The sequence below is a fragment of the Hippopotamus amphibius genome, chromosome 1 (assembly GCF_030028045.1).
Source record: "Hippopotamus amphibius kiboko isolate mHipAmp2 chromosome 1, mHipAmp2.hap2, whole genome shotgun sequence".
Lineage (NCBI taxonomy): Eukaryota > Metazoa > Chordata > Mammalia > Artiodactyla > Hippopotamidae > Hippopotamus > Hippopotamus amphibius.
In genome coordinates this window covers 120,390,841-120,447,309 of record NC_080186.1, presented here as the reverse complement: position 1 = coordinate 120,447,309, position 56,469 = coordinate 120,390,841, and the positions used below count along the sequence as shown (strand labels likewise).

General features: G+C 41.2%; 2 protein-coding genes across 3 annotated transcripts; both read left to right on the top strand.

Moving 5' to 3' along the window:
• Positions 1-13,616: 13,616 nt before the first annotated feature.
• Positions 13,617-14,342, top strand: LOC130859329 (ATP synthase subunit O, mitochondrial-like). The gene has a single exon (XM_057746640.1). It carries the CDS (start codon positions 13,633-13,635, stop codon positions 14,272-14,274), a length of 642 nt encoding a protein of 213 aa, XP_057602623.1. The 5' UTR covers positions 13,617-13,632; the 3' UTR covers positions 14,275-14,342.
• Positions 14,343-29,714: 15,372 nt separating this feature from the next.
• CD5L (CD5 molecule like) lies at positions 29,715-49,660 on the top strand. 2 transcript variants are annotated; one of them, XM_057727191.1, is made up of 7 exons: positions 29,715-29,827; positions 32,501-32,527; positions 35,991-36,314; positions 44,895-45,215; positions 45,911-46,228; positions 47,107-47,427; positions 48,651-49,660. In XM_057727191.1, exons 1-7 carry the CDS (start codon positions 29,800-29,802, stop codon positions 48,698-48,700), a joined length of 1,389 nt encoding a protein of 462 aa, XP_057583174.1. In that variant the 5' UTR covers positions 29,715-29,799; the 3' UTR covers positions 48,701-49,660. The 2 variants fall into 2 exon arrangements, with proteins under 2 accessions (XP_057583174.1, XP_057583177.1); XM_057727194.1 differs by lacking the exon at positions 32,501-32,527.
• The last annotated feature ends 6,809 nt before the right edge of the window (positions 49,661-56,469 follow it).

Here is a 56,469-nt window from a genome sequence, read left to right as displayed (position 1 = left end):
ACAGGCACTCAGGCTTAGTTGCTCTGCGGCATGTGGGATCTTCCTGGGCCAGGGATGGAACCCGTGTCCCCTGCATTGGCAGGCAGATTCCTAACCTCTGCACCACCAGAGAAGTCCCTCACTCCCTACTCCCAATAGCCACCCCAGAGTCACCTGCTGCAGATGAAAGAAGTCTGATGATTTCTGGAAATAATCAGTGATCATGAGACAAACTCTCCCTTTTGTTATAAAAGCAATTTGCCCCTTCTCCTGGGGGAGCTGGCACTATTGTTTATTTTCCTGCCTTCTCCCTTCTGCACAAGTTATCTCTTTTAATAAAAAGCTTTCCTTGCCTAAGAATCTTGCGGAGACGATATTTATTTCTATGATAAGGCTGTCCAAGAATCTGGAAAGGGCCTGGTCACAGGATGTTCCATTGAAAATTCCAGTAGACAATTCCTTACTCAGGCGTGATGCGGCTTGGTGTTCTCAGCAGCACAGCTCATTGATCCAATGGCTGTTTCCCATGATTCCCATACCTTTACAGTATTTGGTACCTCAACAGGGGCCCCCAGTCTGGTGCATGGGGCAACAGGCCTGCTGGTTAATCATTCACATCTATTAAAACCTGGGACATGACTTTAGTCCACCAGGCCAAGATGGTTTTACCCACTATAAATCTGCTGCTTTAATATTCTCTCTGTCTCTCTCTCTCTTTTTTAAAGAACTTTTATTGAGATACAGTTAACAGACAATAAACAGCATACATATAGAGTGTACAATTTGGTATCCCAGTCTCCCAATTCATACCCCCTCAACTCTCCCCACTTTCCCCACTTGGTGTCCATGTGTTTGTTCTCTACATCTGTGTCTCTCTTTCTGCCTTGCATTTCCTCTTTCATAGTTGTTAGCATTTGCCTTATGTATTGAGGTGCTCCTATATTGGGTGCATATATATTTATAATTGTTATCTCCTCTTCCTGGATAGATCCCTTGATCTTTATGTAGTGTCCTTTCTTGTCTCTTGTAACATTTTTTATTTTAAAGTCTATTTTATCTGATATGAGTATCGCTACTCCAGTTTTCTTTTGATTTCCATTTGCATGGAATATCTTTTTCCATCCCCTCACTTTCCGTCTGTGTGTGTCCCTAGGTCTGAAGTGGGTCTCTTGTAGACAACATATATATGGGTCTTGTTTTTGTATCCATTCAGCCAGTCTGTGTCTTTTGGTTGGTGCATTTAGTCAATTTACATTCAAGGTAATTATCAATATGTATGTTCCTATTACCATTTTCTTAATTGTTTTGTTTTTGTTTTTGCAGGTCCTTTTCTTCTCTTGTGTTTCTCACTTAGAGAAATTTCTTTAGCATTTGTTGTAGGGCTGGTTTGGTGGTGCTGAATTCTCTTAGCTGTTGCTTGTCTGTAAAGCTTTTGATTTCTCTGTCGAATCTGAATGAGGTCCTTGCTGGGTAGAGTATTCTTGGTTGTAGGTTCTTCCCTTTCATCACTTGAAATATATCATGTCACTCCCTTCTGGCTTGTAGAGCATCTGCTGAGAAATCAGCTGTTAACCTGATGGGAGTTCCCTTGTATGTTATTTGTCTTTTTTCCCTTGTTGCTTTTAATAACTTTTCTCTGTCTTTAATTTTTGTCAATTTGACTACTATATGTTTTGGCGTGTTTCTCCTTGGGTTTATCCTGCCTGGGACTCTCTGTGCTTCCTGGACTTGGGTGGCTATTTCCTTTCCCATGTTAGGGAAGTTTTCAACTGTAATCTCTTCCAATATTTTCTCGGGTCCTTTTTCTCTCTTGTCTCCTTCTGGGACCCCTATAATGCGAATGTTGGTGCATTTAATGTTGTCTCAGAGATCTCTTAGGCTGTCTTCAGTTCTTTTCATTCTTTTTTCTTTATTCTTTTCTTCATCAGTGATTATCACCATTCTGTCTTCCAGCTCACTTATTCGCCCTTCTGCCTCAGTTAATCTGCTATTGGTTCTTTCTAGTGTATTTATAATTTCAGTTATTGTGTTGCATATCTCTGTTTGTTTGCTCTTTAATTCTTCTAGGTCTTTGGTAAACTTTTTGATCTTTGCATTCAGTCTTTTTCCAAAGTCCTTGATCATCTTCACCATCATTATTCTGAATTCCTTTTCTGTAAGGGTGCCTATCTCCTCTTCATTTAGTTGTTTTTCTGGGGTTTTATCCTGTCCCTTCATCTGGTACAAAGTCTTCTGCTTTTTCATTTTCTCTGTCTTTCTGTGGCTGTGGTTTTCAGTTCCATAAGACAAAATACTGCTGATACCGTTTGATACTGCTGTCTTCCCTCTTGTGGAGGAAGCTATCTTGGAGGCTCGTGGGTGCTTCTTAATGGGAGAGACTGATGGTGGGTAGGGCTGGGTGGGCGGAGCTCAGTAAGACTTTAATCTGCTTGTCTGCCAATGGGTGAGGCTGTGTTCCCACCCTGTTAGTTGTTTGGCCTGAGGCCACCTAGCACTGGAGCCCACAGGCTCTTTGGTGGGGCTAATGGCGGACTCTGGGAGGGCTCACTTCAATGGCACTTCCCAGAACCCCTGCTGCCAGTGCCTCTGTCTCCTCAGTGAGCCACAGCTACCCCCCGCCTCTGCCGGTAACCCTCCAACACCAGCAGGTAGGTCTGGTTCAGTCTCCTGTGGGGTCACTGCTCCTTCTCCCTGGGTCCTGGTGAGCACACTTTTTTGTGTGCCCTCCAAGAGTGGAGTCGCTGTTTTCCCCAGTCCTGCGGAGGTCCTGCAATCAAATCCCGCTCGCTTTCAAAGTCTGATTCTCTGGGGATTCCTCCTCCCATTGCCAGAGCCCCAGGTTTGGAAGCCTGACGTGGGGCTCAGAACCCTCACTTTAGTGGGTGGACTTCTGCAGTATAACTGTTCTCCAGTTTGTGAGTCACCCACGCAGAATTTATGGGATTTGATTTTAACATGATTGTGGCCCTCCTACAGTCTCATTGCTGCTTCTCCCTTGTCTCTGGATGTGGGGTGTCTTTTTTGGTGAGTTCCAGTGTCTTTCTGTCAATGATTGTTCAACAGTTAGTTGTAATTCTGGTGCTCTTGCAAGAGGGAGTCAGTGCACGTCCTCCTACTCTGCCATCTTGATCCTATCTCTCTCTCTCTCTTTTTTATTAACCTGCTGCTTGCAGGTTATAGGGGAGATGGAACCTCCATTTAATGTCATGTTCTTTTTCCCAAACTTGCATATCATGACTTTTGAAATGTGACCCTTAAATAATGTTTGTTTGACAAGGGTACCTGTACATTGTACTTGGCTTCTTTAATCTTCTAATGGTGGTAGCCTGGTTTGCTTGACAACAGGAAAGAGCTTGAGTTAAGCCAGACACAGTATCCACACAAAGCAAGGCATATTTAGAAGCCTTGCTCGGGGTGGGGGGGGGTGCGATATAATCAATTTGGCAATCCCTCACCAACTGGGAACTCTGCTGGATGGTTCCAGATAACTTTGGCAGTTGCCTTGGATGTGATGTAGAGTACACAGAACATGCTGGTATTGTATTAACCAAGTCACTCTATTTTAAAGGCAACCTGGCATCCTTAGCACTGTGCCATCCTACCCAGGTGTTGCAATGGCCACTATTTTTATGCACTCAACCTACTGTATCTACCAAAGGGTCGTTTGCTAGAGTTCATACCTAAGCTAGGGCAACAGCTTCCTGACGGCCAAGGGGTGTCAGTGTCTTATGAGCAGGAACATGGAAGACAGTGAGGATGGCCTCAGGCTCTTGCAGGTGAATGCAAATCTTTCCTCATACCCTGACCTCCCAGGGACTTACTTATGATCATCCACCCCTTGCCTCCCGCCCCATTGTTCAAACCACAGGGTTAATGCCTTTAGAAAAGCCCAGCTGTCAGTACCAGGGATTAATGGCTCCGAGTTCATGAATCATCACCAGCCAGACTGCTTGAGGCTAGCCCATTGGCTGCTGTGGTTTTTTTTGTGTTTACAGGCATCTGAATACCAGACAGAGAGACAATTTTTTTTCATTCTCTTTTTATGGGCTGCTGGGGCTACCACAGGAATAGAGGGGTGGTATTTGGAGAATCTGCATACACTACAAAGCCTGGTAGTGCCCGCATTTTTCGAGACGCTGGGCTGGCAGACAGGGTGCTCCTTTGCTGCAAATAGGCTGCCGCTTAGTTAAAAGTGGGGGTTTGAGCCATGGCAGAGGTGGGTTGATGAAGCATATTTTTAATTCACCTCCTGATAGGAAGGGACGTTCCTACCGTGATATGCTGTTCGTTTGTGAGGTGCCGTACCTTGAGGAGTGCTGTGTACACTGCTTGGAGCTGTTGCTCTGTGGGGGTCTACCATTTTTCTGCCCTCTTCCCCAAATCCTAGGAGTACTCTCTCCTTTTCTCTCTGCCACAGTGCCTAACCCACACCTTCCAGAGTTACAGAAATGTGTTACACTTAATCCAAATGGTAGCCCGGCTTGGGAGAGGCGCTGAGCTTTAATTTGTTTCATTAGTATTTTTGTCTTCTCAAAGGTGGCTTACTGCTCTGATCCCCGGTGCCTGGTGTGCCTTCTCTTTACCAGGCAACATAAGGGACAGAGGCGCTGTGCCAGGGGGAATAAAAGCCTTCCCAAACTCCCACATCCTGAAGAGGTTTGCATCTCTTTTATGTTCTTAAGGGTTCAATAGGCTTGCATCTTATCAATTACAGCAAGTCCCCTACATATGAATGAGTTCCATTCTGAGAGCACATTTGTAAGTCCAATTTGTTCGTAAGTCCAACAAAGTTAGCTTAGCTACCCAACTAATACAACTGGCTACATAGTACTGTACTATGATAGGTTTATAATACTTTTCACACAATAATACATTAAAAACAAACAAATACAAAAAATAAACAGGGACTTCCTAGGTGGTGCAGTGGTTAAGAATCCACCTGCCAATGCAGGGGATAAGTGCTCAATCCCTGCCCCAGGAAGATCCCACATGCCGCAGAGCAACTAAGCCTGTGGGCCACAACTATTGAACCTGCGCTCTAGAGCCCATAAGCCACAACTATTGAGCCCATGTGCCACAACTACTGAAGCCTGCATGCCTAGAGCCTATGCTCTGCAATAAGAGAAGCCACCACAATGAGGAGCCCATGCACCACAATGAAGAGTAGCCCCCACTCGCAGCAACTAGAGAAAGCCCATGTGCAGCAATGAAGACCCAACACAGCCAGCAAATAAATAAATAAATAAATGTATTAAAAAAAATAAAGAAAACATTTTTAATCTTATACTACAGTACCTTGAGAAGTATAGTAGTACAGTACAACAGCTGGTGTACAGGGGCTGCCATCAAGTGAACAGGCAAGAAGAGTTACTGACTGGAGGAGGGAGAAGAGGTGGGAGACGGTAGAGCTGAAGGATCATCAGCAACAGGAGACGGAGGGCAAGCTGCAATTTCACTCATGCCTGATGTCGATGGGGTGCATGTTTGCATCTTTGAAAGCTCACAGCTTGAAGGTTCATATGTAAGGGACTTACTGTACAGCTTCTGGGACAGTGCACATTTTACCTGACCAAACAACTTCCAAAACTTCATGGTAGTGCCTGGGCATTGATTTTTTTGCAGGTTCACTGCTTAGCCTCTGTCTTGCAGATGTTTCAGCAAAGCCTGCACTGTGTCCTGCAGCAGAGGCAAGTCTTCACACGTTAACATTATATCATTAATGTGATGAGTCCATTTTACTGATGTGAGGAAGAAAAGGAGGGATAGATCTCAGGTTACCATCCCATGTCATATTGTGGGTCTGTGCAGGTAACCTTGGGGAAGTCCTTGAAAGGTCCATTGTTGTCCCTTCCATGTGAAGGCAAATTGATCTTAGTTATGAGAAATCTTATTTGTCAGAGTCTTTCCCATGAATCTCCTTGAAGATGAAGCACTTTTGTAAGAACATTTATGTTAATAACATATATTTATATAAAATAACCTAAAGAAAGTTTAGCATCACTTTTTATTTGACCAATAATATAAGAAAACTTTGTCCTTTTAGTAGATGAAAGTGAACTTTCAGTTTTACATAAGTACATTATTGATATCAAGTTTCATTTTTTTCTTTTTGCCAGTTAAATAGAACTCTTTAAAAAATAATTTTGGCAATACCCTTCAGAAGTAGAAAAATATCACTTATATGAGTACATAACATGTAGCCATAGGTATATATAACCATACACAGAAATTTAAACATAGACCTCATGGTTTTTATTCAAAAACTTTAGCCATGAATCAGCTACCTACTTACATGGCAGATGCTTTTTATTAGTATTTTTGGGGAATACTTTTAAGATTTGTATTTGACCTTGATGAATAACCTTATGGAGGCTGTGGATTAGATTTTGGGCAAGGGAGCTTCTACAGCAGTCTGTATTTTAAAATTCTGCCCCCTCCATCCTTTTATCAGTATTTTAAAAATTCCCTACTCCCCCCCCAGCCTCTTTTTCAGTCTTTGGACTGTGTTGGGCAGTGTTATAGTTATCTCCTGGGGTGTTTATATTTTAAAGACATAAGATTTACAACTTCGACCAATAGAGAAAGAATGCACGTTTTCTTCTGGTGTTTTGGGCTGTATTTCTCTATCATCAGAAGTCTAGAGTAAATATTATTTAAAATTTTCCTTTGTATGAGGGCTCAGATGGCATGCAGAGCTCCATTCCTTTTATGCTCAATCATCATAATATCCTTCCCTTGTTCTGCTCACTTTTCCAGGGATTTTACCTATTAGCATCCTAATCAGGCTTTGTCACAAGCACTCGGACCTGAATCCCTGGCAGCTTGCGCCCTCCTAACTTTGTGAAACAAGGCATCAAGGACTCCAACTGATCATTCTGCTCTTCTACCTCGTCTACCAAGCTAGCAGAGCAGTGGACAACAGCACATCCTCATCTAACTTAAGCACTTGTTCTCAACTTTCTACCTCAGGCTTCAGCCTCCAATTGGGTATTGGTGGCCAGCTTAACTGCCCGAGTAGAGGCCAGCCCACTGTAGCAGCCATTCACTTCTCTTCTTTGCTACAGTGCACTATCTGTAGTTTCTCAAACAAATGTATTAAAGCAGCTGACATTTTCAGGACATCCCTGTACTCACTTGGCAGTCTGCACACATCTAACACAGGAGCCACCCCTCCACATGTAGAGGGGTCGATGGCCAACTCAGGATTTCCCCCATAGATGTCTGTTTCCCAAGGCATGTTACTTTGGTCTCCTGGCTGGCTCATCAATTGTTGGTTCACAAGCTGGCCCCCATACACTGAAGGCAAGGAGAGATGGAAGAAAGAGGCAGATCATTCCAGATTGGTAGGTGGCAAGTTTAACAAGCAAGGGAACTTACTTATGAGCCTTGTCTTGGGTGACTACAAGATGAGTAGATTTCTGCACCCTCTTGCCAAATCTTATAAGTTTATATAGAGGCCTTAACTGGGTTCAGTCATGTGTACTCTCCAGATGTTCTCTACTACATATTGGTCCTGTCAAGTCTGCATCTTTGCAAACAGCTCCCAGTGTGAGGACAGTGGGGAGAACATACACTCCAAACACAGAGGAGGGTATGAAGAGCTTCTGATTGCCCAGGTCAACTGGTGGTCACATCTTTTTGATTCCGTCCTCCAACACAACGTCAGATCCAAATCCCAAAGTTGGCTCTTTTTAGCCTAAGCTATAGACCTTTATGACTACAACTCCTTTTCCCTGAGTCAGTCTACCCCTGCAATACAGATGTGTACAAAAGAGTTGAAGCAAGCTAGAGCTTGTCTAAGCTACCAGGTGCAGGCCTTTTTCTGTTGATTTGTTTATGTTTGGCATCTGTGGGGATTAGGAGACTGGAGGGGGCAGCAGGATTAGGAAACTGAGGGCACAGACTCCAGGCCTGCCTTGTTGAATGTATGGGAGAAGAGAGGGTAGCAAAGAAATTCCATCCATATGGATACATATACATTCTATTTTATAATGCCTTTGACATTTCACCCTTTAGAAGAGTGACAAATAAATGTTCTGGGTAAGCTTTCATTGAGGTAGATATATGAAGGTGGTTTAAGTCAAAGCAATATTTGAGAAAGAACAAGATGATGTGACAAAGATGGGAATGAATGACAGAACCAGAGGCAGAGAAGAAATGGTGCCACTGGAACATTCCAACCATGAATCAAGGATTTAATAGTAAAACATGACAGTTAAGCAGAAGATGAACTGCAAACCTGATGGGTAGTCATTATTACATGCTCCTATGAGATCTTATTATAAAATATGGACACTTTATCCTCTCAAATATACAAAGACACAAAGGTCAAAATTTTTTCAGATCGTTTGGGAGGCTCAAAACTTTCATAAGTGATCCAGGAACATTGGATTAAGAGCCGCTAGCCTACTGCTGTGCAGCATAAAGGCTAGGCAAGATAGAGATGGACTATTATACAAAGGACAAATTCCTCAAAAATATAACTTTCTTAGAGGATGGTAAAAGCTACTCTTCTCTTTGTTAATTATGCTTTTAAGACATGAAAGGAAACCTGGTTTGCTTTTGCCAGTTTATTTTCTAAATGAGAGAACATAGGACCTCTAAGCTTTCAGAGCTGCCATGCTTCCTGCTCTCCAAAGCATCCTCCATCCCTCCTGGTGAGGATACCCAGATGGCAAATACAGAGGTTTTGGAGCATCTTTTAGCTCGACCTCCTCCAGCTCCACACACATCCTTTTCTATAGATGTCTTGATCCTCCCAGGTTGGATGAGGAAAACCTCACTTGAAACCAAGAGAAAGGGCAAATGTCAGAGGTAGGGACTCATATGTCCTCAGAGCAATCATAACCTGGAGATCAAGAGAGCTCATTCCTGTAACCTTTGGCAAAAGGGACTGGACTGTCAATTGCCACTGAAAGAAGCATCTGATAGCTTTCTGTCTTATGGTACCATAATACCCAGAAGTTCAAAAGAACCAAGAGGAGGGGAACTCGTGAAACTATATACGCACTGGGGGTGAAGATTCTGCAATTAGCATAGGCAGGACTTTTCAAACTTTAAACCTGCAACCCTCTGAGAAATTTTGTAAATGTTTACCTGTCTTGCCTCATGACTGCAGGATGAAGGAGCTTGCCAGGAGAATGGAAAGAGTCATGAAGACAAGGAGTCAGTTCTCTTGATGGTGGACCTTGTTTGGCAGGTCTGTTTTACCTTCTGGAGCAGAGGCATGGAAGAGCTTCAGGGAAAAGATCCAGCTAAAAGTGAAATAACCCGTTCTCAGGTTCTAAGGAATTTTGAGAGAGAAGTCATCTTTCCCAGGACCTCTAGGAATACTGCAGGCAGCAGACTTTATGCCTGATATGTCCAGTCTCCATGGTGCACTCCCTACAATGGTCTCCTGTTCGCCACCTAACCCAGTCACTGATGCTGACACAGAAATATTTTCAAAATCTTCCTTTTTCCTTTGGAGAGCTATCTCAAGGTCTAGTACAACCTGTGAAGGGTCAGCCTGGAATCTGATGTACATTTGGCCAGTAGGTGGTGGCCATGATGTATTCTAGGTTGTATTCTAGATCTGGCTATTAGCCTACAGTAAATACAGGGAGAGCCATGGTGCATTCAGTGACTTTAACAGTGTCATATTTATAGTAATATCTTAAATCTTCAATGTTCTGATGCTTCCTTGTACTAATAGGAATTCTTGTCTTTCTCCAGGACTGAGGATGATCAGGAAAGGTTATAGGTATAAACACAAAGTCTCTGAGTCAGGCTCAGGAAGCAGGTGTCATATACATATTGTCCAAGAAGATACGGCCATGTTAGAATATCGGGTATCAAAGTCCCACTTCCAAGAGTAGAGATACCAAAGTCAAATTTAAACTGATGTTTAGGCCACAACTAGAAATACAAAAATTATGAAAGGAAAAACCTCATTGGTAAAGGCAAAATATACAGTAAAGGTAGTAAATTAATCACCTATAGAGCTAGTACAAAGGTAAAAAAAGTCATAAAATCATTATATCCATAATAAGTAGTTAAGAGATACACAAAATAAAAAGATGTAAAATAGAATGTCAAAAACAGTAAACATGTGTGTGGCAGGGAGTAAAAATACACGGTTGTTAAAATTCAGCAACTTAAAATAATCATATACGTACATAATATCGCTATATATAAATCTCAGGATAACCACAAACCAAAGATCTGTAATAGATACTCACACAAACAAGAGAAAGGAAGCCAAACATAACACTAAAGTTAGTCATCAAGCCACAGGCAAGAAAGCAAAAGAAGAAGAAAGGAAGAACAACAAGAAACCCCTACAAAAACAATCCCAAAGCAGTTAACAAATTGGCAATAAGTATATAGCATATGATTTAAAATTTTATTTCTACCCCTTTGCTGTCAGTAAACAGAAATGCAGTTGATTTTTGCACATTGATCCTGTATCCATTGACTGTACAGAACTCATTTATTAGATCTAGGCAGAGGTTTTTTTGTTCGCTTGTTTTTTTTTGGTTTTGTTCTGTTTTTTTGGTGTTTTTTGAGGGGGTATATTCTTGGGGATTTTCTATGTAGACAATCATGTTATCTGCAAATAGAGGCAGTTTTACTTTTTCCTTTCCAGTTTGTATACATTTTCCCTCCTCGTCTTATTGCAGTGGTTAGAACTTCCAGTATTATTGAATAAGAGTGACGTTTTGTTCCCAGGCTTGGGACAGAAATATTGTCTTCCACTCTTAAATATGATGTTGACTGTAGGGTTTTGTAGATGTTGTTTGTGAGGCTGAATCTAGTATGTTGTTCAAATTCAATTTGCTTAAAGATTTTTACTGTTTCTTTTCTGTTGTTTCTAGTTTTATTCTATTACGTTTGGAAAAGCTATCATGTGTGATTTAATTATTGCAGATTTGCTAAGTTTTGTTTAATAACCCAGGAAATAGTTTATCTTGGTGAATGTTACATGGGTGCTTGAAATCACTGTACATCCTGCTGTTGTTGGGTGGAAAATTCAATAAATTCTACTGAGATCCTGTTCATTGGTGGTGCTGATAATTTCTCCTATATCTTTGTTTATGTTCTGTCCAGTAGTTCTATCACTTGCTGAGAGAGGAGTGTTAAAGTCTTCAACTGTTACTGTGGATTCATTCCCATGGTTTTATTTTTATTTATTTATTTTTTATTTAGCTTTATAATTTCCATGGTTTTAAAATACTGTTACATATCATAGGGCTTGCATCTTATACTGCTCTTTTACAATTTCTCTGACCATCCTTATAGATTTGTTTCTTCATATGAACTTTAGCATGAGCTTGTCTAGTACAAAAGAGAAAATATTTTTTCATTTTTGTTGGAATTACATTAAACTTACAGACATATAAATAATTCATAAATGAATAACTACATAAATAATATATGAAAATAAATATATGCATAATTAAAATACACAAATAATTAAAATTACAATATTGAGACTCAGAATAAGGTTTGCATTGTTATTTACATCTTATGTTATCTTATTCAGAGTGTGAAGATTTCTTTACATATGTTCTGCCATTTTTTGCTTGGCTTATTCCTAGGTATGTTATCTTTTTTTTTCTATGCGTGAGTGGGACCTTTTATTCTATGTTCTTATTAATAGTTGGCCTGGCTCTTGATTCATATTGTAAAACTACTTTATAGAACAAACATTTGTATAATTACATGTTCATTATCAAGCCATTGAACACGGATTGAGAAAGATTATATTAGTTTTCTCTGAAAACGCCCCCAATGATTTTCCATCTCACATTAGAGAAAGAGTACCGAGGTTTTCACAGTGTTCTATTAGGCCCTACCAGCATCATCTGGCTGTCCAGATATAATTTTCTGGCCTTATTTCCTACTTTCCCCTTATGCTCTCAACTTCAGCCATGGGAGCCTTCTTGTTATTCTGTGAAAATGTTCAACACACTCTTGTCTCAGGGCTTTTGCACCAGCTGTTCCTTCTGCTTAGAATATTTCCCCCCTAGATAATCATATGGTCTGTCCCTTCATTTTCTCATGTCTGCTCACAGGGCACCTTATCAGTGGGACCTTGCCTGACCAACTCACAAGGAAGAACAACTCTCTCCTCCATCTCCTTTACCTTCTTCTAAAAATAGAATTTATCAATACATGAAATATATATTTCATTTGTTTACATTTTCTCTTCCCACTAGAATATAAGCCCCACAAGGGCAAAGACTTTCTCTTTTGTTTCCTGTTATATCATCCATGTCTAATAGTGCCTCCTACATGTAAATGTTCAGCATGAGTGGAAAGAATGAATAACATCAGTGTTTGAGAGTTTAGACTTATTGAACCTTCCATTCACTGACTTGGAAAGGGATTACACTTCAGTTTATGTCAAACTCCATATGCTACTTCAGATGGCCCTATGCAGGGAGTATCTGCCTTTTTCTTTCTACCTGGGAGGTGTTCTGTGCCTAGAAAGGAGAAGAAAGGATAGTACGTATGAATTGCTGTAGCATATGCAGAGTAGATTGGACTAGAGCCACAGATGTCAGGAGGCATTGCTGAAACTACTTCCTTTTCTCTACCCCCCAGGAAGAAAATGTATGGGTACAGAACAAGTACATGGCTTCTGTGTTTCTAAATAGAGCTGTGGTAGCTTCCCAGAAGGAAGAAGGGCATTTCTGACTTGTTAGAGGCTGTGTGTGAAGGGGGAAGCTCAGGGACCCTTCAGCCCCTCTACTTCTTCCCTTTTCACTGAAACAGAAAGTAGTCATGAAGATTTTGGAGTCAGGGTTCTTGTTGGGTCAGGACTGACAAATTTCCAAAACTGTCATCTAGAGTCAGAAACTATGGGTTAGGAGAGGCATTAGTAACCAGCTGGGTGGGATTTCCAGGGATGAGTTGAATCTTTTCCTAGGGAGATAGTTATCGATAGGCAATTATCATTGTTTTCCCTTCATGAAAAAATACTGATTAAAAACTTGATGCTAAGTACAGTGTATTTATGTTTGCAAAATCCTAACTTAAAAAATCTAAACTGCTATATGTCCTGCATTCAATGCCAAGTCAAAATATCCAAATTATATCAAGCTAAAGTGGCTGCAAAAGAATGTTCATTGCAAGGGTATTAATTATATTAAAAATAATAAAACTGCCTAATTTTAGGAAATTGGTTAGAATAATTATTTTACATTCAAAAAATGAAATGTGTTGTTATTTGTGAAGTAAAACTTTTTAATGTAAAGATATACATGTTTGTTTTGTAACTAAGCCAAAAAAAAAAAAAGCAGGTTATAAAGCAGCATTATAGTCTGATCCTATTACAAATCTTTGAAGAAATTACTATTTAATTTCAATTTATATCAATATCAACTTCTGTCAGTTACCCTAGAGACTTGAAACAAAATTAATCTTAGGAAGATAACAGCTCTTTTATTACAGAAAAATACTTTAGTGCGCTCCTTGATTATGTTAAGAAATTTATCACCTTCCCCACTCCCACTTTAATGCCACATCCAGGTAGTAGAAGGTAAAACAGAGAATGATTAAAATTCTTCTGGACTGGAAAAAAGGATGGCGGAGGAGTAGGACGTGGAGATCACCTTTCTCCCCACAAATACATCAAAAATACATCTACTTACAGCCGCCCAGGAGAAGATGGCTGCGGCAGCAGTGTCCGGGCTGTCCCAGCAGGTGCGATGCTTCAGTACATCTGTGGCGAGGCCGTTTGCCAAGCTTGTGAGGCCACCTGTTCAGATATATGGTATCGAGGGTCGCTATGCCACTGCTCTTTATTCTGCAGCATCTAAACAGAATAAACTGGAGCAAGTAGAAAAGGAATTGTTGAGAGTAGCACAAATCTTGAAGGAACCCAAAATGGCCACTTCTATTATGAATCCCTATGTGAAGCGTTCCGTTAAAGTGAAGAGCCTAAATAACATGACTGCAAAAGAGAAGTTTTCTCCCCTCACGTCCAATCTGATCAATTTGCTTGCTGAAAATGGTCGCTTGAACAATACCGCTGGGGTCATTTCTGCCTTTTCCACCATGATGAGTGTCCACCGTGGAGAAGTGCCATGTACAGTTACCACTGCATCTCCTTTAGATGAAGCCACTCTTACTGAATTAAAAACAGTCCTGAAGAGCTTCCTAAGTAAAGGCCAAGTGTTGAAATTGGAAGTTAAGATTGATCCATCAATCATGGGTGGAATGATTGTCCGTATTGGAGAGAAATATGTTGATATGTCTGCGAAAACCAAGATTCAGAAGCTGAGCAGAGCAATGCGGGAGGTTTTCTAAAAGTGTTGATTTTCTAAAAATGAAAATTCTTAAACTTGGAGCAACAATAAAATGCTTCCTGAACAGAATAAAAAAAAAATACATCTACTTGAGGAGTGGCTTCAGGAAAACACTTTCCCAATGCTGGCAGGAGACCTCAGATTGCCATAAAGGCAAGAGAATTTCCACATAATTGGGTAGTACAAAGGAAAGAAGGGAAAAAGAGAGACAAAGAATCCTGAGGAGATGGGCCCCTCTGGGAGGGAGCTGTGACTGGGGTAAGTCTCCCACACACTGGGGAGCCCCCTCACTAGCAGGGAAGGACAGGCGGAGCCTCGGAGCCCCTAGAAGACAGAGCAACTGCAAGTGTGCTGAGGTTAGAGCAGAGAGATCCCTGCATGGAGGAGTCAGGCAGCACTCCCCAGACAAAGAGGCGAATCTGCTCACCCATGGTGGTGTGGGTGGGGCTGGGTGCCGACACTTGGGCTTCCGAGAACAGAAACCAGGGAGAGGTCAGGGGCTGACTGCATGAGAACAGCCTGGGGGGCAGGTGTGCCAGCAAACTAGGAGAGAGTTTGGGGAAAATCCTGGGCCAGATGGAGAGACAGGGTACTTTTGTTTTGGAGTGCTTGGGAGAAACTTCTCTGTCCATGAACTCACATGCTGTGAAGCTGCATGACCTGGGGCTGCTGGATAGGAAAGATTGCCCACTGGACCCCAACCTCCCTGCCCTGCCATGCACCACCAGGCCCCACCTACAGCCCTCAAGCCTCCCCACTGCTCCACTCCCCTCCCCCACCATGTGCTGCTGGGCCCTGCTGCCTGACCACCCGCAGCCGCCAAGGGTCCTGTGTGTAAGGCAAGATACTGGCCACACCCTTCGGGCAGCAGGTGAAGCCAACCAAAACCAAGGGTCCTGTGATCAGGACCAACTTCCCTGGGAGAATGCACAGCACACCTCAGGCTCATGCTGACCTCTGTTGCTACAAGCACTCCTGCAGATTTTATTAGACTGCCATATCCCTCCCTACACCCTGACCTGAAGTTGCAAGTGAACCCCAATTACTCTCTTTCACCCCCTCTTGCCTGTGCGGGGAACTGACTCCTGAGAGCAACCCACATGCAAAGTAGGGACCAAAACCAAAACTGATCCCCAAGGACTGCAGGACCAAAGAAGAGAAAGTTTCTACAATAGAGACTGTAGACATAAGGGGCAACGGGGGACTGTGGGGACAAATACGCGCAGGACTAATACCAGATCACAATCTGAGCTCTCCACAGCAGGTGCACAGCCCTACCTAGAAGCATTCGAGGACTTCTTGTATGTTTGTCTTGTTTCTGGTTTTAGGTATTTGTTAGTTAAATCTTTACTGTATATACTTGTATGTGGACTTGCTTGTAATTGGTATGAGTACTCTCTTCTTTCTTTTCTTTGCTCTCTCTTTTTCTCTTCTCTTTGGCTTCTTTTCCTCTTTTCTATTTGTAAGTGCAAGTGTGCACATCTCCTTGTGTGGTTTTGACTTAGTCTAATCGAGTTGCTTTTACCTCCAATCTTGGGGAACTGTTTGTCCTTTCCCCTTCTTCCCTTTTTTCTTCCTTTTTTTCTTTGCTCTCCTTCTACCTCCCTTTTCTCCATGTTGTGCAGCTTCCAAGGTCTTGGTGCCCCAGATGGGAGGCAAACCTGGACATCTGAGACAACAGAGTGGAGTCCAGGATGTTGGACCACCAGAGAACTCCTGACCCCATGGAATATTAATCAGCAAGTGCTCCCCCAGAGTTCTCATTCTCAACACCAAGCTCCAAATCAAACCAAAGTTCAGCAAGCTCCAGTGAGTGACGCCTCAAGCCAAACAGAACAGAGACAAGAGGAATTACTACTAGGCAGCATAGGGAAAGCAGACAGCAAATACTATAAATTAGACAAAACGAGAAAAGAAAGAAATGCCTTGCAGTCAAAGGAGTAAGATAAAATCCCATAGGACCAAATAAATGAAGAAGAAATTGGCAAATTGCCTGAAAAAGAACACAGTAATGATAGTAAAGATGATCCAAAATCTCAAAAACAAAATAGAGAAAATACAAGAAACATTTAATAAGGACCTAGAAGAACTAAAGAGCAAACAAACAATAATAAACAACACAATAACTGAAATTAAAAATATTCTAGATGTTATAAACAGCAGCATAACTGAAGCAGAAGAATGAGTAAGTGAGTTGGAAGAAAGAATGGTAGAAATAACTGCCACAGAGCAGGAAAAGGAAAAAAGACTAAAAAGAATGGAAGACAGACTCAGAGACCTCGGGGATAACATTAAGTATATCAACATTCAAATCATAGGTGTCCCAGAAGAAGAAGAAAAAAAGAAAGGGCCTGAGAAAATATTTAAGGAGATTATGGTGGAAAACTTCCTCAACATGGGAAAGGAAATAGTAAACCAAGTCCAAGAAGTACAGAGAGTTCCATACAGAATAAATGCAAGGAGAAGCACACCAAGGCACATATTAATCAAAGTAATGAAAATTAAACACAAAAGAAAAATATGAAAATCAGCAAGAGAAAAACAACAAATAACATATAAGGGAAAACCCATAAGGATAACAGCTGATCTCTCTGCAGAAACTCTGCAAGCCAGAAGGGAGTGGCAGGAGATACTTAAAGTCTTGAAAGAGAAAAACCTATAGCCGAGAATTCTCTACCCAGCAAGAATCTCATTCAGATCTGATGGCAAAATCAGAAGTTTACAGACAAGCAAAAGTTAAAAGAATTCAGCACCACCAAACCAGCCTTACAACAACAGCTAAAGGAAGTCCTCTAGGCTGTAAACACAAGACAAGGAAAAGACTTACAAAAACAAAGCCAAAACAATTAAGAAAATGGTAATAGGAACATACATGTCAATAATTACCTTACATGTAAATGGATTAAATGTGCCAACCAAAAGCCACAGACTGGCTGAATAGATACAAAAACAAGACCCATATACATGCTGTCTACAAGAAACCCACTTCAGATCTAGGGATACATATAGACTGAAAGTAAGGGGATGGAAAAAGGTATTTCATGCAAATGGAAGTCAAAAGAAAACTGGAGTAGCAATACTCATATCAGACACATTAGACTTTAAAGTAAAGACTATTATAAGAGACAAGGAAGGACACTCCATAATGATCAAGGGATCCATCCAAGAAGAAGATATAACAATTGTAAATATCTATGCCCCCAACATAGGAGCACCTCAATACATAAGGCAAGTGCTACCTCTCATAAAAGGGGAAATCGACAGTAACACAATAATAGTAGAAGACTTTAACACCCCACTTACACCAATGGACAGATCATCCAAACAGAAAATAAATAAGGTAACACAAGCTTTAAATCAGATATTTGACCATCTTGACTTAATTGATAATAATAGGACAGTGTATCCAAAAACTACAGAATACACTTTCTTCCCAAGTGCACATGGAACAGTCTCCAGGATAGATCATATCTTGGGGCATAAAACAAGCCTCAGTAAATTCAAGAAAATTGAAATTGCATCAAGCCTCTTCTCTGACCACAATGCTATGAGACTAGATATCAATTACAGGAAGGAAAAAAAACTGTAAAAAATACAAACACATGGAGGCTAAACAATACACTATTAAACAGCCAAGAAGTCACTGCAGAAATCAAAGAGGAAATAAAAAAATACCTAGAAACAGATGACAATGAAAATATGATGACCCAAAACACATGGAACACAGCAAAAGCAGTTCTAAGAGGGAAGTTTATAGCAATACAATCCTACCTCAAGAAACAAGAAAAATTCAAATAAACAACCTAACCTTACATCTAAAACAATTAGAGAAAGAAGAACCAAAAAACCCCAAAGTGAGCAGAAGGAAAGAAATCATAAATATCAGATCACAAATAAACAAAAAAGAAATGAAAGAAAAAATAGCAAAGATCAATAAAACTAAAAGCTGGTTCTTTGGGAAAATATACAAAATTGATAAACCATTAGCCAGACTCGTCAGGAAAAAAAAGGGAGAAGATGTGAATCAACAGAATAAGAAATGAAAGAGGAGAAGTAACAACTGATACCAGAGAAATACAGAAGATCATGAGGGACTACTACAAGCAACTATATGCCAATAAATTGGATAACCTGGAAGAAATGGATAAATTCCTAGAAAAGTACAATCTTCCATGACTGAACCAGGAAGAAATAGAAAATATGAGCAGACCAATCACAAGCAATGAAGTTGATACTGTGATTAAAAATCTCCCTGGGGCTTCCTAGGTGGTGCAGTGGTTAAGAATCCACCTGCCAATGCAGGGGACACAGGTTCGATCCCTGCTCCAGGAAGATCCCACATGCCGTGGAACAACTAAGCCCATGTGCCACAACTATTGAGCCTGTGCTTTAGAGCCCATGAGCCACAACTATTGAGCCCATGTGTTGCAACTACTGAAGCCCACGTGCCTAGAGCCTGTACTCCACAACAAAGAGAAGCCACAGCAATGAGGAGCCCGTGCACCACAAGAAGAGTAGCGCCCACTCACCGCAACTGAAAGAAAGCCTGTGCACAGCAAAAAAGACCCAACACAGCCAATTAAATAAATAAATAAATTTATTAAAAAAAAAATCTCCCTACAAACAAAAGCCCAGGCCAGATGGCTTCACAGGCGAATTCTATCAACCATTTAGAGAAGAGCTAACACCTGTCCTCCTCAAACTCTTCCAAAATAGAGCAGAAAAAGGAACACTCCCAAACTCATTCTACGAGGGCACTATCACCCTGATACCAAAACCACACAAAGATGTCACACACAAAAAAGAAAATTACAGGTCAATATCAAAGCTCTCTGGATATGGGAAGATGCAACAAGAGGGAATTTTTTCTGGACCATAACAGATTAGGAATACAGGCGTTCCAGAGAGCTTTGGCTTTTGTTAAAAAGACCTAGCCCAGTAATGGCACATTGAGTGGCCTATTGGCAAAATCTTCATCAGACCTAGGAATGAGCCTTCCTAGCACTGTGGGATGAAATGGTCATGCAATGCCTCCCAAAGCATGGTTGAATTTATGACCATGAGGGGGTCCTGTCAACTATAAGTTTGAACTTGCCATCTGCCTGTACAAGGACTAAATCACATTGTGCTGCTACTGCTGCTGACCTTCCACATCCCTTGAAGGGAATTCAGGGTGGACACCAGGAACGAGGCACTCTGTGCTTTGGAGGATGGGCAGAACAAGTCTTTAGGTAGTTAGATGTTTTCAAGAGCTAATTTTATGAGCCCAACCCTTGCATCCCCTTATATCTAGAAAAGCACTAAATCCCTACAAGGTGATGTCTGCTCCTTGTGACTAGCTGAAACCCCTTACAAAAAAAATGTATTTGATTGCATGTACTCCTCCTTTACCAAGAATACATACATACTCATCTTCCCCCTGCCCCTGCCTCTTTGGAACAGTTTCTCAGAGTTATCTAATTTTGCCCCAAATAGACTCAACTCTCAACTCTCAGGTTGTGCATTATTTTTAAGTCAACAGGGTCTTATTCTCCTAGAGTTTGTGGGAATAAAGAGTGCTTGAATTATGTTCCCTGAACACCATGTGGGTCATCTGTGTGAGATTTGACTGGTGGAGGGAAGTGAACAGACTTTAGCAGAGAGAAGCTTCAAGAGTTTTGCTTGTTGTATTGCCATTTTTTTAATGAGAAAACTAAGGCCTAAAGAGATTATCTAACTTGTTTAAGATCATACATGTCAACACAGAAGCTGCTAACACTTGATATATCCTTAGAAGAAGCAGTATAAGTACAAGACTGTAATACACACAGAGAAGAGAGTCAAAGTGGTCACTGTCCCACAAATCTACTCAAGTGTTCCCTGACCTAGAACCCTCCCTCCATGTTAGAATCATTACATCGGTCAGTTAATGCAAATCTGGTGAAAACCCACCTACAGTTGTGTGTTGTGTCACAGGGTGTGAGGAAAAGGTACCACAATGTGCTAGAAGAAATCAGAACCCAGGGCTCTAGCGGCAACTCTGCCACTGCCACATTGTGTGACACTTGTCACTGTCATTGCACCTCTATGGCCTTCAGTTTCCATAGGAAGAGAAGGGGCCTGAATTAGACCAAGAGACCTTAATGGATGGTTTATAGGCTAAAAGCTACCATATAGTCCCTTTCAAAGAAGTGAAACAGTAATGTATAAGCCATAGGGAGGGCTCTTTGACTTAAAAATCTCTCCTAATCTTCCCCTCTTTCTTCTTTCCCCATTTCTAAAATATCATCAGCACTTTCTTTCCTACAAGGCTGAACCTAGTCCTTCTTTGACTGGTGGGATAAAGCCCTTGGACCACTTGGTTTCTAAGTTTCCTTCCAGCTCCAATATTCTGAATATGTGGGAAGATCTTCCCTTTGGTTCTTAGGAGGCTTGAAATTCTTTCTTCTAATTAGGGTCTGTTAGTCACTATGCCAATTTTGCTTATCATAAGGTGATAAAATTCCTACATAACATAATTCAAATAGAGCCCCTAGAACAGTGTCTGACATTTGTTAAGGGCTCTGCAAATACAAGCTATTTCTATTAATGTTTCTTTCACTGTGACAGAAATTTATGGATTGGAGTTGTTCAAATGTTGCACAACTTCTGGGAAAGCATCCAGAAGAAAGAAGTCCCCTGGAGTGGGTGGGGACATGGTTAGTTCTTAGAACATTCTTCTGGATCTGAGCCTTCACAGCTGGACTCTGCCCTGGCTGTGATTCTTATGTTAGTGTGCTTCACTTTGAGTGTGATTTGGGCCTTAAATGGACTTTGGCAGCTCCAGTTAATATCAGAGCTTCCAAGATTGGACAAAACTTTTTTCAGATCTGAAGTTCCCATTGCTCGCTGAATTATCTCTGGGCAGGCAGCACAGAGCCTTTGCATAGTTTTCCATACAAATGAGGCAAAACAACTACCTTGTTGCTACCAGCTGCCACAAAAACATCTCCATTATCTCTACTGGATCTACAACTAGCATCATGCCCTAATGGTGTGAAAATGTTTAGAATTTCTTTGGGAAGAAATATCTCCCAAGATTTCCCTAGTAGCCAGTTGCTTTGCTTCATTGCAGAAATATGTAAATCTTGTTTCCATTCTCAGTTACCCAGCAGAGAAGACAGTGTTCACTGTTCTCACCAAAACCACACCGAATTTCAGATCAGACATAAATTTTTCTTACGACCTCATCAAGGGTAAGAACACAAAATTAAGATGTGATCAGTTATACAGTTAAAAGGGAAAGTTTAAATTCTTTCACATCTGAGTTGTGGTATGAAAGTTTTATTCTATCCTTCACATATGTCTGATATTGAAATTCAGTGTAAAGTACCCAATATCAGACCATATGTGTTTTCAAAAGAAACATTTATTAGCCTAAATCAGAGTTTCCGTTTTGAATGGGAGTCACATGATTATCAACATGCACTTTGTATCCTGTGCTTGGATGGTGGCCATCTCCGCTGCAAGCTTTTTTCTCCCAATGCCCAATTTTACTGTACTCATCTCTTCTTCTTTACATAGTTTTTCTTTACAGTACTCATCTCTTCATCTCTACTTTACTTCCAAAGCAAACATCTTCTTCACAAAGCATTATTGAGCATAGCTTTACTGAGTTTAAGTTCAGTTTAATAAATTTCTTGGTAGGATGCAAATAGAAATTAATTTTATTATTTCCAATAACTTACCCTAACTTTATTGAATATTTTTGTTTTTCACCACTGAAAGAAATCTCTAGCAAATCTTCTAAATTTTCCAATTACTTTTAGGTAGCAGTAAGTAATCATCTCCTCAGATAGTAAAAAAAAAGAAAGAAAAAAAAGAAGATGACAGGGAATTTCCCAGCAGTCCAGTGGTTAGGGCTTCGGGCTTCCATTGCCAGGGGTATGTTTTCCATCCCTTGTCTGGGAACTAAGATCCCACAGGCTGCATGTGGCATGCCCAAAAGTAAATATCAATCAATAAATAATTAAAAAAAAAAACGAAAAGAAAATAAAACGACAGAACAAATTTGGTCCAATCTAGAACTTGACTTTTTCATCTGAGGGTGTTTTCCTCACCCCTCTCTCTGCTTAGGGCTGACTCCTATTTGGAAGTTTGCAGTGAGGAAATAAGAGATGTAATCAGTTTCTTTTTTCTTTTTTGTTTCACTTTCTTCTTGACACATTAGCTGCTGTTTGGGGCCCCTCAAGAAGTAGAGAGGAGCAGGATGGAAGAATTAATGAAAAAAGACAAAGTCTTCTGTGAGGAATGGGGCAGTTATGTATCCTTGTCTTGTTCCTGATCTCGGAGGAAAAGGTTTCAGCTTTTCAGTGTTAAGTATGATGTTAATTGTGGATTTGTCAAATACATATATACATATATATATATATATATAGTTTATTTAATTTAATTTACTGAGAGCTTTTAACATGAAGGGATATCCAATTTCATCCAATGATTTTTCTGCATCTATTGAGATGATCATTCAAGTTTTAATCTTCGTTTTGTTTCTGAGCTGTATCACATTTATTGATTTGTGTAATGTTGTGCTTTCCTTACATCCCAGGGATAAATTCCGCTTGATCATGGTGTATGATACTTTAATATGCTGTTGAATTCTATTTGCTAGTATATATTGTTGATGATTTTTGCATCTATGTTTATCTGGGATATTGGCTGGTAATTTTCTTTTCTTGTAGTTTCCTTATGTGTCTTTAGTCCCAGGATAATGCTGGTCTTAAAAAATAAATTTGAAAGTGTTACCTTCTCTTCAGTCTTTAGGAAGAGTTTGAGGAGGATTGGTATTAATTCTTCTTTAAATATTTGGTAGAATTTTCTTGTAAAGCCATCTGGTCCTCAACTTTTCTTTTTGGGAAGTTTTGATTACTGGTTCAATCTTTTCCATTGCTATTGGTTTCTTTATGTTTTCTATTTCTTCATGATTCAGTCTTTGTAGGTTGTGTGTTTTAGGAATTTATTCATTTCTTCTGGATTTTCTAATTCTTTGGCATACAATTTTTCACAGTTCTTATGATCCTTAGTATTTCTGTGTTATCAAATGTAATGGCTCCTCTTTCATTTGTGTTTTTATTTATTTGAGTGCTCTCTCTTTCTTCTTAGTCTAGCTGAAATGTTGTCAGTTTTGCTTGTCTTTTTACAAAACTAGCTCTAGTTTCATTGATTTTTTCTATCACCTTTGTAATCTCTATTTCATTGATTTCTGCTCTGATCTTTGTTATTTCTTTCCTTCTACTAAATTTGGGCTTGGTGTGTAATTTTTCTATTTTTTTGAGGCCTAATATATGTTCTGTCCTGGAGAACATTCTACATGCTCTTGATAAGAATGTGTTTTCTTCTGCTGTTAAATGAAACATTCTGCATATATCTATTAGGTTCGGTCTATTTGATCTAATGTGTAGTTTACATCCAACATTTCTATATTGATTTTCTACCTTGATGATTATCCATTGTTGAAAGTGGGGTATTGAAGCCTTCTCCTCCTCCTCCTCCTCCTTCTTCTCCTTCTCCTTCTTCTCCTTCTTCTTCTTCTTTGCCACACTGTGTGGCATGCAGGATCTTAGTTCCCCAACCAGGGATCAAACCCGTGCTCCCTGCAATGGAAATGTGGAGTCCTAACCACTGGAATTCCAGGGAATTCCCATCTATTATTACTGTTTTGCTGTCTGATTCTCCTTTCAGATCTGTTCATATTTATGTATTTAGGTGCTCTGATGTTGGCTGCATAGATATTTACAATCATTATATACATAATTTTTTTTTTATTGAAGTATAGTGATGAGACAGCATAGTGCAGTGATGTCTGGTAACCCCTGGGAAACTTCCCAGTCTGTGGCTCATTCATCAGACAGTTTCATTTGCTCTCTTCTCATGGGCCCCATACTGACTGTTTATTCTTTTTCTTTAATTTATTTTATTATTTATTGGCTGCTTTGAGTCTTCATTGCTATGTGTGGGCTTTCTGTAGTTGTGGAGAGTGGGGGCTACTCTTCATTGCAGTGCATGGGCTTCTTATTGCAGTGGCTTCTCTTACTGCAGAGCACAGGCTCTAGGTGCAGGGGCTTCAGTAGTTGTGGCACCTGAGCTCAGAAGTTGTGGCTTTCAGGCTCTAGAGTGCAGGCTCAGTAGTTGTGGTGCACTGAGCTTAGTTGCTTCATGGCATGTGGACCAGAGCTCAAACCCATGTCCCCTGTATTAGCAGGCAGATTCGTAACTACTGTGCCACCAGTGAAGCCCCATTTACTCTTATATTACCAGTGTAGGGCTTTTTTAATGTGGGAATGTCTGTCCTCCATAGGGACTAGGTTTAAGATTAGGGATGTCTAGGGAACCAACTTTGGGGCACAGAAAAACTAATAAAGGCTAGTTAGCATTAGGAAATGAGCTGACCTTCTGTGCTTGGTGCTTGTCTGAGGAGTCACTCTATAAGCTACTTGCTTTGCTGTCATTTTTTATTTCCCATTTAAAAAAGGAACATGAAAGTAGATTAAGCAAGATTAAATTAGTTAAAATTTATTCAATAAAAGGCAGAAATGAAAACTGATCATTCTAGCAAAAAAGGTATAAATCTTCTTCAACACAACTACCCCAAAGGGTCACAGTATCTTGTTCGAGGCCACATGGCTATTAAGTGACTGAGTTAGAATTGTAACCAGGTCCACTTGCCTCCAAAGTACATGCTTTCAGCCTTTGCGCTGTAATGTGTCTTTGTAAGGATGATTCCAGGAAAGTCCAGAAAAGCAGGTTGAAGTGCCCTAGGCAGAGAACACACCAAGGACATAAGGACAACCAGGTCCAGTTTTCTGCCAGCAGGATGTGGATAGCCAGGCAGGATGCCCACAGGACAGTCAGGTTTACAGGGTTTCCTCCCAGGGGACTCACTCTTTTGGCTGCCATCACCCATTCTCCCCTCTCTTGCATATCCCACTTCAGGTACCTGAAGGTCAGAGGCAATTAAGGCTTTGTCATGTCCTGAGTGAGGCCACAGCCCAGGTGTCCTGCCTGTCCCTCAGCATGCACAAGGGCCCCCAGCCTGTCAGGGGTAATGCTGGTATTCTAAGAAGGTTTTAAGATCTCTTTCCTGAATATGTTTAGAATGTTTTTGCAATTTTGAGACTGAGTGACAACAAAATAATTAATACTAATCATCCAACCATAAATAATGGAATCTATTAACAGACCATATGAATAAACACCTGCAGTTATAGATTATGTCCTCTTGAACAACTTATTTTGTCTTCAGATTTTTCTTATGAGTTGAAAATAAATATTTTCTGGAGGTGTCCATATGTAAGTCTTGTTATCTTCCTCAGAAATACCACAAAGCAATTTTATTCTAAATACCTGAAAACTGTGCTTATGCTCTCTCGATCCCAAGTCCTAGATCTATTCCTTATTTTGAGCACCTCTCCATCCTGGTCACTATGGGGGAGGAAGGCAGATAAATAAATAAGAGCAATAGAGGGAATCAGTGGTGTTATTTACAGGTGTTTACAGATGTACACAGGAAAGAGCAGCCAAACCCACGGGAATCTTGATTTCTAGATCAATTATTATAGAAAGGCAGCCCGAGAGAGCCCCAGTCATTCTGACAACCATCTCAGAATGTCAGTCTTCACCTTTTCCCACCCAGGAAGCACAACCCAGTGACTGTCCCATGTGGCCTCAGTCCCAACCAGTTCTAAAGCCAATCCTGTGTAAGATAGGTATACATTTAAAACCTTGTCCCCCCAAGAGTGACTTGGAATGAGTCTTCCTGGCAAAATAATCTATCCCAGTATTATGATGGTAGACACCTGATTAACTTAGTATCCAGTAGCTCTTCAGATCATCCTTTGATTTTGCACACCCCAGATGGACAGAACACTTATTTCCTGCCAGTTTCTTTAGAGACCCTAAAGCCTCTATCCCCCAGCCCATACAAGACAATGTGGACATGATGGACAAGAGATGATGTTTCTTATGATTCTAAAGTCTCAGTAATGTTCTTTGGCTGCCAATATAATCATTTATTCATTCACAGAGACAACAATCATTTATTGCATATCAAACACTAGGAATACAAGGGAAACAACTCAGATGGTTTCCTATTCTCATTGAGACTATTAATAATTGGCATATGCAATTATTTGTCAGAGGGATTTCACCTTGATGCTAAACGAGCAGAGCATGCAGCTCATCCTTCATTAGAGTACCCCAGAGATGGTCTTCTATGCTCTTATGTGTGTTATATACCAATGTTCTCCAGACAATTATCTACTTCCACACAGCTTTGAGCTTACCACTCCCTGCATCCTACCTCTTCTTCCCCACCTGGGTAAGCCTCATACTGATAACCCCTTCTCAATTCCCCAAACTCCTCATCTTCTGAAACTTCTACCTTCACTCTCTTTCAGTCCCCTGACTTGGGACTTGCCATTGCCCAGAACTACTTCTCCTCTAAAACCCTAAACACTCCTTTCCAAATCTCTGAACAACTTTCCATAACTTGAATTTTCTAACACTTTCCTTTTCCCCGGCCCTTCCTCAGTGAGATCCTCTTTCCTACCACATATTTCTATTTTCACTTTTTTACCAACCCATCTCCTGATCTCTAGGTCTTGCCAGCCACTTGAGTTGCATTCTCATCTCAAACTCCCTGACTTTGTCAGGCTCCCGACATACTTTTCTTACAAGGCTCTAACTCTGAATAGGTCAGGCTGATAATCTCACACTGACCTCCTGATTGCAGCTTGAGAGGTCCTTGCAATGGAGCACATTGGTGCTGCTTATCAAATGCAGGTTTTCAACCCAATGCTTGTCTTTATCCAAGGTTCCCTTTTCTTTCAGTGATTATTTCAGGCTCTTGATGCTTTTCAGAAGCTTCCTGTCCAATCCAGGCTCCCTGCCTCCTGCTAAGCAACTTATCCTTCATCTCACCCCCAAAACACTATGAGGTGTAGTGTCCTACTTTCTACCTACCATCGCTGACATTTATTTATCACCCTCTGTCACATTTCTTCCTTCCAGAAATCTGGGAATCATTTTATACCACTAATTACTCCTCATGTTCACATCCAAAGAGTAAAGTCTTCTTATAGATTCTACAATTAACTCTCTCTCATATCCATCCCCTTCCCTGGACACCCTCATCACCCTGTCAGTTTAGACTCTCTTCTGCTCTCTATGGACTGATGCAGTGGTCTCTTCATGAATCTCCCTGGCTCCAGACTCCACCCATTCCAATTCCTCCTCCACCCTGCAATCAGAATGCATGCTCTAAAATACATACCATCCTTCAGTGGTTTTTTTGTTCCCTTAGCATAATGCTCTTTCTGACTGAAAAATCTTCCTTTTCTTTTCTTCGTGTTCTTGACTCTGCTAATAAAATGCTATACAAAATAAAGTACTTTTGTCTTTATTTTTTCTCCCCTTTTCTCTCACTTAATTTTCTACATGAGATGGGGAGAAATATATCTTGATCTTGAAGCCTGACCTCTCTGGTGGATTTGTCTGCCCACAGACCACACGAAGTCTTCTCTCCTCCACGTGTAAATTCAGTAGGGCAGGTCTGACTTCTGAAGGCTGAAGGCAAACACATAAGATCTTGGATCCCAGTTGTAATCTAATCTAGATTCCTCCACTGTAAAGCTGATGTTCTAAGCCTTTTCTGAATTCTGTGTCTGTTACTGCATCATTTCAGAATCTGCAGAAAGTAGAATGTGAGTAATCAGCATTTACAAAACGATTTATAACAGACTGCCCATCATCTGGATCCTGTTGATAACATCATGTCACCTAGTGTCTTTACATTTCAGCACTAACATCTCCTGACACCTGACCACTAAGCAGGCTGTGATCCAGCCATTCCAAACTACCTGTCATCACTTAAATAGGTAATATTGTTTCCTTTGTCTGCAAATGCACAGCAAAGCCTTTTCCTATTCTGATTCTCCATCCTACTCATCCTTTATTTCCTGTTCAAGTGTCATCATCTCTCTGAAGTCTATTATTAGCTCCAGGTAAAGGTGATCATTTCCTCCATTGTGTTTCCAAAGTTATACTTTCCTCTCTTACAACTGTTTTTACATGCTGTTACAACTACAATTTTTACAATTTGTACAAAGTGTACAATTTGACCATATCATTTTTGAGCACCAAACTCTCCCTTATTCATCAATACTCCCTTGACCCATCACAATCACCTAACACACATGGCAGCTAAAAACTTTTTATTGAATATAATAATTTTTGTAAACTATACGAAGAAAAACAGGATTAAAAATAAATACCTATAATGAACTAATCTTTGTGTGGAGTGGTCTGAACATTACAAAGAAGCTAAGATGTTTCATTAGAGAAGCAAAAATTACCCTGCTTGAAACAGTTGGGAGTAATGTTAGTGTATGTAGTTGAGTTCTGAGTAGTCTAGAGCTGAATAGCTCTTGAAACAAAGCTATACTTTTTTTTCTAAAGGACTTTTATTGAGATATAATTGACATACAATAAACTGCATATATTTAAAGTGTACAATTTGATTTTTTTCTTATTAGTAATGTATATATGGCAATCCCAATCTCCAGTTCATCCCACCCTAAACCCACCCCCCCAACTTGCCCTAATTGGTGTCCATATGTTTCTCTACATCTGTGTCTCTATTTCTGCCTTGCAAACCAGTTGATCTGTACCATTTTTCTAGATTCCACATATATGTGTTACAAAGCTATACTTAATAGCAAGGCAGGGGGACCTGGGAATACTGAGGGCCTTGCTACTCAATCCCTGTCCATCATATTTTAGACCTAAGAAAGACTTGCTTTCATTACCACAAGGACCTGTTTCCATTCAACTTCCAAAGATGGGCATAAACCAGGACAAGCATAGAAGAGCAGATCCATGTCTTAGACCCTCTGCTTTGCACTGGACAGGCTGGCTTGAAGGAAATAAATCCAGACCTCTTTGCAGAGATTGACACCTTGACTCTGGATTATGCTGCCTCCAAGGGCAACTCTGGAGTTGTTCACTGACCTCTGGCTTCTACATTTTCACCTGGAAGGAAAGAATTGTAAATGGCCTATTGCCCCCCACAACCCATACATGAGGGTCAACATTGCTTGATCTTCTAATGTGAAATGGCCCCATTCCTGATTCTTGCCTTTCCTTATGGGAATTGTTTCCCCTGTTTACATAGTGAATGGACTGAAGCAGAGATTGATGGAGCTGGGATTACAGCAGAACCAAATCATAGCAGCTTGGGATTTTTTGTTTGTTTTCTTTTGTATTCCAGCATCTTTCTGCCAATTCTGGCCACCTCCCTTCCTCTGGGGACATGCTGAATTCAGCAAGTCCAGCTCTATCAGTTCTGCCCCCTGAGCCCATTGGTTTCTGGTCATCTGATAAAGCCTCTGCTGCAGACAGGACCTGCCTCCTTCCCTCCTCTCAGCACACTTGCAGACAAAGCTGAATATTGCTGTTCTGGGGCCTTCTCCCAGCCTTACATTTCAGCTCACCCTCTTCAGCTGCCTAGGTCATGGCTCTGCTATTCTTCTTGATCCTTGGTGAGTATTTCTGCTTCTTTTGGTCTAGGCTTCAGAGTACTCTGGAACTTTGATTGGGGGAATCCTCTCCTTGTCCATCTGCTGCAGATCTAGGTTCATTCAAGGAAAGACTCCTCCTTGCTCTCCTCCTTTCTCTATATCTGACAATTATTCTAAATTCCCAAAGCCACTTAATCTATAACTAATATATAATCCACGTTGATTACCAGAAAATGTTCTTTCTCCCTATATTTGCACTAAAAAATTTGTGATAATTTATCCCATTGCCTTATCTCATACATTTTCCTAAATGCACTATTTATAAAAAGACAAATAAGTGGACCATGGTTAGCAGCAGGCAGAGCAAGAAAAGGAATTAGAATTGCAGGACAAGCACCTTTCATTTATCATATGGTACAGTTTCCTTTCAAATGTGTTTCATATGGTGCTTCCCTAGTTTTTCCCAGTTTCTTATTGCTTAGATTAATTTAGAGTAAATGGGGATTTTGGAATCAAAGAGATTTGAGTTTCAATCCTTGCTCTTTGATTTCTTAGCTGTCTGAATTTTAAAATTACTGTATCTCTCTGAAATCTCATTCTCATCTATGAAATAAAGATAATGTTATGTTCCTGAGAGGTTTGTTAGGAGCCTTTTCATAAGATAACGGTGACTGCTAGTTCCCTTCCCTAATCAATAACATCCGTTTTAATTATCTGGATGATCCAGTACATCACCGAAGCCCACACCAGTCTCTCAGTTGGGCACTTGTGTGTCCTATGCAGGGTGCTGGCCACATTCTTAAACATCTATACACCCCTTCTATCACCTAACAGCTAGTCCCACCTGTTATGAAGGTACTGTTGAATCTCTCAGCCTTACCTTCAGTCGCACCTCCTTCATGAAGCTTTTCTGATCTGTGATACCCATAGTTATTGACTCTGCTAAAGTTTTCATGTCACTTGTGGGCTATGTCACTTTCACACCTACATATCAGGTTCATCACATTCAGTTTCCTTTGCATGTACACATGTTTTGTGTTCTTTATTAGACATGTAGAGTGTTTATATAATATAACCTTGAGGTGTAGACAATTGCAGACAGGCTCTCACTGAGTCTGGGAGTGGCCCTATCCTAAAAACTAAGGACATGGGGTTATTATGAAATTAATTGGAAAGCCAATATTTGGAAGAAAATATTCCAGGATAAGCCAATGAAACACATGGATTCACCTAGAAAGCTCTAGGCTTGAAGTTCAAAGGTATTATCTCCTTCAGAAAGATCCTCTAAGATGGGGTCGGCAGGATAGGGGGGTAGAGGATGAGTTCAGACGTTCAAAATGCCTTGGTCTCAGAGACCACTGACATTCACAGGGCTCAAGACTCTCCTTACAGCATTAGGAGGGAGCGAAATGAATAGAAGGGTCTGATCACACAGAGCCCTGTAGGAAGAAACTGATGGTTCAAAGATGTAGCGGTGCTTGAACCTGGAAATTTGGAACTCAACGTAGAACTGCTTTCTGACCTGTTAATCAGGGTTCACCAAACTACAGCCCACAAACTAAGAATGGATTTTATATTTTTAAATGGTGGGAAAAAAAATCAAAGGGAGACTAATACTTTGTGACTCATGAAAATGACATAAAATAGAAATTTCATTGTCCATAAGTAAAGGTTTATTAGAACACTCATTCATTTATATATGTATATATATATAGATGGCTGCTGTCATGCTATAATGGCAGAGTTGAGTAGTTATAACAGAGACTATATGGCCCACAAAGCCTAAAGTATTTAGCCACAATCTGGCCCTTTGCTGACCCTGGTTTAAATGCAGTGTCAGTGAACACAGACAAATCCTGCCATTTCCCCCTATGCTCTGTGCTGCCTCCCATGACATCTTTTTTTTTTTTTAAGACATTTATTTGTTTATTTTATTTACTTTTGGCTGTGTTGGGTCTTCATTGCTCTGGGCAGGCTTTCTCTGGTTGTGGCAAATGGGAGCTACTCTTCGTTGCAGTGTGCTGGCTTCTCATTGTGGTGGCTTCTCTTGTGGAACACGGGCTCTAGGCACATGGGCTTCAGTAGTTGTGGCACTCAGGCTCAGCAGTTGTGGCTCGCAGGCTCTAGAGTACAGGCTCAGTAGTTGTGGTGCATAGGCCCAGCTACTCCACAGTATGTGGGATCTTCCCTGCCTAGGGATCGCATCCCTGTTCCCTGCATTGGCAGGAGGACTCTCAACCACTGCCCCGTTGGGGAAGTCCCTCCCATGACATCTTTATCTTCCCCAACCAGTGCATCTTCCCACAAGCCTCCAGAATGCTTTCCTTTTGAGCCCAGATGCTGCATTTCCACACTTCTACTTTACAGGGTAATCATCAATCAATCTAATTGGCTAGAATAGAAAACCAAATCTATCCATGCCTGGTGTAGAGCCAACATCAGATGTAAAGGGAACATGATGGGTCAGTTGGCCATGGTAGAATTGGTTTTATGGTTCCTAGTAAGTGTCCATGTGTCCTTTGAGACTTGTCATTCCAGGAAGAGAAGGTCCCAACGAGGACTAACTTTGGAGGCTACGTATCTACCACTCTAACTTTCCCACAGAGTTTAGCAAAGGCTTTCTAGAGAATTGTGTTTTTGAACACCTTGGAAATTGACTACATGATCTCATTCACTTCTCTCTTTATCCCTCAGCCTTTTGCACTGGACCTGCCCTCCTAGGTAAGATTTTTGGGGTCCTAAGAGGGAGGACTTTAAGCTCTGGGGAGTGGAAATTTTGAAACTTCTCTGAGCCATAGAGAGAGGCTCTGGTTCAAAACAGTAGATTTCCTCTCTGGTTTCCCAACCCACCCACTCAGTCTTGTGTGGGTAGATTTCCACATAAAAAGAAAATTTGGTGGTTTATCTTGCAAGGGGATTCCTCTCAACTTGGCGTCTGTGACCCAAGACTCTTGGCCACTTCTAAGTAGCAGATGAATTTGTTACAGACTCAGAAGACATCTCATCCCCTGGGAAATAAACTTCCTTTGCCCTGCTGAATTCTACCACTTCCAGGTCCCTCTGTCAGCTTTAATGGTGCCATTGAACTAGACATGCATCAGCTTCTGTGCAGCACATGGCTTCCCCAGCAGAGTGCAGGCTGGATTTCAGCCCCCACTGGCCACCTCTGTGAGGAGCCTTTGGGCAGAACACAAAGGGCTTAACCGAGGAGAGAATGGGGCTGCAAAGAGAGAATTAGTCTGTGGGAGGGGAAGGCTCTGATGGCCCAAAATCAAGGGGATTGGGTGTGGATTATGAGTTTCTTTGACATTATCCCTTCAGCCTATTCTTTCTCTTGATAGTAGAGGTGTTACCAGAGAGGGGCAGCTACAAACTCTGCTGTGAATGTGGAGCAGAGTTTGTTACACTCTGCTGGATGCAATTTAAAGGATTCTTTAAAGGAGTGCTGCTTCTGGGTCTCACTCCAACACTCAGATTACTTGGTCTTTCTTCTCTGGTCTCCAGGGCTATCCTTTACTGCAAGTGCCTAGAGACACCTGCTCTCTTTACAGTCTTCCCACGTCCCAGGATACTGCTACTCCATCCCTGGGTCCCTCTCTTAAGCCCCCAGATAATAAAGCAGGCTAAAACACTGCCTAAGACACACTGCCCTGACGAGACCCTCTGTTCTTCTCTCCAGTTTTCAAATCTCTTCTCAGCCCTTCTCTCCCCTCATGCTGGACTTCTTTCATACTTACTCTCTGTTTCTCTCTCTCTCTCTTTAAAAACATATTTCTTCTTTCTTAGGAGGTGTTCTAGTCCTCTACTCCATGGAAAATGAACCTATTTAAAACCAGAATTTTAATGATAAAATTAAATAAAATGAAATAAAGTATCCATAATCCTGATAGCTAATATTTCCTGGAGTACACAATAATGCCTATTCAAATTCTAATCTTAGTTACAATGACCAAAAAGTTATTTCTAGATGACTCTTCTTGAATTATATTTGTACTTAGATATATATGCCTTAAACTTCTGTGTGCAAAAATGGAAACTTTTCTTAGTTTTTTATAGTTTTATCTTAATTTCTATCTCTAACCTCCATTCTTCATATTGCTTCCCTCAAAAATTATGGAAGAAAAGGAAACAAAAACAAATGAACAAACCAAACATAAACTTCCCAATGCAGTTTAAAATCAGCCGAGTCAGACTTTTTTCACCTAACATATTCTTCTGGGGTTGATGCCAAGTTCTAGGGAATTTGTGCTGAGATGAGACAAGGTAGGCAGTGGAAAATCTGGTCCTGAGAAGTTGTATTCCATTCATGCAGGGATCTGGGTCATTCCATGTGGCTCATGTGATCACATGTTATACTGTTCCTATTCTAACAGATCACAGACCACCAGTCCAAATGTTGCCCCTCCAGGTGCAACAGACCTCTCCATGGAGGCATGGCAAATTTAGATTTTCTTTATTGCTGTATCACTCTGGGCTGAGAGGACTTGGTGGGATTGCCTCAAGCCTCTTTGAGGGCAGCAGTACTAACTATCTTGTTTATCACTATTCTCCGAGTTCATAAAATTATATCTGGAATATAGTATCCAGAAGTTGGTTGCCTGATGGGCTCTTCCCTGGTCTCCCTAGACAACCCTCTCTGCTCATGTCTAAGTCTTAGTAGAAGGGAAAGAATTTCTATTAGTCTTTTCCACCTCCACAGTTGTATTCCAGAGGCAGAAACAAGTCCTGGATTCCTCAGAACTTATCTGGAGGTTCTGTGAAGCCTATCTCCTACTCCCAACCCCTAGAATCCTCTAGGCTTAGTTTTGGGGCCCTGAGACTCTGAGGCTGTGACTCTTCTTTTGCCCAGTGCTCTCTGTAGTTCTTCTTCTTTTTTAAGATTTATTATGTTATTTATTTATTTATTTTTGGCTGTGTTGGGTCTTTGTTGCTGTGCATGGGCTTTCTCTAGCTGCAATGAGCAGGGGCAACTCTTCATTACAGTATGTGGTCTTCTCATTGTGGTGGCTTCTCTTGTGGAGCACGGGCTCCAGGCACTTGAGCTTCAGTAGTTGTGGGATGGCATGTGGGATCTTCCTGGACCAGGGCTCGAACTCATGTCCCTTGCATTGGCAGGCAGATTCCTAACCACTGCACCACCAGGGAAGTCCCTCTGTACTTCTTCTGAGTTAGATTCTTGGACATGGAAAAATGTCATAGGGAGTAGCAAGGATGGGTGGGGGTGGATCATTGATATTGGGAGAGACTCAGGTTGCTCAGCCCAAATTATGTCTAGACACCATGCCTCAATCTAGCTGCCAAGAGGGGAGACAGATTCATGAGGAAGAAAGAACACAAACAGATATCATCTCTACATTCATGTTCTGACCTGGGGCTTCCACTATTTGACAGTGTGACCATATGACCTTGAATTTCACGAGGATCATTTTCTTCATCAGTGAAATAGTGGGGTAGACTTGATGATCTCTATAGATCCTTCTGATCCTGACCACCAGAGATTATAAAAAATCTGCTGGTTGTTCAACCAACCTCTTTCTCTCTTTTTTAAAAATAAATTTATTTATTTATTTATTTATTGGCTGCATTGGGTCTTCATTGCTGCACACGGACTTTCTCTAGTTGCCATGAGCGGGGGCTATTATTCATTGTGGTGCACAGGCTCCTCATTGTGGTGACTTCTCTTGTTGTGGAGTACGGGCTCTAGGTGCATGGGCTTCAATAATTGCAGCACATGGGCTCAATAGTTGTGGCTCACAGGCTCTAGAGCACAGGTTCAATAGTTGTGGCACATGGGCTTAGTTGCTCTGTGGCATGTGGGATCTTCCTGGAGCAGGGCTCGAACCTGTGTCCCCTGCATTGGCAGGTGGATTCTTAACCATTGTGCCACCTAGGAAGTCCCTCAACCTCTTTCTCTTAATCTTCAAACTCAGAAGCCAGCAGTCATAGCTAGGTGTCTTGAAGTGGAGTTTCTTGGTAGGGTACAATTAGGAGTATAGCAGAAAAAGAACTCAGAGATGGAGTCCTGAAGTTCCTCTTCCTCCTCTTCCCTTTTGACCCCTCCTTTCTCATCCCTCAATTTTCCACACACTGGAAGTGGTGGAAGAGTTCCAAGAAGGTGGCATCCATGCTTGAGTACTCTCTGGGCTCCTCCCAGATCTCCAGCTAATATCTCATTTCTTTGCAGAGTCCTCAGCCAGAGTGCGACTGGTGAGAGGTCCACATCGCTGTGAAGGACGGGTGGAAGTGGAACGGAATGGCCAGTGGGGCACCGTGTGTGATGACGGCTGGGACATGAATGACGTGGATGTGGTGTGCCGGGAGCTGGGCTGTGGAGCAGCCTTGAAGACACCCAGTGGTAATTTATATAAGCCATTGGCAGAAGAAGACCAAAAAGTCCTCATCCAATGGGTCAACTGCAGTGGGATGGAAAATGAACTGACTGAATGTGAACAAGTGGAAGATGTTTTTGATTGCACCCACAAGGAGGATGCAGGGGCGATGTGTGAGAGTGAGTATGGCAGGGCTCAAGGACTGTCTCCCAGCTGCCCATACCCCACATGACCACTCTACGTCCTCTTTGTGCTTATTCTCCACCATGAACTAATGGCTAATTGACTCCTTGTCCTTCACATCTCACACTTTCTCAGTTGTGGGCCCTGGAGACAAACATTATCCTCACCTAGAATTGTTATTCCTCCTTGGTTGAACTAATGATTTTCTCATAGTTTCGATCTGTATGAGAACCTGTTTCTCTTCTTCACACACAGAAACATGCACAGATCCAACAACCACTAAACATTTGTATCTAGAGCACAGGTGGAGTTATGGGGAAGAAATGAGCTCACAAAGTGTAATAGTATAATGTATGCTTTTTCAGTTCTCAAGGAGTCCAGCATCTAGCTAGGTAGACAGTAGATGCTCATAGGAAACCAACACACAAAACTCTGTGTGTGTGTGTGTGTATAATTGTTGTTGTAGTAAGGATGGGTGGGGGCGGATTATTGATATTGGGAGAGACAGTCAGGTTGTTCAGCCCAAATTATGTCTAGACACCTTGCCTCAATCTAACTGCCATGGGAGAAGACAGAGATATGAGGAAGGAAGAACACAAAAAGATACATCTCTAGACTCATCTGAGCCAGGGCTTCCGCTATTTGACAGTGTGACCATATGACCTTGAATTTCATGAGGATCATTTTCTTCATCAGTGAAATAGTGGGGTAGACTTTTTTTCACTCCCGATCTTTATTGGAGTATAATAGCTTTACACTGTTGTGCCAGTTTCTGCTGTACAACAAAGTGAATCAGCTGTATGTATACGTACATCCCCATATCCCCTCCCTCTTGAGGCTCCCTCCTGAACATCCCTCCCACACTCCCTATCCCACCCCTCTAGGTCATGAGCAATCATTGAGTTGATCTCCCTGTGTTAGGCAGTTTTTTCCCACTAGCTATCTATTTTACATTCGGTAGTATATAAATGTCAATACTACTCTTTCACTTTGTTCCAGCTTCTCCTTCCCCACCTCCCCATGTCCTCAAGTCTGTTCTCTACATCTGCATCTTTATTCTTCCCCTACCACTGGGTTCATCAATACCTTTTTTTAGATTCTATATATATATGTGTTAGTATATGGTATTTGTTCTTCTCTTTCTGACTTACTTCATTCTGTATGATAGACTCTATGTTCATCCACCTCACTACAAATAACTCAGTTTCACTCCTTTTTATTGCTGGGTAATATTCCATTTATATATGTGCCACATCTTCTTTATCCATTCATCTGTTGATGGACATTTAGGTAGCTTCCATGTCCTGGCTATTGTAAATAATGCTGCAGTGAACATTTTGGTACATGTATCTTTTTCAATTATGGTTTTCTCCAGGTATATGCCCAGCAGTGGGATTGCTGGGTCATATGATAGTTCTATTTTTAGTTTTTTAAGGAACCTCCATCTGTTTTCCATAGTGGCTGTATCAATTTACATTCCCACCAACAGTGCAGGAGAGTTCCCTTTTCTCCACACCCTCTCCAGGGTGTGGAGATTTATTGTTCCTAAATTTTTTGATAATGGCCATTCTGACCAGTGTGAGGTGATACCTCATTGTAGTTTTGCTTTGCATTTCTCTAATGATTAGTGATGTTGAGCACCTTTTCATGTGTTTTTTGGCCATCTGTGTGTCTTCTTTGGAGAAATGTCTGTTGAGGTCTTCTAAAATATATAAATTGTAAAATTTTTTGTTCTAGTTCTGTGAAAAATGCCATTGGTAATTTGATAGGGATTACATTGAATCTGTAGATTGTTTTGGGTAGTATAGTCATATTCACAATGTTGATTCTTCCAAACCAAGAACATGGTATACCTCACTTTCTGTTTGTGTCATCTTTGATTTCTTTCATCAGTATCTTATAATTTTCTGCATAAAAGGCTTTTGCCTCCTTAGGTAGGTTTATCCCTAGGTATTTTATTCTTTTTGTTGCAATGGTAAATGGGAGTGTTTCCTTAATTTCTCTAATTTTTCATTGCTGGTGTATAGGAATGCAAGAGACTTCTGTGCATTAATCTTGTATCCTGAAACTTTACCAAATTCTGTGATTAAATCTAGTAGTTTTCTCACAGCATCTTTAGGGTTTTATGCATATAGTATCATGTAATCAGCAAACAGTGACATTTTTACTACTTCTTTTCCAATTTGGATTCCTTTTATTTCTTTATCTTCTCTGATTACTGTGGCTAAAACTTCCAAAACTATGTTGAATTATAGTGGTGAGAGTGGGCACCCTTGTCTTGTTCTTAATCTTAGAGGAAATGCTCTCAGTTTTTCTCCATTGAGGACAATGTTGGTTGTGGGTTTATCATATGTGACCTTTATTATGTTGAGGTAGGTTCCCTCTATGCTCACTTTCTGGAGAGTTTTTATCATAAATGGGTATTGAATTTTGTCAAAAGCTTTTTTTGCATCTATTGAGATGATCATATGATTTTTATCCTTCAATTTGTTAATATGGTGTTTCACATTGATTGATTTGTGTATATTGAAGAATTCCTGCATTCCTGGGGTAAACCCCACTTGATCATAATGCACGATCCTTTTAATGTGCTGTTGGATTCTGTTTGCTAGTATTTTGTTGAGAATTTTTGCATCTATGTTCATCAGTGATATTGGCCTGTAATTTTCTTTTTTTGTGACATCTTTGTCTGTTTTTGGTAGCAGGGTGATGGTGGCCTCATAGAATGAGTTTGGCAGTGTTCCTGCCTCTGCTATATGTTGGAAGAGTTTGAGAAGGATAGGTGTTAGCTCTTCTCTAAATGTTTGGTGGAATTCACCTGTAAAGCCATCTAACCTTGGGCTTTTGTTTGTTGGAAGATTTTTAATCACAGTTTCAGTTTCAGTGCTTGTGATTGGTCTGTTCATATCTTCTATTTCTTCCTGGTTCAGTCTTGGAGGATTGTACTTTTCTAAGAATTTGTCCATTTCTTCCAAGTTGTCCATTTTATTGGCAAATAGTTATTTGCAGTAGTCTTTCATGATCCTTTGTATTTCTGCAGTGTCAGTTGTTATTTCTCCTCTTTCATTTTTAATTCTGTTTATTTGAGTCTTTCCCTTTTTTCCCCAATGAGTCTGGCTAATGGTGTATCAATTTTGTTTATCTTCTAGAAGAACCAGCTTTTAATTTTATTGATCTTTGCTATTGTGTCCTTGATTTATTTTTCATTTATTTCTTATCTGATATTTATAATTTCTTTCCTTCTGCTAACTTTGGGATTTTTTTTTTGCTCTTCTTTCTCTAATTGCTTTAGATGTAGGGTTAGATTGTTTATTCAAGAATTTTCTTGTTTCTTGAGGTAGTATTGTATTGCAATGAACTTCCCTCTTAGAACTGCTTTTGCTGCATCCCATAGGTTTTGGGTCATCATATTTTCATTGTTATTAGTTTCTAGGTATTTTTAAATTTCCTCTTTGATTTCTTCAGTAATCTCTTGGTTATTTAGTAGAGTGTTGTTTAGCCTCCATGCATTTGTCTTTTTTGCAGTTTTTTTCCTGTAATTGATATCTAGTCTCATAGCATTGTGGTCAGAAAAGATACCTGATATGATTTTAACTTTCTTAAATTTATTAAGGCCTTATTTGTGACCCAAGATGTGATCTATCCTGGAGAATGTTCTGTGTGCACTTGAGAAGAAAGTGTATTCTGTTGTTTTTGGATGGAAAGTCCTATAAATATCAATTAAGTCCATCTGGTCTAATGTGTCATTTAGAGCTTGTGTTTATTTAATTTCTGTTTGGAAGATCTGTACATTGGTGAAGTGGGGTGTTAAAGTCCCCTACTATTATTGTGTTACTGTCAGTTTCCCCTTTTATGGCTGTTAGCATTTGCCTTATGTATTGGGGTGCTTCTATGTTGGGTGCATAGATATTTACAATTGTTATATCTTCTTCTTAGATTGATCCCTTGATCATTATAGAGTGTCCTTCCTTGTCTCTTGTAATAGTCTTTATTTTAAAGTCTATTTTGTCTGATATGAGTATTGCTACCCCAGCTTTCTTTTGATTTCCATTTGCATGGAATATCTTTTTTCCATCCCCTCACTCTCAGCCTGTGTGTGTCCCTAGTTCTGAAGCATGTCTCTTATAGACAGCATATATATGGGTCTTCCTTTTGTTTCCATTCAGCCAGTCTGTGTCTCTTGGTTGGAGCATTTAATCCATTCACACTTAAGGTAATTATCAATATGTATGTTCTTTTTTTTTTTTTTTTTTTTTTTTAATAATTGTTACAACAGCTGTCATTTATTTATTTATTTATTTTATTTTGTGTGTGTGTGTGTGTGTGTGGCACACGGGCTTAGTTGCTCCGTGGCATGTGGAATCTTCCCAGGGCAGGGCTCGAACCCGTGTCCCCTGCATTGGCAGGCAGATTCTTTACCACTGCGCCACCTAGGAAGTCCAATATGTATGTTCTTGTTACCATTTTCTTAATTGTTTTGGGTTTGTTTTTGTAAGTCTTTTCCTTCTCTTGTGTTTTCTGCCTAGAGAAGTTCCTTTAGCATTTGTTATAAAGCTGGTCTGGTGGTGCTGAATCCTCTTAGTTTTTGCTTGTCTGTAAAGCTTTTAATTTCTCCTTCAAATCTGAATGAGATCCTTGCTGGGTAGAGTAATCTTGGTTGTAGGTTTTTCCCTTTCATCACTTTAAATATATCCTGCCACTCCCTTCTGGCTTGTAGAGTTTCTGCTGATAGATCAGCTTAGTCTTATGGGGGTTCCCTTGTATGTTATTCATTTCTTTTCCTTTGCTGTCTTTAAAATTTTTTTCTTTGTATTGAATTTTTTAAATAAATTTATTTATTACTTATTTATTTGTTTATTTATTTTATTGGCTATATTGAGTCTTTTTTGCTGTGCGTGGGCTTTCTTTAGTTGCAGTGAGTGGGGGCTACTCTTCGTAGTGGTGCTCAGGCGCCTCATTGCCATGGCTTCTCTTTTTGCGGATCACGAGCTCTAGGTGCATGGGCTTCAGTAGTTGAAGCACGTGGGCTCAATAGTTGTGGCTCATGGGCTTAGTTGCTCTGCAGCATGTGGTATCTTCCTAGAGCAGGGATCAAACCTGTGTCCCCTGCATTGGCAGGTGGATTCTCAACCACTGCACCACCTAGAAAGCCCTATATTTAATTTTTAATAGTTTGATTAATATGTGTCTTCATGTGTTTCTCCTTGGGTTTATCTTATATGGGACTCTCTGTGCTTCCTGGACTTGATTGACTATCTCTTTTCCCATGTTAGGGAAGTTTTCCACTATAAGCTCTTCAATATTTTCTCAGACCCTTTCATTTTCTCTTCTTCTTCTGGATCCCCTATAATTCACATGTAGGTATGTTTAATATTGTCCCAAAGGTCTCTGAGACTGTCCTCAATTCTTTTCATTCTTTTTTTCTTTATTCTGCTTCATGTCAGTTATTTCCACCATTCTATCTTCCATTCTACCTATCCGTTCTTCTATCTCAGTTATTCTGCTCTGCATTCCTTCTAGAGTATTTTTTAAATAAATTTATTTATTTATTGGCTGTGTTGGGTCTTCATTGCTGCACATGGGCTTTCTCTAGTTGCAGTGAGTGGGGGCTACTCTTTGTTGTGGTGCACGGGCTCCTCATTGCCATGGCTTCTCTTGTTGTGGAGCATGGACTCTAGTCACTTGGGCTTCAGTAGTTGTGATACATGGGCTCAATAGTTGTTACTTATGGGCTCTAAAGCGCAGGCTCAATAGTTGTGGCCCATGGGCTTATTTGCTCCCCAGCATGTGGGATCTTCCTGGAGCAAGGATTGAACCTATGTCCCCAGCATTGGCAGGCAGATTCTTAACCACTGCTCCACCTAGGAAGCCCTAGAGTATTTTTAAGTTCAGTTATTGTGTTGTCCATCACTGTTTGTTTGCTCTTTAGTTCTTCTAGCTCCTTGTTAAACATTTCTTTCATTTGCTCCATCTGTGCCTCAATACTATTTCTGAAATCTTGGATCATCTTTGCTATCATTATTCTGAATTCCTTTTCAGGTAGACTGCCTCTCTCATCTTCATTTGCCTGGTCTTGTGGGTTTTTACCTTATTCCTTCATCAGCTGCATCTTTCTCCATTTTCTCATTTTATTTAACTTACTGTGTTTGGAGTCTTCTTTCCTCAGGCAGCAGGGTCACAGTTCTTATTAACTCTGCTGTCTATCCCAGTGGGGAGGTTGGTCCAGTGGGTTGTATAGGCTTCTTGGTGGGGGGTGCCTGTGTTTTTGTGTGGAGTTGGATATTATCCTTCTGATGTGCAAAGCCATGTCTGTTGGTGTGTTTGGGTGTGTCTGTGAGTTTAATATGACTATAGGCAGTCTGTCTGCTAATGGGTGGGGTTATGTTCCTGTTTTGCTATTTGTTTGGCTTGAGGTATCCAGCACTGGAGCTTGCTGGCCTTTGGTTGGAGTTGGATCTTGGTGTTGAGAATGAGACCTCTGGAAGAGCACTTGCTGACTAAATTCCATGGGGTCAGGAGTTCTCTGGTGGTCCAATGTCCTGGACTCAGCTTTGCTGCCTCAGAGGTCCAGGTCTGACCCCCAGCCAGGGCACCAAGACCCTGGAAGCTGCACAGCATGAAGAAAAAGAAGATAGAAGGAAATAAAAGAAAAAAAAAAAAAGGAAGAAAGGGAAAGGACAGACAAATCCCCAAAACAAGTGGCAAAAGCAACACTAAACAGTCAAAATCACACAAGGAGAGGTGCACACTTGCACTTGCAAAAAGAAAATAAAAGAGAAGAAGAAGAGAAAAAAAAAGACAAAGAGAGAGAACAAAGAAAACAAAGAAAGGAGTAATCAAACCAATAAAGAAACCCACTTACAAATATATATAGTAAAGTTTAAACTAACAAATACATAAAACCAAGAACAAGTTAAACATACCAGGAAGTCCTCCAATACTCCTAGGTAGGGCTCTGCACCTGCTGTGGGGAGGACTGTAGAGAGCTCAGACTGTGATCTGGTGTTAGTCCTGCATGTATCTGCCCCCACAGTCCACAGTTTCCCCCTAAGTCTACAGCCTCTATTGTAGAAACACTCATCTATTCAGGTGATCCACAGATGCAGGGTCTATCAAGCCTATTGTGGGCATTAAATCTGCTCCTCCTGTGGCTGTTTCCCTTTCTCTTCTTTGGTCCCACAGTCCCCAGGGATCAGTTTTGGTTTTGGTCACTTCTTTGCATGTGGGCTGATCTCAGGAGTCAGGGTCCTTGCCCAGGCAAGAGGGGATGAAAGAGGGTGATTGGGGCTCACTTGCAACTTCAGGTCAGGAGAGAGGGATATGGCAGACTAATTGAAATTTGCAGGAGTACTTGCAGCAGCAGAGATCTTCATGAGCCTGAGGTGTGCCATTCATCCTCCCAGAGAAGTTGGTTCTGAACGCGGGACCCTTGGCATTGGTGGGCTGCACCTACTGCTGGGAGGGTGTGGCCAATGAACTGCTTTACACACAGGACACTTTGTGGCTGCCATGGCAGGCTCTGTGTTTCAATTTAGCAACTGCCGGTCACCGTGGTGCTCACACAGGCACTGCTGTGCAGCCTGTGAGTTCACAGAGCAGCAAGTTCCTCTTGAGCACCCCAAAACAAAGGTCTCCTGCTTGTCTGTCAGGCCTAGGCTTTTCCCCAGACTGCCTTCCAGCTAGCTGTGGCACATTTGCTCCCTAGGCTATTTTCACGCAGCCAGTCCCAGTTCTCTCTCTGGTGTCTGTTCTCTGAAGCTCAAGCCTCGGAGCCCAGCCCCCACCCACTGCCGCAGGTGAGCAGATTAGCATCTCCGGCTGGGAAGTGTTTCCTGGATCCTCCATGTGGGAATCTTTCTGCTCTGCCCTCCACACACCTGTTGTTGCTCTCTCCTCCAGGGGCTCCGAAGCCCCCACCATTCATTCCCTCCAGTGAGGGGGCTTCCTAGTGTGTGGAAGATTTTCCCCTTTCACAGCTCCCTTCCAGAGGGGCACATCTCCTCTGGATTCCTTTGTCTCTATTTTTTCCCTTTTTTCTTTTGTGCTACCCAGTTATGTGGGGATTTTCTTGCCTTTTTGGAGGTCTGAGGCCCCTGCCTACATTAAGAAGGTGTTCTGTAGGAGCTTTTCCACAAGTAAATGTATTTTTAATGTATTTGTGGAGAGGAAGGTGATCTCCACGTCTTACTTCTCTGACATCTTCCTCTCCCTCAGTGAGGTAGACTTAATCATCTCTATAGGTCCTTCTGATCCTGACCACAAGAGATTATAAAAAATCTGCTGGATGTTCAACCAATCTCTTTCTCTTAATCTTCAAACTCAGAAGCCAGCAGTCATAGTTAGGTGTCTTGAAGTGGAGTTTCTTGGTAGGTACAATTAGGAGTATAGCAGAAAAAGAATTCAGAGATGAAGTCCTGAAGTTCCTCTTCCTCCTCTTCCCTTTTGACCCCTCCTTTCTCATCCCTCAATTTTCCACACACTGGAAGTGGTGGAAGAGTTCCAAGAAGGTGGCATCCATGCTTGAGTACTCTCTGGGCTCCTCCCAGATCTCCAGCTAATATCTCATTTCTTTGCAGAGTCTCCACCCAGAGTGCGACTGGTGGGAGGTCGACATCACTGTGAAGGACGGGTGGAAGTGGAACGGAATGGCCAGTGGGGCACCGTGTGTAATAACGGCTGGGACAAGAAAGGCGCACATGTGGTGTGCCGGGAGCTGGGCTGTGGAGCAGCCGTGGGGACACCCAGTGGTAATTTATATAAGCCATTGGCAGAAGACCAAAAAGTCCTCATCCAATGGGTCAACTGCAATGGGATGGAAAATGAACTGACTGAATGTGAACAAGTGGAAGATGGTTTTGATTGCCCCCACAAGGAGGATGCAGGGGTGATGTGTGTGCGTGAGTATGGCAGGGCTCAAGGACTGTCTCCCAGTTGCCCATACCCCACATGACCACTCTGCATCCTCTTTGTGCTTATTCTCCACCATGAACTAACGGCTAATTGACTCCTTGTCCTTCACATCTCACACTTTCTCAGTTGTGGGCCCTGGAGAAAAACATTATCCTCACCTAGAATTGTTATTCCTCCTTGGTTGAACTAATGATTTTCTCATAGTTTCAATCTGTATGAGAACCTGTTTCTCTTCTTCACACACAGAAACATGCACAGATCCAACAACCACTAAACATTTGTAACTAGAGTGTGGGTGGGGTTATGGGGAAGTAATGAGCTCCCAAAGTATAGTGTATGCTTTTTCAGTTCTCAAGGAGTCCAGCATCTAGCTAGGTAGACAGTAGATGCTCATAGGAAACCAACATACAACAGCTGTATGGAGTTGCTTTTTATGTATTAATAATTTCTCTCTCTATGTCAGTCTCCTCCTCCATCAGACTGTGATTTGGATAAGGGACTAGTTCATGTCTTCTCTTTGTTACCCCGCAGTTTGCTATCAGAGAAACAATCACTAAATGTTTGTGCCCTGATGCTGAGGTCTCATTCTTATTTCTTAGAAACAGTCAGGGTTAGGAGCCCCCTTTCCAGGGAAGGCTCTGTTCTTGCAGGGAGCAGACGCTTCATGTTTCTTTTCCCACAGTTCCAGAGACTGTGCGGCTGTTTGGTGGCCCTGGACGCTGCAAGGGGCGAGTGGAGGTGAAGCACCAAGGGCAATGGGGCACTGTGTGCAAAGCAGGCTGGAATCTCTCAGCTGCGAAGGTGGTATGCCGGCAGCTGGGTTGTGGGAAGGCTATATTGACCAAAAGATGCTGCAACAGGGACACTCAGGGCAAGAATTTCATCTGGCTGAGCGAGGTGTCATGCTCAGGAGAAGAAGAAAGCCTTCAAGATTGCCCTTCTGCTCTCTGGGGGGAGAATAACTGCACCCATGCTGACGACATGTGGGTTGAATGTGAAGGTAATGCCTATACGTCTAGCAACTAGGTTCATTCATGAGTTTGATTAAATGGAATTCTATTCAATGTTTACAGAGAACTACTCACACATCAAATAACCATGCCAAAGCTATTTAATTGTGCTGCTCATCAATTATCTTGTTTTTAAAATGGAGATAATGATACTTGCCTTTGTATATGAAAATGCTTTAAATGATATTAAGCAATATATTAATATGAACTATTATTATATTGAATTCTATATAATAGGAATAGGACACACCATTTTATCTACTTGTTGAAGTTTTTAATTAAAAAAAAAACTATTAGAGGGGACTTCCCTGGTTGCACAGTGGTTAGGAATCCACCTGTCGATGCAGGGGACATGGGTTCGAGCCCTGGTCCAGGAAGAACCCGCATGCCCACAAGCAGCTAAGCCCATGTACCACAACTGCTGAGCCTACACTCTAGAGCCCGAGAGCCACAACTACTGAGCCTGTGTGCCACAACTACTGAAGCCTGTGTGCCTGGGGTCTATGATCCGCAGCAAGAGAAGCCACCATAATGAGAAGCCCAAGCACCACAACAAAGAGTAGCTCCTGCTCACCACAACTAGAGAAGGCCTGCTTGTAGCAATGAAGACCCAACACAGCCAATTAAAAAAAAAAAAGCTACTAGAAAGTCATTCATAAATATTAGACTTTTATAAATAGATATGAAAATGAAAAGACCTTATTTAAGGAAACAAATCTGGGCCACATGAATTGGAACCTAGAGCAAGGGCTATAATCACTGGTAGAAACACAGGTAGTTTCAAAAGTGCTGATGGGATTTGAATGAGGATGCAGATGATGTTATTTTTTCTTCTTTCCATGCCTCTCTCCATCCCCTGACCCTGCAGATCCCTTTGACTTGAGGCTGGTAGAAGGAGACACCCTCTGCTCTGGGCGACTGGAGGTGCTGCACAAGGGCGAATGGGGCTCTGTCTGTGATGATGGCTGGGGAAAAAAGGAGGAGCAAGTGGTGTGTAAGCAACTGGGCTGTGGGAAGTCAACCTTTCTGTCCTCTAAAGCTCGGAAAAAATTTGTCCCTGGAGTTGGCCGCATCTGGTTAGATGATGTTCGTTGCTCGGGGAAGGAGCAGTCCCTCGAACACTGTCAGCACAGGTTCTGGGGGCATCACAACTGCAACCACAAGGAAGATGTGGCCGTGAACTGCTCAGGTAAGTCCTGTAGATGGAACGCATGGAGACTGGCATTGAAGGAGGTGAAGAAGGGGGTGGTGGGGGTGAATTCTGAGGATAAGTGTTATTCTACCAGGGCTGTACAGCTGCCCATAATAGTCACCTACTTTATGTGTACTTCAAGGAACTTAACTGAGACATTCTAGTAGTGAATAGAATAACAATACTAATAATAGTAAAAAAATCCCATACCATACAGTTATTGAATGTGAGAACAAAAATTGTTTTGAAAATTGTTGAATTAACACCTTTATATTGAACATGAAGAAAGCAAGAGTCAGTCAATAAGCAACTTTCCAAAATCATAAAAATTATTTTCAAATGGTAGAGCAGAACTAAAATGACCAGTCTTGTCTCTTAACTCAGGATTAGTTGCCTTAGGTGACCCCAGTCCTCAAACTCTAAGTTTAAACTATAGAAGATGGTCCCACCTCCTTCTACCTATTGCACTCCTCAGATTTTAAGTTAATCTTAAGCTCAAGATTGGGAATGGGGCTGGGGTAGTGGGCTCCTTGAGAATACCCATGAGAGTGTCTTTTTAGAGAAGCCAGGATACCAGCCCTGAACTGTAGACCTCTACAGGGGAGTGAAGGGAGAAATCCTGTCCTGATGTGTCAGGAAGTGTAAGCATAGCCCTTGGATGACTGACTCAAGACAGTCACAGCTCTGAAGCCCAGCTTTGTAATCAGGGTGGGAAGCTGGCGTGCAGGCTCTCTGGTTGAATAATCAGCTATGGACTGCATAAAAGCTGCTAGTTGACCAAAGATACAAAGAGCACATAGTGCCCAGAAAAGGAGAGCTTCAGTGGCAGAAGACTAGGGTTTGAGCCTTGCTGCTGCCATTCTGAGGCTAGTTAATCTTAGATAGTCACTTAACTACTTAAGACCTCAATATTTTCATCAGTAAAAAGGGACACGCTTGTCCCATTCCTCTAGAAGAGTTTTGTGATTGTGTGAGGGTGAGAAGTGTTAATATACGTGAGTACGGTGTGTGACTCACACGGGAGCTGGTTGAGTAAGTGCTTGGAGTACTGCCCGATTCTGATGTGGTTCACATCAGTGTGACATGTATGTGTCAGGTCGGGGAGGGTCTCTTTCCTATTCTGAGACCCAATCTTCTTTCTTGGCGTCTTTGAGCTGGAATGAAATAATCCCCTTTTGGCATGTCTCCATCCTTACTATATGGTCTTCTTGTCTTTACAGAACAGTCGTCTGGCCTTCTTCATGTTTCCCCTGACCCCCTCAGGCCCTGAATGTCCTTTGCTTTCTCCTGGGCCTGAACAGCCTGGCATGAGCATTGAGCCTGCAGGCTTAGCTACCGCTCCCTCGGTCCCTCAGCAGGAGTCTGAAGACTCTACTTACACTTTGCTCTCTGGGCCAAGCACCCCTATCGTTGCCTGGAGATAGGTGTTGTTGAGTTCTCTCTTGCTGGGGAAGATGAGCTCCCAGTTGCCCTCTCCTCACTGCTGACCCTTTGACATTGGTTCTGGCCTCTCCTACGTCTTCTCAACCAGCCTGGGATCCCCAGGCCTGTTACTTTGACCGCTACAGGCCATTTCCAAGACAAGATCTATGTCTGTAAAGAACATGGAAGGAATGAGACAACAAAAGGAACATTTGAAGGGGAATATGCGTCAACAATTACATGAAACTTGGGGGAAAGCTTAGAGTCTTTTTGAATGTTTTTTCTTAAACTTCAGGTGATCACAACAGTTAACATCTCAATATTCTCCTGTTCTCTGATGAGAGTAAACCATTCTTTCAAGAGCAGAGCAGTATCCTGTAATCCCAGACCTTTTCACGACACTTGGAAAAAAAATATCACATTCCCTGAATGCCCATAATAAAATATCTTTGTTAACCATACCTATACAACTTGCCAACATGGTGTACATTGAACAAGAAGAGTCTCACAAATGCATTTTAAATTATCCCAGGAAAAATGTATTGGCCATGGAGCAGCCACTAGGAGAAGGGAAAGGAAGAGATGCTGAAAGAGTCTGGGGAGGTCCAGAGCTGTGCCTCATGCCAACCAGATGATATCATTTTAATTTTGTCAACTCAGACTTTAGGGTCTGCAAATCTGAGGCAAGACAGAGTGATACTAAGAAGAGAATCATGACAATTCTAAAAATTGACAGCTTTAGACCCTGAGGCTGAGTCGAGTACCTGTAATATGCCTACATTTATGCTTTCTAATAAAGTAGATTGCACAGTCTCAACATTTGCCTCTCTGTGTGATATACTCTTTCTACCCAAGGGAAGCAGGTATGTCAGCTTTACAGGGATGATCTTTTAGGCAGGATTAGGTAGAAGAGAACCTGCCAGCAGATGCAATCACATGTGTAATATAGCTTTCTCCTCTGGATGGAGAACTTTCTCCTGGTCTATTTCCTATAATGGGAAAATAGGTAGAGAAACCTAGCTCCATAGAAGAGAAGAAAATGCTTTAACACACATTTTGAGATCTATCCTGTCTACTCAAAGAGGTTTTGCCTTTATCTGATCAGTGATCTCAGGTCTTTCTGATTTTTCCTACAGACTAGTGTTATATTCCCTAAACTGCATAGTATCTAGAATTTAGAGGCCTACTGGACGGCCTTGATTGGTCATTGAAAAGCTCTTTTGAGACTTTCCTGGTGGTGCAGTGGTTAAGACTCTGCAATCCCAATGCAGGGGGCCCAGGTTCAATCCCTGGTCGGGGAACTAGATCCTATATGCATGCCACAACAAAGAGTCAGCATGCCGGAACTAAGGAATCTGCTTGCTGCAACTAAGATCTGGCGCTACCAAATAAATAAATATCAAAAATGGAAAAAAAGAAAAGAAAAGAAAAGCTCTTTTATCCTAAGTAGAGCAGAACGAGATTGAAATTTCACCAAAGGAACTTTGATTTTCCCTTAATTTCTACATTAAAATTTTCTTTTGTAAAATTCCAACCTAGACCCCTGAGAACCAGTGGGATAAAAGTAACACCTCTTAGAGGAGGCCAGGTGATCCAATACAGAAAGCAAGACATGACAGAAGTCTAATAGGTGGTGTTAGAGGTCTAATATGAATGTGTCACTTAGAGAGAGGAAATAGAGAAGCTGAAAGACAAAGTTGACACCAGCCTGTTAGCACTGTCCGGGAGAAAACTGTCCCCAGCCCAAGAATATGGCTGTTAATCTTGATTTCCAAAGTGGGCATGTATGAAATAGTATATCAGAGCCTGCAGAAGTTAGCATAATGACAATGATTGACAGTGCTTACAAATATGCATGTTTGCTTCTTCTTCCTGGACGTACCAATAGTCTATCCCAGGTTTGTCTTAGTAGAAGAAAACCCAGCCAGACTCCTGGCCCCACTCTAGCAAGGCAGTACAGCAAACTGGAGCTCTTAGTTCAATAAGAATATTACCCATTAGGTATTTTAGGAGTTGGCATACGCCTTATGCCCCAAGTACCTGTCCTGCAATCGGCATCTCCTGACCTTTGCCCAGTTCCAGATCCCTAGCTACCCCTGCACTGCTCAGCAGGTGCACGCTCACTACACATTCCTACAGGAGTCCTGGGCAGCAATGGGCCTCCAGGTGTGTGGAGCTGGAGCCCAATGCCAAGCACTTCCATAGTCTCCCGTGTGGAGGGGACCCACCCCCGGAAGTTTAGCCTGAGGCCACAGCTGCAAACTAGCCCCAGTCATTCTCCATTTGGACTTGCTGCCTGATGGTTTTAGGCTTCTCCAGTAACTAGGGCTCCCAGCTACTGATCTAGGTGGGGCCATGTGTCCCATTCTCACAGTGGAAATAACGTATGGTAGCTTCATATCTAGGCTGTTTACAATAGCATGCCTTCTCCATGCTCTTTCTCTCCTTACCGGCTGTCTTGTTAGAGAAGACCCCAAAGATCTAGGGGAGGGCAGACCCAGAAGACAGAAGGAGCCTGGATCTCTGAGTGACTGAGCTGGTCTCTGAATGCCTCGTACTCTGCTGCCTGTGTTGTGAATAAGAAATAAACGTTATTTGTGTTAAATCACTTAGGTGTTGAGGTGATTTTTATAGCAGTTAGTTTAGTTTAAAATAGTCATAAATAGTATTTTAAAATATCAATTGCATTCCTTCAAATCTCACCAAAAACATTTCTGATGGTCATTTGGCTTCCTTTAAAGCTTCTGGATATCTAATATTCCATGCTAATAAGGGAATGTGGGATGTGGCTCGCTCATTTTATTTTCACTATAAATTAATCATATTTTATTTTGGATATTTATTTTGGATGGTCTTCTGAGGCCCCTCTCCCCCCTTTTTTTTCCTGAAAACTATGCAAGATGCTTCTGGAGAATTCCTTGCCAACATTTTTTGGTGTGTATATTAAGACTTTATTATTTTTTTAAGAAGAATTTTAGGTTCACAACAAAACAAAGTGGAAGGCACAAAGATTTCCCATATACCTCCTGCCCTCACACATGCATAACTTCCCCATTCTCAACATTCTCAATAGACTTGTATATTTGTTAAAATCAATGACTCCGCATTGAAATATCATCACCCAAATTCCATAGTTTACGTTAGGGTTCACGCTTGGTGTTGTTCTGTGGGTTTGGACAAATTTATAAATGTGTATTCACCATTAGAGTATCATACAGAATAGTGTTACTACCTAAAAATCCTCTGTGTTGCTCTGCCTGTTCATCCCTCACACCCCTCTAACCCCTGGCAACTACTAATCCTTTTATTGTCTCCATAGTTTTACCTTTTCCAGAAAGTCATATCATTGGAATTGTACAGTATATAGCCTTCTCAGATTGGTTTCTTTCACTTACTAACATGTATTTAAGTTTCCTCCATGTCTTTTCATGACTTGATAGCTTGTTTCTTTTTAGCACTAACATTCCACTGTCTGGATGGGCGCCCCCCCCTCCTTTTTTTTGTATCCATTTATCTAGTGAAGGACATCTTGGTGCTTCCAAGTTTTGACAGCCATGAATAAAGCTGCTATGAACATGTGTGTGCAGATTTTTTAAAAAAAACATTTATTTATTTTACTTTTTATTTATCGGCTGCATTGGGTCTTCGTTGCTGCAAATGGGCTTTCTGCAGTTGTGGAAAGCAGGGGTTACTCTTTGTTGCAGTGCTCAGGCTTCTCATTGCGATGGTTTCTCTTTGTGAAGACTGGGCTCTAGGCATGCGGGCTTCCGTAGTTGCAGCTCATGAGCTCAGTAGTTGTGGCTCACGGGCTCTAGAGTGCAGGCTCAGTAGTTGCAGCCCACAGACTTAGTGGTTCTGCAGCATGTGGGATCTTCCCAGACCAGGAATCAAACCCGTGTCTCCTGCATTGGCAGGTGGATTCTTACTCACTGCACCAACGGAGAAGCCCCCTGAACAGCACTTTCAATTTCTGGTTCTCATCTTTACCTGGAATCCAGCTGCATTCCTGGGCTTGGGTTCTGTGACAAGCTGTTGTAGGTTTATAATATATGTCTATTATATATCATAATATGTAACATATATTGTAGCATACACATAATATACATTAAATTTTTATTGAATTATCTCATTGGTTTTTGTACTTCTAACCAAAATAACCCTAACCAATTTTTTTCTGTTTTAACTTAATAAAGTGATAATTTACGTGTCCTGTGTAAGTTTTGTTAGATAAGCCCATTTATCAGTAATGAATCAATTCTCACTGCATTTATAAAATCAAGTTTATGGATCTGAAAAGATGAGGACTAAGGTCTACAACAGGTACCACTACAATGTATTACCCTTGTGTGGTTCTGGTTGGATGGATGACCAATCAACCTGTTTACACAGGTGACATTTATAGCTCATGCCCTCCTTATTAAAATACTGATGAATTGAGGTACTACCATCAAGATGGTGAAATAGGTCATTCCAGACTGCAGTCCTCATAAGAAGACCAATTAGCAACTATCCATAGATAAGACATCATTGTGAAAAATCCCAGAATCTGACGGTGAAGCTGAAAGAGAACCCCTGGGCCACAGAGACTGAGAGGGACTGCATTAGAAGGGTTAAGAATAGCAGTTTCACTTTGCATCACCCCTCCCCTAGGCTGCCACTGTGCCACACCGAGAGGGTCTCCCTGGGACTGTGGTTTCTCCAGTAGGAAAAGAGAGCCCAAGGTGGACACCCAGCTCCCCAGCATTGCGAGATGCTTCGCAGGCGTCCCACTCAAATCTTGCCTCATGGGATTCACTTAGGTCCTCAGTATTTCTTCATCAGGACCACCTAGTAATCTGTTCTGAGGGGAAGATGACCTAGACCTTGAGCAGTCAATAGCGTTGGCCCACAATTTGATTTGAATTCATGAAGATGCTCTGAAAGTTGTAAGAATGTCCTAATCTCTTGATCTCCTCTTGATGCAAGACCTAGACTCAAAATGCTCTTCGGAGATGCTTGGGAAACTAGATGATATTTATACTCTTCCCCTAACCCATGTTCTCCTCTCCTTGGTTTTCTTTTCTTCCACTCTGAGGTGAAGGCATCATCTCATGGGGCTTAACACATGATAATGGGATAGGTGTGCCTAATGGCCCAAGTCCAGGTGTGCTCTACAGACTGGCTGTGAGCAGAGTTAGAATACACTTTCTTGTTGAGGGTTGTGGTCTAGGGCAGCTCTATCCAACAGATATATAATATGAGCCATATACATATAATTTAAAATTTCCTGGTGTCCACATTAGAAAAAAGTAAAAACAAACAAACAAACAAAAAAAAAAAACAGGTGGAGTTAATTTTAACAATATATTTTATTTAACTCAATACACCCAAAATATTATCATTTAACAGCTAATCAATATAAAAAATTAACTAGGTACGTTACAATCTCTCGTTTTTTTCTTACTAAGTTTCCAAAACCCAGTGTGTAATTTACACTTACAGTGCATCTCAGCTTGGAATAGCTACATTTCAAGTGCTCAAAAGACCTTCGTGGTTAGTGGCTATTGTGTTTGAGAGCACATGTAAGATAAAGTCATCGGGCTCATATCAGCCTTAGTTCTCATCACAGGTAAAACTCTGAAAATTATTTAACATCTCTGAGTTGCAGATTCCTCATAAGTAAAATGAGTAAATTTTCTAAACCTCAAAATGTTCAAACTCAGCACATCTAAAACTTAATATCTTCTCTTTATTCCCTGAACTTTCTCTTACTTCCCCATTACTATCTTAGTTGGTGGCCTTATCATTCCACCTTAAGCCAAAAGAACAACAACAACAAAAAATTGTCTCTCTCTACCTGCACACCCAGCCAGACGCCAAGTTCTCTCAAACTTTCCTTAACTAAGTTCTCTTCTCTCCATTCCTACTCCTGCTTCAGAGCTTCATCATGTCGGGGTTATCTTCTCCCTAATTCACCTTCTATATGTTTCTTAGTGTCTATCTCCTGATCATCACCCCCATCACCTAGAGCAGAGGTTACAAAGCTGTGGTGCTCTACAGAAATGCTTTGTTTTTAAACGATTTTAAAATTAGTCTCAAACAGTTAAAAATTTTCAAAACTCTGGTTTCCTTGGACAATCAGGTGATCTAGCAACATGTTATTTTAACCTGGCAATGACCAAGAGAAACAGAGTAACAACTGCACCCTTAGATGAGGAATGATTTCTCCAGCCTGTAATAGCCCCACCCGGCCCAACTCACCTCCTGGAAAGTACATTCCCAAATTCTTAGGACAGCATTTAAAGGCTTCCATGATTTATCCTTTGTGTCTCTTCAGCCTCATTTCCTGTCAGTACTTCTTCATATTTTATTCCAACAAAATCAAACTACAAATATCTCAGCAAAAATGCCTTACTACTCATGACTTGATGGTTTTGCATGCTTAGAATGTTCTTGCCTACCTAGAAGCTGGCTGAACTACTATTCATTTTTGGAAATTCAGCTCACACATCACACCCTCTAAAAAGGTTTGTTCAATTCCCTTACCCCTCCCCTTTCCTGATATAAGTTCAATTAGACTCTCCACTATGTTATCTCTATACCTGTGACTGTTCAAGTCATCATGTTAATCACACTTCACTGTGTTTTGTTTGCTTATATGTCTCTCTTCTCTGCTATATTGTGGGTTCCTGGCAATTAAGAAACACGCCTTTTTTTTTTTTAATTTTTTTTTTACTTACATAACCAGGATTTAATATGATTCTATGCTCTTCCATTTTTCTCTCTATATAATATGTATAGTTACATATAAAGATGGGACAATGGGAAGGTACCTAATGCCACTGAATCATGTACTTAAAAATGGCTGAAATGGTAAATTTTATGTTATGTATATTTTACCACAATAAGAAGACAGGATTACACAATATAACATACTGTTATAACAGACTGTTTTATAACATTAATTTTCATTTAATAATCAGTAATTTTTTCAGTGACATTTCTAATCTTCAAAAATATTTTTACACTTGTCATATATATATATATTTTTTTAAAGCTCTTTATTGGAATATATTTGCTTTACACTCTTGTAGCAGCTTTTGAGGCACACCAAAGTGAATCAGCTGTATTTATACATATATCCCCATATCCTCTCCCTCCCGCAACTCCCTCCCCCCCTTTCTGTCCTGGCCCTCTAAGGCATCACCCATTATCAAGTTGATCTTCTTTTGTTATACAGCAACTTCCTACTAGCTATCTATTTTACAGTTGGTAATGTAAATTTGTCTATGCTACCCTCTCACTTCATCCCAGCTTCCCCTTCGCCCCCACCCAAGCCCCGTGTCCTCAAGTCCATTCTCTACTTCTGTATCTCCACTCTTGCCCTGTCACTGGGTTCATCAGTACAATTTCTTCAGATTCCATATATATGTGTCAGCATACGGTATTTGTTTTTCTCTTTCTGGCTTACTTCACTCTGTATGACAGTATCTAGGTCTATCCACCTCGTTACATATAGTTCACTTTCATTCCTTTTTATGGTTGAGTAATATTCCATTGTATATATGTGCCACATCTTCTGTATCCATTCATCTGTTGATGGGCATTTATGTTGCTTCTATGTCCTGCCTATTGTAA

Bases quoted from the DNA above. Each gene is read 5' to 3' on its own strand.
- CD5L (XM_057727191.1), top strand. From the start codon at position 29,800: ATGGCTCTGCTATTCTTCTTGATCCTTG. The intron at 45,216-45,910 runs GTGAGTATGGCA...CTTTTCCCACAG, and splicing joins TGCAGGGGTGATGTGTGTGC to TTCCAGAGACTGTGCGGCTG. The intron at 46,229-47,106 runs GTAATGCCTATA...CTGACCCTGCAG, and splicing joins CATGTGGGTTGAATGTGAAG to ATCCCTTTGACTTGAGGCTG.
- LOC130859329 (XM_057746640.1), top strand. From the start codon at position 13,633: ATGGCTGCGGCAGCAGTGTCCGGGCTGTCCCAGCAGGTGCGATGCTTC.